At 36.1% G+C, this 72089-nt stretch overlaps 1 protein-coding gene and 1 non-coding gene across 3 annotated transcripts; both read right to left on the minus strand.

Moving 5' to 3' along the window:
* Positions 1–11068: 11068 nt before the first annotated feature.
* On the minus strand, positions 11069–22880 carry GSL8 (glucan synthase-like 8). Of its 2 annotated transcripts, none has more exons than XM_079040005.1 (46): positions 22497–22880; positions 21699–21796; positions 21400–21563; positions 21171–21294; positions 20702–20812; positions 20460–20585; positions 19710–19799; positions 19532–19629; positions 19328–19445; positions 19127–19255; positions 18962–19038; positions 18807–18882; positions 18592–18684; positions 18413–18515; positions 18210–18333; positions 17936–18122; positions 17790–17842; positions 17634–17694; positions 17437–17518; positions 17233–17282; positions 16897–16983; positions 16665–16750; positions 16376–16580; positions 16119–16279; positions 15924–16044; positions 15753–15850; positions 15571–15661; positions 15330–15490; positions 15103–15212; positions 14884–15015; positions 14734–14802; positions 14468–14630; positions 14286–14403; positions 14079–14198; positions 13836–13951; positions 13662–13745; positions 13416–13581; positions 13170–13346; positions 13024–13071; positions 12784–12942; positions 12494–12696; positions 12253–12411; positions 11935–12157; positions 11790–11840; positions 11522–11701; positions 11069–11431 (listed from the first exon to the last, which is right to left on the minus strand). In XM_079040005.1, the coding sequence occupies exons 1-46, from the start codon at positions 22702–22704 to the stop codon at positions 11195–11197; spliced, it is 5697 nt and encodes a 1898-aa protein (XP_078896131.1). In that variant the 5' UTR covers positions 22705–22880; the 3' UTR covers positions 11069–11194. The 2 variants fall into 2 exon arrangements, with proteins under 2 accessions (XP_078896131.1, XP_078896130.1); XM_079040004.1 differs by having other exon boundaries at positions 14468–14633.
* A 12709-nt stretch (positions 22881–35589) lies between these two features.
* On the minus strand, positions 35590–35696 carry LOC145103402 (small nucleolar RNA R71). The gene has a single exon (XR_013706495.1). It is a non-coding gene; the product is annotated as a small nucleolar RNA R71 (small nucleolar RNA).
* Positions 35697–72089: the final 36393 nt, after the last annotated feature.

Consider the following 72089-nt stretch of genomic DNA (forward strand, 5'->3'; position numbering starts at 1 on the left):
GACGAGGAGATGAAGAAGGCTCAGTACCATGAGATGTTGAGGAGTGATATTAGACAGTTTGTGAGCCGCTCCAACTGTAAAACGTTGGAGGACATGATTGCTAAGGCTCGTAAGAGAGAGATTGATCTAGAGATGGAGAAGAAGAGGAAGCCAGAGGTGGCGTCTGGCATGACGAGTTCGGGAAAAAAGCCCAAGGTGTTTGACCACAGGTCTAGGAGCCAGTAGAGTCGCAGCTGTTGTGGCAAATGCAGCAAGTTGCACGATGAGGTGTGCAAGGCAGGGAGTTCCGACTGCTTCAAGTACGGCCGAACTGGGCATATGAGTAGGGATTGTACAGCTACTACCACCCCCACGACATCATCAAATCTGATTTGCTTTTAGTGCATTCAGAGGGGACACAAGCGGTCCTAGTGTCCGAGTTTAGCAGCAGCAGGACAGGTGGTGGCACCTGCTCTTTCCACTTTAAGGATTACAGATGGCCGTCAGGGTCGGGCTGAGGCGCCATTGGCAAAGAGTAGAGCCTTCCAATTGACAGCAGAGGAGGCACGAGCAGCTCCTGATGTGGTTACGGGTATGTAGCTTCTCCATTATCTCTTTATTATTTTCTGATTATTTCTCATGTTTGTGTGTTTGTTATAGGATCATTCTTAGTGGACGACATATGGACCCTTTGGAGTGGACCTTCATAACTGGGCCAAGAATTTGGGTTGCCTATAAGTCGTACGCTGGGTGTAACCTAGCGTACGTGGGGCATAGTGGCCACATTGGATTCGAGGGACTCGGGGCATACGCGCAGCGTACCAATAGGTACGCCCAGTGTACACGGGCAGATGCCAAACCCTAATTTTTAGGATTTAAGACATATAAATACCCCATTATAGCCTCCCCTTTGGCCTCCTCACCAGTCCCTCGCCCTCAGAAAACCCTAGTTCGTCTCACACTCCATTGTTTTGTGTGCTTGACCTTTTTTAGTCCATTTTGGTGAAGAAAGGCTTGGAAGAAGTGAAGAGAAGTTGGAGGAAGAAGCACTTAAGTACCTTGAGCTCAAGCATCTGGAACTAGTTCATCTTTTGGCACCCAAAGGAGGTATAAAGCTCCTATCTTTCCTCTTAGAAGCTTAGATCTAGGATTTTGAAGATTTGGACCTTTTTAGGTCCAAAGAATGGATCTTGTTCATGCAACTTCGTTTTTGAGCTTAGGGTTGCCACCCTTGAAGCTCAAAGTGTTCCTTTAGCAGTAAAGTTGCAAGCTTTAAGGCCTTTATGCAGCCATGCAAGAGATCAAGCCATTTCCATGAAAGTTTATTTCTATTTTAAGTGTTGGGCTCATTTGGTGGGTTGCAAGCCACCAAGTGATCGACTTTATGGGTTAGGACGAAGTATTGGACTCAGATCTGTAGTTTGGACATTGTATCTTAAGGTATTAAGCAGCTTTGGAGAAAAGGGCTTAACATGAGAGTACGTTGGGCGTACACGCCAGCACGTGCAGCGTATAAGCCATTTCAGCAGTACACGCAGCATACAGAAAGGTACGCTCAGCGTACGCTCAGTCAGTGGACTTTATGTTATTGGGCCAAGATTTGGACATAACAGAAGTTGGGCTGTGATGGGCCTTTCGAAGTCAGTCAAGGGCCCAAGGACTAGTTGGGCTTGAGAGGAAAGCCCATTTGAGGAGTTGGGCCCAATTTGGAAAATTGGGCCATTTGAAGACTTATTGGGCTTTAATGAGTTTGAAAGGACTAGAAAGGATTGGGCCTAGGTCATGACACAAATTAGATAAAAAGGGGTAAAACAGTCATTTTACCCTTAAAAGGATTCTCAGTTTTTTGACTAAGTGTGTATTTGGTCATAATAGTCGAAGAGTCGTGGGATCAACTAGCTGAGATTTCCTCACACCTGAGTTCAACATTTCGTTTGAGAGGTGAGTCTTCTCCCATAGGAACGGGTCTAAGGCACCAAGGTCGGCCTGTTTATGTGTGATTGTATGTGTCGGGGTTAGCCCGATGTAGGTTTTATGTTCTGAACTTCGGTCTGATGTCGGGCGGGGCCCGATGCAGTTAGTATGATTGATGTCTTCGTGATTCTTGCATGTGTATGATTATGTGTTCCGGACTTTGGTCCGATGTCGGGGCAATCCCAAGGAATGTCAGCTTTCTTGTTATGCTTATGTCTATGCTTATGATTATATTATGCCCATGATATGTATACCAGACTTCGGTCTGATGTCGGGCGGGGCCCGATTCAGGGGCGAGACCCAAGTTATGCCGGACCTCGGCCCGATGCCGGGCAGAGCCCGATGCAGTCGGCTAGGCCTAGTATGTGATTATGTGTATAGTATGTGGTAGCTTGGGGAGACTCACTAATCTTTGTGCTTACAGTTTTCAGTTTTGGTTTCAGGTACTTCCACTAGCAAAGGGAAGGGCCCGGGATGAAAGCATGGCACACATCACAGTCTTTTTGGCCTGGGAGATTACTCTGATATTTTTATCATATGTTTTTGTTACAGTATTTGATATGGTGTTTTGAGATACATGATACATGGTTTTTTTTATGATTATGGATGGTTTATGGTTTTATAATAATTTTCAAAACGAAATTTTTGGACTGTATTTTTGGGATGTTTCACATTCATTTTTTGAAAATCACACATTCCTTGCACCGATAGAAGGCAACAGATAAAATTAAGAGAAATACGAACATGTTGGACAAGTTATCAATTACAATTTGGTGTCTATTATGTTTTGAATCTTTTTACAACAAACAAGGAGGGGGGAAGAGGAGAGAACATCTAGTCATTAAATCAATCGTTAAGTCATTCCACTAATATGTATGTGTCGAAAGCAAAATCTGCAGAATTTGATAGAGAAACTGGAATGTAGAGAGCTAATCATACGTCGAGTTGGAGATAATAAGCTGAAGAATTATTTGATGAATATTACATGAGGAAATCTATTTTACGTTTAGACCTAATAACATCAGAATTTGAGGTGATAACATCAAAATTTGTGGTTGTAGATGGAGGATGAGGAGTTTTCGAAGGTTTCATCAGGAAGTTAGAATGAAAAGAGCCATGGCTCTGGCGAGCGTCAATGATGCGGGTATAATATTAATGGTGCATCTTTTTAATCTAATAGCTAGAAATGTGATCTCAATATCTTAAAATATATAATGATCTCATTAGAACTATATATATTGAGGTGATATATATATATATATATATATATATATATATATATATATATATAGGGTTGAGTTCATATGAGACAATGATATTTTGTGAGACATAGGGACAATATCTGGACCATTCATCTACCATGATCTATGGATGAGATTAAATCAGATTAGATCAATATAGAGGCGGTGGCATTTTTTAAATTCTATTAAACTTTGGGATTAATGAAAGACACAGAGGGGTAGTATTGTAACTTTGGTTTTAATTGATCTACAATCGTGAGTCAAACAGATTCATTCATTCTTCACGCATCAGAAAACTCTCGCCCTCCAACAAATCCTAAAAAGCATCCTTTTTCCTGATCTGCAATCTTGATCGAAGAACTTACTTGTATTCGATCTCCTTTCATTTTGATTCTGCTTCACATTGCTCTTCCTAAAATCACTGAATCAATTTGATTTTGATTATGAAATGTTTCTTCAAAAACCCTAAGAATCGATTATGATTCATTCTCATTTTGATTTTTAGTGTTCTGATTCAGATTCTAAATCATGATTACATTTTTCTTTCATTAATTCAAAGTTCGTTCACAGTAAAATTTTGTTTCAAATCTCTCAAGAATAACCTGAAGAAACTAATTTTGATTCTCATTCTGAAAACCTCAATTTCATTCTACCACAAATCAAAGCTCGGATACATCTGATTTTGAATATCTTGATTCCGATTTTGATCATATAGTTCAACAATCAGGTTAGATGACACTAATATCTCGTTTAGTTTGTTTTTATGATTCTGATTTGGATTCTGATTTTGGATATTATATGATAATGATTTATAAAACACTATTGTGAAATTATGTACTATAGTAATTTACTTGTTTACTACACCTATGGTTAGTATTTTATCCAACTTACTGTAGCTAGGGTTAGCAATCAATTTCAGAATTTCAGAATCTTTGATACTAAATGTCTTATATAGCTTTATTGTAGTCAAAGTTATCAATAAAGTTGTTTATTATAGATAGGTTTATAGTTTTTTTTATAAAATTTATTTACTGCAACTAGGTTTATTTTGATTGTTATGATGTTGTTCTAAGTGATAATGTTTGTTGTTAACTTAAGATATTTTATAAAAGAATATTTACTTATTAATGTTTTAGCTTGCTGTAATTGTTTGAAATTTACTGTTAACTTAAGATACTTTACAATAAGTACAGTAGTTTAAAAAATATATATTACTCTATAGTAGAATAAATTAGTTGATAATGTTACGAGTGATTGACGTTTGTTGTTCTAAACTCATTTAAGATAATTTGTAACATAATCTTCTTAATCAAAACAGAGGCTTGTTAGTGAACTTTACAATCTTCTTAATCAAGTGAACTTTGTAGAAGTCCAAGATGATGTAAAGCTCTCTGATAACTTCACACATCTTGTCATAGAAATGAAAAGCAACTAGTATGATGCAAAGGAATTTGCTTTTATATTGAAAGGAATGGTATGTCTACTCACCATTTATCCATGTTTTTGGCTTATGTTATCATTGGCTTGTTTCTGGTCATTTTTTTAATGAAGTGTACTTGGTAATGTTATGTAATGTTTGTTATAAAAAAAATGATTTTAATGTGTTGTTTAGAATTTAAGTCGTAATTTTCAAGCTAAATTTTATAATATTTAATGATGTTTAAAAATATTGGAATTATTTTTAGATACTATGTTTTCAAGTACCAGTAATCAAGAAAATGAAAAAAAGTGGGTTGGATTTAAAGAAACTCAGAAACAAGGAACATCGTAAAGGGTTGAAAGCTGAAGATGGCGACCAAGTGAGTAATTTTGATTTTGTTGATGTAGGTTGATGAAATAAAGAATTGAAGCAAGGGATGCACTGGAAAGGAGTGAAAATTAGAATTGTTGCAAGTTTGAATGTTTGGAAATATGGTTATCTAACATGAAAACATTTTCTTCTTTTATGTTTGTTGAATAAATTAGATATTAATGATTGCTTAATGTTTTGTAAATCAATTGGTATTGTTGATTATATGATGACTACTTAATTATATGTTTGGTAATATGATTACTGCTTAATAGAATGGTTGGAAATATGATTAGTTCTAATCTACATGTATATTGTTCTAAAACAAATAATATACATGTTGGCTATACATATCGATTGTTCTTACATAATAATATTATAGGCTAATTGTTAACATGTATAAAATTAGAATATTCTAAAAGAATAAAATATGTACATATAGAATATTTTTACAAAATAATGTTATAGTTTGACTGGTAACATGTATAGAACTATAATATTACAATTAGAATATTCAAATTTGTAAAAGTTGATTTGTTTTAAGTTGATTATTATGAATATTCTGGTTTCATTTAATTACTTGATATTATACTTATTATGATTTATTTTTTACTTTAATTATTCTAATTATTATGATATCTTTTAATAAGTTATATTCATAAAGAATAATAGTATAGCTTGGATACTAACATGTATAGAAGTAGAATATTCTAAAAGAATGATATGCATGTTGAATAATAGTATAGCTTGGAAATATGATTAGTTCTAATCTACATGTATATTGTTCTAAAACAAATAATATAGATGTTGGTTATACATATCGATTGTTCTTACATAATAATATTATAGGCTAATTGTTAACATGTATAAAATTAGAATATTCTAAAAGAATAAAATATGTACATATAGAATATTTTTACAAAATAATGTTATAGTTTGACTGGTAACATGTATAGAACTATAATATTACAATTAGAATATTCAAATTTGTAAAAGTTGGTTTGTTTTAAGTTGATTATTATGAATATTCTGGTTTCATTTAATTACTTGATATTATACTTATTATGATTTATTTTTTAATTTAATTATTCTAATTATTATGATATCTTTTAATAAGTTATATTCATAAAGAATAATAGTATAGCTTGGATACTAACATGTATAGAAGTAGAATATTCTAAAAGAATGATATGCATGTTGAATGTACATATATAATATTCTTGTAGAATAATGTTATAGGTTGAGTACTAACATGAATAGAAGTATAATATTATAATTAGAATACTCTGATTTGCGAAAGATGAATCGTTTTAAGTTGATTATTCTGAATATTATGATTTCATGTAAATTTATATGTACTGTTAATAAGACATAATTAATGTGTATATGTAGAATATTCTAATTGAATAATTTTGTACTTTGTCTGTTCATTTAGAATAATATGCATAATGTTCTAAGATAATCTAAGTTATATGTAAAATATTCTAATAAAATAATGCCTTACTAAATTTAGGCTTTTTTTTTAACACTCATTGATGTGTTATAATTCTAGTTATTCTAGATGTTCAACATTTAATATTGTATTGTTAATATTTAATATTATGAAATTGTGTGTGATCTGATATTAAAGTGTAATATTCTAAAATTAGGTTCTACTGTGTAAAATAAACTTATATTATATAAGATATTAATAGTATATGTAATATTCTAAATTTAAAACTTATAATGTAACGCGAATATCTAGAATGATTTATAGGAAATCCAAATAATTAACATATATTCTTTTTTCTAATTTTAATGTATAATATTATAAAATTATGTATAATATTATGATATTAATGTGATATTCTAGTATATGGTGTAATATTTTAATTCGAAATTGATGATCAATTGCAGAAAATAAATGTTGAAATCTAGAAATTCCTTATGTAATATTCTAGCCATTCTGTTTAGTATCATGCTCATTCTCATTTTTATCATGAATTGATGAAAACCGATTGTCGATGAGTTGATAATCTTATGTAACATCAAAGTTTATGATAAATTATTAAATTGTTGAAAATTGAACATTGCTTATAATCCTTCAGTAATAGCAAAATTATTTGATGATGAATCGCTAAAAATCGATGTTCTGATATGAAATTATATAGAATCTATAGGTAATCAATCCTTTATGATGATACTTCAGTAGTAGAGAAATTGAAGATGAATTGTTGAAAATTAATGTTGAAATATCTAAATTTCTTATCGATGTCTGTAATAGAGAAACTGATGATGAATTTTAGAACATTGATGTTTAGTACAATATTTTAGTCATTCTGATTTTATATATCGTATTATTCTAGTCATTTTTATTTGTGTAGTAAAATATTCTAGGAATTATTTTTTATAGATTAGCTTTTAGTAGAATATTCTAGCCTTTCTGATTTAGTATATTAGAGTTAGTATCCTATTCATTCCCATTTTAATAATGCATTGCTGAAAATCAACCCTTCTTGATAATCCTTTAGTAATAGCAAAATTATGTGATGATGAATTGTTGGAAACTGATGTTGTGATATGAAATATAGAAAATAGATGTCTGTAATGGAGAAATTGATGATGATTTTTCTGAAAATTGATGTCTACATGGCTAATCGATGGAAGATGTAAATACCATACCTTGAAACCAGTTATCTGTATAATTAGGTTTATTATTCTCAATATTCTAAGGATATAAATTTGTTTTAAATTAGTTATTCCAAATATTCTACGAAACTATCAAATCCTTTGTTCTGTTGTCATTTAGCAGTCATAGGCTGAATGTGAGTATCTAATTAAACTTGTTAAACCTCATATGGAGAACTCATTTTTAACTGATAATATCAAGATGTAATCTAACACTTATTATCACATTACAAGGTTCAAGTTACATATTGCTTATATTGGTTAGGAAATGAAAGTATGTTGATATAATGAGTAAGAAGTAAATTACATTGTTTATAGTAGTAGAAAGATTAAAGTACATTGCCATTTTCTGTAATTCTAGATATTCAGATATGACATGCTTATGGTTCATAATTGATATTCTACTATTTTGATATGATATATCGTATGTTACTTCATAACTTATTATTCAACTGAATATTATGATTTCATTTAATAAATTATAGTTATAATTCTAGTGCCTTATTGTTTTTCAGGAACATGAAAAATGTTTGAAAAGGTCTTCAAGAAAGTTTTTGTAGAAAAAGAGAATATGGAAGAAATTGTTTCTAATTATATATCGATGTTTCCAAATGAAAATAGAACATGGAATTGGCAAAGAAGTTCAATAACATGTTTTCAGGTACTATTTTTTTGAAGTACCAATGAGCCAAAAAATGAAAAAGCGCAAGTTGGAGTTGAAGAAACTCAAAAACAATGGATAGCAGAAAGGGTTGAAATCGAAGATGCTGAAATGGAGGAGAATGATCAAAGTTCTTAAAATCAACATTTATGGATACATTTGTGGAGTTAAATGGGAAACTCACTTTGGAGCATAATTTTTTTTGTCAAATTCTAATTAGATGTCGAAAGGATAAAAACATAATGTAATTAGATGTACACAGCATTGCTCAATTATTCTAGTATGAAAAAATAAAAATAATATATATATATATATATATAGACAACATTGTGCAAACTATTCCTTGAAAATTTTGTTCATTGTTAAAGATTTCCTTGTATCATGACCTTACACGCCACATATTTTGCATGATCTTGATTTATGTTGACCTTGAACAGTAGTCTTCTCCAGGATAATCTTTAACCATCTTTTGGTTCCACAACCTTTATTCCTCATTGCATGCAGATTTTCTTCATTGTGATGAATAACTACTAGATAATAACACGATGTAATGAAATATGAGTGATGGTATATAATGACTATAATCAGGATAATATGCATGTATAGATAACATAACCTTTAATTCCTGAATGTTTATATTTATTATTGTATAAATATTTACAAAATTGTATTAATTTTCTGAATAAGTAAGGACGTATGAGTAATGTTTTTCAATTATTCTAATCAGAATAATATACTATGTACTATGTAATGTAATAAAAAATTATGATGAAATGGGACCAAGTACCATTTCTGCTTCATGCTAAACTGGTCCAAATTCATCATTTACTTCACATGCTACTGACAAGGAGGATAGTAAATAATTTAAACCATTCACTCAAATAATCAAAATAATAAAAACAATGAGGAAACATGTTTCAAGCTTCAAGCATCAACATGGTCTGTGATTTCCCTACAATGATTACACCAGTTTTTCATATATGCACCATTTAGTCTACATGTCTAAATATGATGGAAAAAGAATAACATTTATATCAACAAGAATATGATTTAATCATTTAGAGGCAAACTAAAGGAAAAAAAAACTTTTGATAAGTATCCATTTCCATTTCAAGGTTAGTGAAGGTGCATGATCACTTGACTTGATGTAACGATTTTGCTTTATTGTGCTTATCTTCAATCTATATATGTAAAGTTCACACTTCAACGCCATAATATTGCTACTAGATAGCAGTTAATTAGGAGCATGTCTAGAGTTTAAATGCATTAGAACTTAAGTTATGATTATTCTCTTAGGCATTTCATCAAACAGTTGGCGTATCAAATAATTACTCCAATTCTCCTGTCCTCAAATAGATGGTACATTAATTGCTATTAATGATGAGTTGTTGAAATTGCTCTATAATGGAGAAATTGTTCCTTCTTGATGATGAATTGAAGAAAATCGATCGTTACTTATCCTTCTGTGCTTTGCAATTTGCGATTGAACAAAACTGATTAAGAAAATCATGAAGATATTGACCCATTTTTGCAATTATAATTGAACGACTCCAACTCAAACAATCATCAAATGAAGAAGAAAGAAGATGAACTAGCAAATCACTAAAATTGTGAATTTAATAGTTGAGATTTTGATAGGAGAGGATAATTGGGAAATCAATGAATGTCAATCTCAAAATCACATTGATCTGGTAGAAATACATACCTATTCAAGGCGATGAAGATCTTGATTTCCTGAATATTATGATTTTGATATGAAGGATAATTGATCGATCAATGAACATCTATCCTACAACAACGATGATCTGGCATGAGACTTGAAGATCGAAGGAGATAAAGACCCTGATTACGTGAATATGAAGCTAATTTTTGTAACAAGTATGTTGATGATCTGTTTAACCTAACGATGACTAATCTACCCTTGATTAACAAATCAGGTACATTAATAAGTCTTAATCACGTTTTTTGATGAGTCATAGGATCAATTTTGATTAAAGGCTAAGATGTTGTCCCCATGTCTCACAAAAAACTATGGGTCTCAAATGAACCTCTACCTATATATATATATATATATATATATATATATATATATATATATATATATATATATACTGAGAGAGAGAAAAAAACTTAGGTTCAAACGAGAACAATTATATTATGTAATCCATGTCATTTAGCACCATCCTTGATAAAACTGCAAACAAGACCATGATAAAAAAATCATTCATAATCTTTTACACTATAATTAGTTTATAACCCGTATAAGTTACAAAATTAATTAAACTTTTATAATAAAATTCAAAATTAATAATTAATTACTTTAAATAAATTATTAATTAAAACATATTTTTATAGTTCTATAAAATTATAATCGTTGATTCAAATAAACACATTAAATTATATCACCTTATAATCTGTATTAATTTTATTTTATTTTTTATTCTAATGTTATTAGTTTAATGTATTTAGAATGGAAAATTTGAAATTTGAAATAAAAAATCAATAGAGAAGTGACATGACATTAATTAAGAAGACTAATAGGATGTCATTTAGCAAAAAGAACTACTCTTTTATTAGTATATGGAGATAGAGATAGGGAGATATATAAAAGACCATATAATAATTAATACAAACGGCAAAGAAAATAAGAGTATTATCCAAACTTCCAAAGCTCAAGGAACTAAAGTTGTGAGTTGAAGAGGCAAACAAAATCTTACATCTCACTTGGTAGATAGATAGATATTCACAAAATAAAAATAAAAAACCCAATTCAAACTTGTAGTATATCTTCTTCTCATGTCAGTCAGGGTGCAAAAATAATACAAGATGAGATGATAATTTAGAGTCTGAAATGTACAAAATCTGTTCTGTACAAAGTTAGAATCATGCCTGGACGTTAGCCTTGTTCCCAGCAAGAATGAGAGATATCTCAAGCCCACGACTAAACGCTTGATTGAACAGCAACCGAGATTGAAACGTGGACACAAACGGAAACCAAGACAACATTGCAATCGGTGCAAAAATGATCATTCCCATTCCAGCATCATACATTCTTGCAAACTCTCGTACCGAATCCCATAGTCCTATCCTCCTCAACACCCCCTTCCATGCTATCGCCAGCTGTTTTCATTTTATTTACACCAAAAATCAAAATAATAATCATCATGAAAATAATATAGACAGTAGGCAAAAGAAATAAAATTAACTTACACATATTACGGCCCACCCAGTGGCAATCAAAGCAAGCACACTGGCAAACAAGTCGGCCACTGTTAGCTTTGTAAAGATCACAACAAGGCAAAGGGCCGCAATCAAGCTTAGTGCTGCAACTCCTTGAACAAATCTCAAGAATAGCTGGAAGTTTGACTTCTTTGAGCTGAATGTGAATATCTATATATACATATAAAACAAAAAACACATCATCAATCAATTGTTATATTAAATCATCAAAACTGATTTATAAAATGACGATACCAACCTTGAATATCATCACAATTCCAACCAACACCACCCATGAGAACCCGTAAAGCTACTCAACCAACATATCATGTCATGTAAATGTATTTTTTGTCAGTCACGTAGAAAAAAAAAAGAATAGTGAAATAAATAAAAATAGTAAGTACCGATAATGATGTATTGTTTCCAGTGAGATGGAGCTTGTAGACTATCCCGTATTGAAATATGAAGAACCTCAAGCTCAAGATAGTTTCAAGTACACGCCCTCTGATTGTCTGGATATGTGCCTGTTCTTCATCCCACCAGGATTCCCAGCTATTGTCTCCTTTCACTCCAACTCCACCTTTATACATAAGCCAATTAGTCCAATCATCAAAATCTTCCACAGTCCTGTTCACATCACATCACAACCCAATCATCAAAATCTTATAATAAGATAGATTCATGAATTTGGAAAAAGAAAATAAAATAAACTGGAAGCATACTTCTGCCATTCGAAGCCAGATGGGTTGAAGATATACGGTGCAAACAGCCATGAAACCACAAGAAACCAACTGCTCAGTGTCAGCAGAACATACGAAAAACTACCTCCTTCAGTGTACCCATAACCAATATAAACTATAAGAAGCAATGTCACTTCCAGCCTGTTTCAGTTTCACAACACAAACAATTACTTATTATCATTATTATTACTTATATTATATGAATAAATAAAATAATACTTACGCCTTGACAAAATGACTTCTTGAGTAGAGCCTGTAGTTATCAGCAAATTTGATATGTTGTACAACAAAGCCTCTACCAGTTGCTCTGTACTTAGCACCACCATGTAAGATTGTTCTTCCAAAATAATGAGTTCTAGTTCCCAATGAAAACGTGAAGAATACAGAGCATAGCTGAAGTTGCATTGTAATGAAACTGAAAATGGCCTGCAAAATCATACATTACAAAATCATCTCTACAAGTATCACTGATATTTGATATATCTGTCAAGTGAATGTGAAATGTGAACAAACCTTGAGTAGCCCAAGTTCAAGTATGAAACCCATAACCATTGGAACTGCAGTAAATACTCCAATTTGGACCAAGAATTGAGTATTCAAAACTGCACTGAATGCAGTATTACCCAGTATTCTAGATCTACTACTAATCCCCTCATCAAGTCCTGAGAAAGCCTGAAATATAAATATATAATTATTTTTGCAGGTTAAGAAAATTTTGAAATTGGAAACTCTATGTAATTGTAAATAGTTTACCAGATATGCCCTCCCATACAAGAAAACATAGACTGTTAGAACTGTCATCTGCATGAAAAACAAGAGCTCCATTAGAAAAAGCAAAGCAAGATTGCAGAAAGTTATATTTAAAAAAAAAAAAAAGGATTTTAGACAAAGTAGGATACCATTGTGCAGACATAGTAACCAACTGTGGTGAAGTAGAAAGAGAGCATTCTGAAAAAGTCAAAGAGTTGACCAATTCTGTAGACGTCCCTGCTTAAAACTTGTTCTCCATTTCCACCTGCAACTTTGCCTTCAAAAAGGGCAATTTGATTTAACCCAACATCTCTTCCTTTACCAACCTACACGTGAAATAAAATATAATTATGAATTATAAATATTTAGGCAGGCAGCATTGTGACAAGACAAACCTGTATGTACTCATGATGCGTGATGTTACCCTGTCTCAAGGTGGAATTGAACCCTGCATATATATCTTCACTGATATTAATAACACGTGATGCCTTACTTATTCCACCTCGAGAAATATGGAATATTCGGTCAAACACATCAGGATGTCCATAATGCATCCGGACTCTGCAACATATATAAACCAATCAATACAAAAAATCAAATTTTCAAATTTTTTAAGTTTATAATAAATAATGGCAACTTACTTGAGAGGATATGCCAAAACACGTTGTCCCAATGTAACAAAACTTGTCTCTTGGTTGGACATAAACCATGCCAGAGAAGAAACACTGTATCATCATATAGCAAGAGGAGACATTAAAAAGAAATTGTTAAATTAAGAAATGAGGGATTAAAAGTAAAAAGAAAGGCAGGCAAACCTTCCAGTGAAAACATGCTCTCTAACACCAAGAATAGTTGGAGGTCGTAAACCATGATCTGCTCGAAATTCCTCAAGGAGGTTTCTCATTTTCATTGCCTCTTCAAGATAATTATCCTTCAAAAACAACACATAAATAAATCTTTCAGCATAAGCAGAAGCAAACAAAACAACAAGAAATGACAATAGTAGTATATATATATATATATATATATATATATATATATATATATTTATATTCCACCTGGTTCATGTCTATGGTTTGAATTGCTTCTCCACGTGTGAAAACTATGGCATGGTTTTGATTCTCAGGCTTTCCTTCTCCAAGTTTGGGGTCGCCAGGGAGTTTTATGGAATATATTTCCTAACAGGAATCACATTACATTGTTATGAAAATGAACTCATATATATAGTAAAAGATTTTCCATGTAAATAAGTAAGTAACTAATACCTGGTCTTTTCCATTGATATCAGCTTTCACAAGCTTCGAATAAAACGACTTTGTGATCTTTCCATCACCACCTGGGACCTCTTCAACATGTATGAAAGCAACTCGAAGTGCCTCATTCCTGGATATAAATACAAAATTAAACCCATAACCTAAAAAACCAAGTAACTACTAACTACAAATACCTTTGCAGCAAAAGACCAATATCAGTGGCCTCTTTCTCCTTACGTTGTTTTTGCTGTCCATAAATTTGACATGAAACAACGTATGTGAACTTCAAATCAGCTTGTGCCCGAGCTTCACGTGACTCTTGAAAACCTTGAGGTGAAAGGGCTGCTTGAGGGTGAGCTACTGTTGATAGAGAACAGAAAAGATAACAAACAGTTGCATATAATAAGCACAGAGGTCTAGAATCTTGTCTAAGAATCCAATTAGGCTAAAGAGTACCTACCTCCTAATGATCTGTTCTCTAAATAACTTTGAAGCATCAAAGCCCTCCTGTAATACATCATACCACGCACTATATACAAAAAAAAAAGTTAGTTTTTAATAATCATAATATAATCAAAACTTTAACTTAAGACATGTGACAGAATCTGACCTGTCCTGGCTAAGGTCTGTCCACGATAAGACACCCAAAATCGAAGCTCCAATGCATCTGTAGCACTATCTTGAAGTTCCACATCTCCAGTATTAACACGACCTATTCGTTCTAGAAAATTCTCCCATTCATCTGAAATAGAGGGAAATGTGTTAGGTATTATGGCATACATGACAAATTCTTTGATAAGAAATCCTAGTCAGCAAGGAGGAGAAATACCTGGAAAGATTTTCTGAAGATAGAAAATGGTAGAGATTCCATCTTCATTTTCTGCCCATAAGTCATGGGAACTATAAAGTACTGTCTCACTGTAGTAGGGTGTAAAGACACTGTATTTTTTCAAACATATTGCAAATCAATCAATCAGAGAGAGCTATTAATATTTAATATTATTACCTCAAAGAAAAAAAAAAGTAACAATTAACTTCTTCAAGATTTATACATACCAGAATGGCATCATTTCACTAACTGGCTTTGCTGGAGGCATATGCATGAAAAGAGAATTTGTAAAAAACTCTAATCTTCTTCTTGCTTCAAGATTCTTGGGGACGTTAGCAGCAGAATCCTTCATTTTTAAAAGTAAGTGCAACCGCTTCACCTGCTCCTTCTGTAAGAAGAGGTTAAATTATGTTGTCAGTGTAAATGGAACTTTTTTATAAAACTATAGAAAGGTCAAAATCAACTTACAATGTCGGGATCTCTAGGCCATCCGATATTGGCAAATAGGCGTCCTTCATTTCTTGCCTTTGCTAATATATTCCATGTATCAAGCTGCTCACTGCAAAATTAAAATCCTACTATAATTAATCTCATATAGAAGTAAAACATTTCATGATTTAGGTTTAGGGTTTAAGGTTTACACAGCATACCTTAGATCAGGTGACAAGAGACCATGAGTAACCACCTCATATAACTCATATACAGCTTTAGCAGCTCCTTTTGCAAGTTCAGGTTTTTCATCCATGATCTGTAACAGCAATATTATGTTACAAACTGACCAATAGATGTATATCCCAACTTGTATAATTAACAAAAATTACCAGAAGACCGGTCAATGCATTAAATCTTGACAGCACCAAAGGAAGCTTTTTAAAATCTAAAGTCACAAGGAGTGAACCATTTGACATACTATTGTTAATCTCGCGAAAGATTCTTTCAACCCTGAAAGTAAAATCAGTGAGAAATAATAGGCATAATATAATATAATCATAACTGAGGGGTACAAAAAAACAAACCATAGCTTTCCTTCTCCATCAACTAAAGCAAGTAGGATCTTCTCAATGCTGTAGTAGCATTCCTGGACAGCATATGCCATATATTCATCCCTGATAATTCTACTCCAAAGCTCTGATTGATTATCCTTGCAGTCTATAGCTAAGTCAATCGCCAAATATATCTGGTCAAATAGTCCACAGTCAATAGTCAAATACAGAATGCCTATTGGCTATTGAAAGTAATTATGACAGTTGATATTTACAGGTTTTAGTTTTACCTTGCTGCTTAATAGAAACAAAGGCCATTGAACTAATCTAAGACTTCCAGTGTTGATTGGCATTGAAAGCAAGTCCATTTCCCTATTACTGATGTAATCTTCTTCACGCAGACTTTTAATTATTTCATTCCAAAATGGGGAAAACTGGGCAGCATAGGCCTTGTCATTATTGTCTTCAGGATCAAAATGTCCATTAATTGGCGCCCTAGAGAAAAACACAATGTAAGACATGAAATTAGAAGATATAAAAAGATAAAATAAAGATACACCATATCAAATAGACACCAACCTTTTTGCTTGTGAAGACACAAGTTGCTTGACAAAGGCCTCTGGGAAGCTCTCAAACCGTTTATGAACCATCTCAATTGACCGGATCTATGTAATAAAGACATGGTATAAACTTATATATCATCAACAAAATGTGTATATATATATATATATATATATATAATTTTACCCTTTTGAAGGTGAATGGAGCATAATAGTTGCAAAAAATATAAGATTTGGATAAAACGTCATACCTCGCCTAATCGTCCACGTGCACCCATTACACCACCAACAATTGCAGACAAGAGAGTGTACCAAATATGAATATCCATAAGGTAGATCTGAAGATTCAAGAAGAATAACAGTTATAAACACTAAATGAACTAGAGACCATCTTGTATGACCATACAAGATAATAGAATTTGAATTCGGTTTAAAACCCAAGTCCTTGTATTTGCTATATCATACACATAAGGAAAAGGGAATTTTTTGCATTTCGAGCTATGTAAGTATTTTAAAAATATGTCTAAAAGACATTTTTTTCTACAAGTCACTTGCAATAATGATTGGAAAGAGATGAAAATACTCACAGCCACTACAGGGGCCCATATGCTCACTAAGGTAAGAGCATTATTATTATCTGCAAAGGCCAAAGGATAAATACAGATTAGCTATGAAAGAAGCACTCCTTTGACAAATCCACAAAATGGAAGTGGAAAAGTTGTATCAGATTCAAGAAGTGATCTGAAAATAAACAAAAACCAAGTGAAATGTATGGAAGATGCAACGCGTACCCTTTGAGACAAGATCACGCCAGGAATATTGCAGCCTGGGAAGATCCTTGATAATGTTGGTGGGCTCCACCAATGGTCGTATCTGGAAAGTTAAGAATAGACATCATAACAATGGGCCAGTAACTTAACAAAATATTGTAGAACAACTGCTAAAATAAACACACAAAAAAATTTGTATATCATGCATCATAACTTGCCTGAAGGAAGTAGGTGAAAGTAAACTTGCAAGCAAAGACCACCAGCCAGTAAAGCACGTATCTGCAAACATTAAGCACAAAGAGTAAGGTCTTGATTTAGGTTAAAAACAAGTACAAATAGAGAGAAAATGGCACTAATAAGACATGGAGCAAAACCTTATGTAATCCATTGGCTTCTCATAAAGACCACGACCAACAAAATATCGCTCCTGGATGACAAAAATTTTATAGAATAAATACAGAATTCAAGATGCTTGTCAGATAACAAGAAACTGAAACCATAGTCCAAGAAGGAAAAGTACCTCGTAAATCCACTTAAAAAATTGGAAGAATGGCTGATCAGACTTTTGAGATAACGAATGACAGGCTGGAATTTTTAGTAGCATTGCAAAGAGTACGCGTGCACCAGCATAAACACCCACAACAAGTAAATATAATCGAAAATACATTGAATTTGAGTTATTGTCATTTCTTTCCTGCAAAAGTTTTCTGGAAGATTCATTGTTCACAATGCAAGTAGTCAGTCATAGAAATGCATCAAATGCTATTATTAAAGGCAGATGACTATGGACTTACACATAGACATATGTGATAAATACTGAACTCAATGCACCCCAGAAGAACCTAATAACCAGCCTTGAAATTGCCATGCCTCTTGCTGTGCTGTATGCCCCAAACATTAACAGTACATCCAAGCTACCTGTATAAGTAGCAAACATTACACACACAAAAATAAATAAATAAATAAATGCAACACCAGTAAGGCATTAACTACTCACATTCCACAAACTCCATGATAGCATAGGTTGGACCAATGCTAAGCAATGTTTTAAATGTATTGAGGTTTAGGTTTCCATGATCAAAGGCTATTATTGTCAACCCCTGAAAGAAAATAAAAAAGATTAGAACCAATATTTGCTAAAAGGGCAAAAAAAAATTGTGAAACAATGAAATGTACCTGGAACATGACTACTAAAAATATCCACATACGATGAAAACTCCGGTACAAGTGAAGGAACGTTCGATGCTCCACAAAAGTGCTTTTTCCAGTCTGATGATTTGAAAAATAAAATAAATAAATAATATTTCAATCAAGAGGCATTCCCTAATCTAAATTGACAGATAATGTAAAGAAATGGATGGCTCTATAAGTGAATTTCGGTGATGACTTACCCTTTTTTTCTTAGTGGATCGAAGAAATGGTGAATCATCCTTCATAGGCCAGCTCAAACTGAAGCAAGTAGGTGACCTGAATAATTTCAAGTATAAGCTTCTGAAAAGTGTATAAAATAAGAGTAATTAATTTGTCACAAAGATGAAAGACCTACCAGAAATATTCATTGAAATCATCATAATTCCTCCATGCTGAATGGGCAGCTTTCCCATTATTGTTTCGTTCTGCTTCCTGTTGAAAGAGAAAGATTTGTTTAAATATGTGAGTGACAATTTAATAACAAACTCATGACTTCTATTAACAAGAGAGATTTATTGACCTTAGAGAGTGTGTTGTAAATTGGTTGAATGACTTGTGTCAAAAAGGACACTGAATTATCTTCACAGATACAACTCTGAGCAGGGCTAGCTTGTCCATGATCCAAAATAGCATCCAATTCCCTGGCCATCTAGGTAATACAAGTATTCATTAGTTTAAACAATAATTGATCAACAAATAGAGATAAGAGTAAGACACTTACATGGTGGAATATATAGCAAATGCATTCTGGAAGAAAACGGACATTTGCAGCTTCACCCCAGATTAAATAGTACAGTGAAACCAAGAAAAGCTTCCTGTCCTTGTTAATGGCTTGTATGCTGTTGAAAACAGCTTTCGCAATTAGCATAGCATGAGAGACGATGATTTTTATTTATACAAAGTGATAATAGGGGATGAAAGTCACCTGTTCCAAACCAGACGTATACGCAGATATTTGCACCATTTGATGTAATTATCAAGAACCTTTAGGAAAACTTCTGTAATAGCTTTCTCATCTAGTTTCTAAGAAAATTATGAATGACATGTCAGCAAGATTTCATTAATAATAGTGTATAAACTGTAGACACAAAAAATATACTTACTGGATCAGCTTCAGTTGGTATGCCAAGTCGTGATTGTGCATTTGCTAAAGAGAGAACAACATTTTCACGTTGATTCCTGATATTGTCTTTCTGCATATGTAATGTCACCATAAGTAAAGAAAACTGAATTGAACTGAAGGAAGAAGATGTTTTTTTTGTTGATTTTCAAATGGATGGTGGAATATATTACACATTAAACTAGTTGTGTAAACCATTACACAGCTGGAAATATAAATTTGTTGAGCTGACAACCATAATATTTTTTTTTCTTTTATGGGGTTGTCATATTGGTTAGATGCTAAGAGGTGCTTATGTTCATTACTTGCTCACCAACTATGTGTATCTATGATGAATTTTCTGCATGTGCCTTTCAAACTACATGCAAGTTTACTAAATGTTTTGTGAATAGTTTAGAATGCAGTGTGCACAACCGAAGTTTGGTTCCCATGATTGGATGGAAAGTTTGAAACTTAATGACGAAATAACTTGTTGTCCCCTTTTGTAATGAAGTACATCTCTTATATACATATTGCAAGCTTCCATAGATTTTAAAAATGAAATAAAAAATGGTTTACTTCTTTTGAGATTGGGATGTTAAAATGCATTCACTCATCCAAGTAAATGTGACAACATGAGTGATATGTTCACAACTCCCACGTCTAAGTACATAAACACCTCAAAAGTTTACAGAGAACTAAGATATGCAAACATAAATTCTAAAACAAAGTTTAAATATGAAAGAGTCCAAACCTGAAAGCCAAACACAAATTCGAGAAGATCAAACATGTCTAAGTTACGTTGTGCAGGAACCTCAAAATTAGGTGGAAGTCTAGGGAACTCTTCATGATATCTAAGTGCAGATATTGCAGCTCTAACCTGAGACTCAAAATAAGAAATGAAGCCTTATTCAGTAAGGTCAAGAATCAAAGTGCATCACAAACATAGCTTTTCACAAAGAAATAAATTGCAACTAAAACAGTCATTTAACTTACTTCTGGATAGAACCCAATAGCATTTGTCAAAGATGGTGCATCAAGTGGAACAATGTTGTAAGGTGTTAGATCCCCTGACAATCCTTTATCTGTTTTCTTTAACCTTTTTATCTGGAATAATATATAAACAAAAAAAAAAAAAAAAGAAGAAGAAGAAGAAGAAAGATAACATGGTTTAAATAGTTGACACTCGCATCAAGAAGTTCATGATATTCAAGAGCCCATCGCATTGAAACTCTTAACACAAAATTCAATCTAATAATCTTCTATGAACATTGGAGATGCTTTTAAAGTTTATAAAGAGATTCCTAATCTAATGAGCCAAGTAAAACAATGTGAAGACAAATCAACAAGAATAATGATTTCTCAGTGGCAACTTTGTAGAAAGAATTCTTTGAGATTCAGTTAACCAACTTTTAGATGATACAAGGATATTGTTAACTCATAGGCAGGATGGGAGAAGAAATACCTCTTCTGCAATATATCTGCCAACTCCATCAGGTGCAGCATCTTTGCTAAGGATTTCCATTACCTCAACAAGAGCTCTCAGTGTGGTAAATACCTTTTTAGTTTCTTGAGATCTCAGTCCCAAACTGAAATTCATATAAACAGTTCTAATGAGGCTTTTATTTTCACAAGTGACATTATTATATTTACCATAACTCAAAAAGTAGTATTTTTAAAAGATAAGAGTGTACCCTCCCATATCAGAACTGAAAGTTCCAGATTCAAGCATTCTTTGTTCCTCTCTTTGGATTTCATCAACTCTATGCACTCGTTTGTAACGCTGATAGAAATCCCACAGGTGTTGAGCATCACGATTACGATCTATCCTCCCTCCATCTTTTTTGGCTAGTTTTTGCTGCAATAAATATCAGACTCCTCAATAAGTATTTACTAATAGTGAATTAGACTAGACTTGGTCTGTAGAAACCTAAACCGTGACAAGCTAAAGTAACAATTTGAATAATGTAGATTGTTGAAATATTTGTCTTACCTTGATCACAGACATTAAACCGGTTTTAAACTGAAGAACTCCTCTTCCATCACTATTTGGGTCCAAATTTTGAGCCATGGTATATGCCTGCTCACACACTAAAATTGTTTTTACAGTCAGATATTAATATGAAGCCCCAGTTTATAAAATTATGAGATTTCACAACCTTACAGTTCAACCAAATATAGTGAAACTCCCAATGAAAAGGATACAACTGATACAAACATGGATAACTTTTAGAACTCAAAGTTTGCATAACCAACTAAATATCTATATTTGAGTGGCATTCAGAGTTTCTTTCTTTAACCCTGTAGGCAATCTTTTTGTTGAATTATTCAGGTCAGAATGTACTTGAGAAATGGAACAACATCCGATTAGAATCTTAACTCCAACTTAAACTAAGTATCTTCAGACAAAAAGACATATAAAGCTATGAACAAGTTCAAACTGCCATCTTTCTATGTAAGTTGGGTATAAATTGTACTGCAACTGTTTACCTAATTCATCCATCGTCAAATAACATATAAGGTATGATTTCACCTTGGATACCAAAGGGGTTAGTATTCAGCTCTAACATTGACAGAAAATTTAACTTTTTCAGACAAGTTGGCCAATCACGTTGAATTCTATAAGTACTACAAGGATAACAGCAATGGAGTCCCATTGGCAGAAAAAATCACATCAACTCTGTATGTAGAAGGTACTTAGTTCGCATCCAGAATCAAACTGTAGCTCTTTTCGAAAGGGGCGGAGGAAGTATGATTCGATAATGGATATAAACAAGCAAAAGTAACTTACATATCCTAGCAACATGCGCATCCTCCGCTTGAATCTCATCAGCAGCTTGCAAGATCGCATTGATATTTGTGGTCCGTTGAAGCGAATCAGGAACTGCACTAGCAAGACCACTGGCTTTTCTCTCATGACTTTGTCCGGCAACTCGTAGCTGCTCTCTCCGGAGAGTTGCTCGGACTAACCTTCCCCAATTATCAGAAACTTTCGCCATTTTTCAAGTTGAAATTCAACTCGAAAAGTCTAATTTAACTAGGCATAAAGCAATGAATACCTCAAACTGCAATAGATCTGGACTTCAACCCTAAGTAAACTCTAAACATAGGAAGACAATTCAAACAAGGAAAAGGTATGAGCTCGCTCGACGCGTCTGTAGGGTTGCCTGTTCAGATCAGTGGATATGTCGCCGAGCCGTTATGGTGATCATGTGAGGTGCAGACCACCGTTACTAAGGTTTGGCTATTTTCTGGTTCGTTGGATGGGTACTTTTGAATTTGATCGTGCGGTGAATATTGCGGTTTGCTGGCTAGCTCAGACTTTTCGTTCCAGATGATTGCCACTCGGCACGTTTTCCGCCCCGCTCTTTGGGTTTAAAAGCATCGCGGCTCGTGCTAAAGCGAGCTAAAAATGAAAATTTTGTCAAATAACTTAGAAAATTAAATCAAATCCATATATTTTGATAATAAAGTTACTAAATAATTATAATGACTTGAGAGGGTAACATATTATTTCTTTTGGTCATATTTGGTCATTAAATTTTTTTTCATGCTCTAATAGTCATTTAACTTGTTGATTCATGTAGATTTTTCCCTTATGACCGATATTAGCCGGTTGCAAATGATTTATCGGTCTGAGGTGTCTTTTTTATCCTACGTGGCCAATGAGGTGGCATGTAGGCCCCGATTTTGTCTCCCCTCCTCATTAAAGTTAAGAGTGAAGTATCATTTGGTCCTTAAATTCGATTAGGGCACGAAATCTCATTAACCTCCTTCAATCTTCAATTGGTCTCTATAATGGCTTCATCACAATGTCCCACTCATTGAAACTTTATTGTAGTGGATCTCTACTACAATTGAACGTTTGCACCCAACCCATTAGTATACTTTGATCCCGACAGACAATCAATGAGAAGATGTTGACTTCAGTGCATTTGAGTACGAGGAGTTCATGGCATTCCTTCACAAGCTCACCATAAGTAGAAACAAAGTCATCTACTTTTGCCTTCCACAAGAGTCTTTAAGTCAGGGAATTCATACACTGGTGAATGAGGGTGATTAAAGATTTTTTGGATTTGGCTTATACAAATGAGAGGGGAATGAATATGTATGTGGACCCCCATAATGAACCAATCTTCGAATGGATTGAGGAAGAGGAAAATGAAGATGAAGACTACAACTGTGAAGATGATAAAGACGCAGTCTTGTCGGACACTTATTTTGTTGACCACGAAGAAGATGATGTTGAATATCCATTCCCAACCAACAAAACAATGGGTGGCAGGTTCTTAAACAAACTTTATCTACATATAGAAAATGTAGATGATGTATATGAAGATGTTGAATATGTTGAACCTCAATACCCTGTGCATGATGATAGACAACCATGGAATCAGATGAAACCACTGTTAGGTATGCGATTTTCTTTCCTTGATGAGCTTAAAAACATGTTGAGCAACTATGCAGTTGCTAATGGATAGGATCTTTGGTTTGAAAAAAAAAATGACTCCCAAAGGTTGTTAGTTAAGTGTTGCAAAAAAAACAACAAAAAAAACAAACAAACAAACAAGTCACCTACCTGTTTATTTAGACTTTAGGCCTTTTGGATTACTAAAGAGAAGACTTTTCAGATAAAATATTCTCTAGTTAGTAAGCATAAATGTAGTAGGGTTTTTAAGTTTGGGTCCATCGTAACTTATAAGTGGTTAGGAAAACCGTTTATGAGTGAAATTATAGAAAAGCCAAAAATGAGTGTCAAGAAGATGAAAGCTAAAGTTTCAACAACATTCAACATAAACGTGAGTGTGGGGTAATGCAAAAATGCAAAGAAATTTGCATTACAATAAATTGAAGGAAGTCTAATTGAGCATTATGGGAGATTATGGTCATATGGTCATGAAATTATGAGGACAAACCTTGGGTCTACTGTGAAGTTGGATGCAAACATCATGCCATATTCCATAACTTTGTTTTCTAAGTACTATGCATGCTTTAAAGTTGTAAGTGATGGTTGGAAGGAAGGGTGCAGGCCTGTGATTTGCCTTTATGGTTGCTTTTAAAGGGTAGTGCTAGAGGAGAAGTTTTGGAAACTGTATGGAGGGATGCAAACAACCACATCTAACCTATAGCATGGGTTGTGGTTGGAGTTGAGAACAAGGCCACATGGCTCGTGGATGACATTGATGGTGGTATTGGTGCAAGCATTATCCTTATTTCTGATGGAAACAAGATGAGCATTGGTTCATATTTATATATCAGTTTTTATGCTTGTTTCACTAATTTGTTGTTGTTATTTATAGGGTGACTAGAAGCAGTAAAAGAAAGGTGTCCAAAAGCTGAACACAGACAATGTGCTAGGCACATTGTGGCTAATTTTGCTAAAAGGTTTATTGGTCAACATTTTAGGAAGCTATTTTGGAGGGTTGTCAAGGCTAGTACTGAGCAGAAGTTCAGACATGTAATGGAAAAGATCAAAGTTGTAGATATTGAAGCATATGACTACCTTATAGACAGAGATCCTACTACCTGGTCTAAGGCATTTTTTCAAGAGGGAAGATATTGTGATGCATTTGAGAATGGGGTGAATGAGATTTTCAATTATGTTATTAGGCATGCTAGAAGGAAACCAATCACCACTATGCTAGAGGAGATTAGGGTATCTGTAATGGAAAGGGTATACAGTCAAATAGTAGAAGGAATTGAATGGGATTTGACTATATGTCCAAGTATTAGGAAGCTTATACAAGATTTGAAGGTTAAACATAAGTGATATGTAGTTTTACCATTCAACATATGGTTTTTATTAGTTTGTGTTATCACTAATTAATTTGTAGTCTTTATTGCCTTATACAGATTGTGGGGGGTACTCCTTGTGGTTATCAAAAGTATGAAGTTAGGTTAAACGATACAGCATATGGAGTGGATCTAATTGCAAAGACTTGTGCATGTAGAATATGGCAACTTACAGGGATATCTTGCTTACATGGAGTTGTTGTAATCTATTCCCTGAATCAAGATGCAGAAACATATGCATCCCAATCATACAGTAAAGAGGCTTACCTAAAATGCTACAATTATAGAATTAACCCTCTCAATGGTGGTGATATGTGGCCAAAAGTTCCTTATCACAAGCCTTTGCCTCCCAAAAGAAGAAGAGTACATGGTAGGCCATCAGTGAAAAAGAAGAAGGATGCAGTGGAAAGAGAGTTGAGTGGCCTAGTTAGACATTTTGTGACAAGAAAGGAAACTCTGATAAGGTGTAGTATTTGCAAGGAACCAGGCCATAACAAGAAAAAGTGTCCATCTAAGCAATAAACAAATACATCAGGTAAATTTTTTCATATGGACATAATGCATCATTTTGAAAAGTAATTGAGACTTCAATTTTTTGGCAGCACCAATTTCCCCCATGGGTAGTGGAGTAGGACCAAGTCCACCAACAACAACCCAACAACCACCAACACCACCACCCCCACCACCAGGCCAACTACCTCCACCACCACCAGCAGACCAACCACCACCACCGCCAGTAGCCCAACCACCAGGTGCAAGGCCTGTCCTAAGAAAAAGGGCCCCGATTAGTAGAAATGGACTGATGAAATATTTTGAAAGGATTGTCAAAATGGCATTGAGGAGGAAGATACTTGGGGTTGGAAGCAGTGCAGAGAACCCTGCAGTCCTTGATTAAGTTGGTGCGTAGGTAGTGGGTGGGCACATTGTGACATCTCCAAAATTACGGCCAGAAAATACCGGTTTGTTTATGCTTTGTTTAAAAATCAGAGTAACATTTTTAAATGAAAGTGTTGCGGAATTTGTCCCAATACAAAATATGATAAAGATTTATCAAAAGCATTTCCATAGAAATGTATTTCATTAAAAGACTCGGGATGTCATGTTCGTACAGATCAAAAGCATAAACAGTACAATATAAGTCTTACTACATTATTTCATATCTACAAGCCTATATCCGTAATCCCTCGTCCAAACATCATATCTATGCTCAAGCGCCACTACCTGTAATACATAAAACTGAGTGGGTCAGACTTGGGAGCCTGGTGAGCACATAGGGTTTTCAACCCACAATAAATAAGTTTATTAATTTCATCAACCAACAATAACCCGATTACCCGTTCCCGTTATCCTCACTTTACGTCCCTAAACACCTATCATAAGGGACCTAGCTTAAGGATCATCATCGGGACGGACACTACTGCTAAGGGGATTCCTCGGCAATAAATGTCCTAAAGGCAACCATGTGGGGGATGGAGTACACCGGTGAACACATCGTTCACAAACACCTACAGGTTGCGAGCCTGCTAGTGTTCCACTGGACTGTCTAGAAGAGTCTGTGGTCGTCATCCATACTCTGCTAGATGACAGAATCAACAACATCAACATCGAGGCCTCTCATCATTTTATCACACATCACCTATTACATCTACCCATGTTTTACCCCAACATTTTCGTAGATATAAAATACATATACAGTTTAAATCATTGAAAACATGTATAACAATGTTCATCCGGCATAGATAGCAAGTATTCAGATAATATGCATACATAGCACGTAATTTATATAAAATACTTCATATCTATGTGTAAGTTGAAAGTAACTATGCACTCACCTAATTCGGTGGTGACTCAGCACTCGGACAGCGCTTCGATACTCTCAAAACGATATTCCTTTGATAAAACCTAGTATCGATACCACTAGGGTTTAGTTTAAAGATAACCGCGACAATTTAATTAGTCCGAGTATTATTAAGCGTTAATAATACTCGATATAACTCATAATAATAGCCCAAATAATTATTTTAAGGACCTAATAACATTCCTATAATTATTTGAAAGCTATATTAAAAATTGCGTAAGCGTAGCATACTTACAGCGAATTTTATCGAAAACCGGGACTTAATTGGAGCAGCGTTTCGAAACCGAAAAACTCCTTTTTCTCGGGACTCCGGGAGCCTCGGGGCTTCCCTAGGGTGCTAAGGGGCTTAACTAGGGCTTAGGGGGGTTTATAGCACTTAGAGAGAGAAAGAATTTAGAGAGAGAGGTGAAAAAGGTGTGAAAAATGAAGAACCATCGGCCCCCTTTTATAGCCCTACGAGGCCTCGGTACGCTGGGCGTACCTCGGACCTACGCGGGGCGTAGCCATCGGATAAGAGCGCCTGATCGACTCCAGCTGTTAGCCACTTCGGACCGGATAAGACCGAGGTTACGCGGGGCGTTCCGGATCTCGTACGCGGGGCGTAGGGTGAGGCTTCGTGGCATGATCCGAAGCGAGATCTGAGACCTTCATCGGACGGCCCACAACGCGCCACGTCATCAGTCTCGCACCAGGTTTCGCATTTTCATACTTCAACTTTAAAAATTTGTAACTTTCGCGTACGACCTCCGATTTCGACGTTCTCTATATCCACGCGAAGGTGGGAACGTACTCTACAACTTTCGTTTAGACTTTGTCGGCTAATTTTCTCTCGATTTTAAATTTTATATTATTAACGGGCCGGGACACGATTGGTCCGTTAAATCCTCATAACTTCTTCATCCGACATCTGTTTTCGCCCATCCTTTTCTTGTTATGCTACTCTCAACGAGATCTTCGATTCTCGTTTAGGTCATGTCGGCTAAAAACCGCTCGATCTAATATTCGAATTTTCGGGCTGTACACTGCTATTCTGAAACATCGAAAAATCATAACTTCTTCATACGAAGTCAGATTTGGGTGTTCTTTTTATCGATGTTCTTAGTTTAACATATTCTATGACTTTCGTTTAGATCACTAAGGCTAAATCTCACTCTATCGTAAATTCACTATTTACGCTCTCCGGTATCGTGTCGGTTCTGTCGCGAAACTTCGACGGGTCATAACTTCTTCGTTATAACTCGGATTTCGGCGTTCCTTATATGCACGGAAACCTTGAGACATATTCTACAACTTTACGTAGAGATATCGAGCTTATTTCACACTTTAATTTTGAAGCTCATTTTTATTCTTTATTAATTATACATTTATAACTAAATTATAAGCACATAAATACACATAATTCACATAATACTCAAATATTTCATCTTTATTACTTCAAAAAGAGTTACAAGAGTTGACCTAGACTATTACATTGAAAAAAATGCTTAGCCCCGAAACCCGGGCGTTACAATTTTCTCCCCCTTAGGATGATTCCGTCCCGGAATCATGCATCAGCAAACAGATGTGGATAGCGATTCATCATGTCATCCTCTGTTTCCCAAGTGAGATTCGGCCCATTCGAATGTTTCCATCGGACTAGCACTAAGTCAACCATCTTGCGTCGTAACTTCTTAGTCTTACGGTCAACAATTGCCTCATGCTCTTCGATCAACCTTTTATTTTCATCCATCCTTAACTCCGAGATTGGAATTATGTCGGGAACATCTCCCGTGAATTTCCTCAGATAACATACATGGAAGGTGTTATGAATACCATCGAGTTCTTCGGGCAATTCCAGCTTCTAAGCTTGGTTCCCAATCCTCTGAAGAACTTTGAACGGTCCAATAAACCTTGGACTCAACTTTCCTCGTTTCCCAAATCATATAAGTCCCTTCCACGGTGAGACTTTAAGCAAAACGGAATCCCCAACTTCGAAGGTTATCGGTCGTCTTTTCTTGTCAGCATAGCTCTTCTGACGATCCTGAGCTGCTAACATTCTTTCCCTAATCACCTTCAACTTCTCAGCAGTCACATGGACTATCTCGGGGCCCATAAACTGCTTCTCTCCGGCTTCAAGCCAACAAGACGGCGTACGACACTTCTGTCCATATAAGGCTTGATAAGGTGTCATCTTGATGCTCGAGTGAAAACTATTGTTGTAGGAAAATTCTACTAGAGGTAAGTGCTCGTCCCAATTCCCTTGGAATTCGAGGGTACATGCTCTCAGCATATCTTCCAACGTCTGAATCGTTCTTTCGCTCTGACCATCGGTTTGCGGATGGTAAGCAGTACTCAAACACAACTTTGTACCCAACTCCTCTTGTAGACTCCTCCAAAACCTCGATGTGAAACGACTATCACGATCTGATACAATCGTAAGAGGGACACCGTGAAGTCTTACAATTTCCTTCACGTAAGCATTTGCGAGCTTATCCATAGACCACTTCTCGTTGGCTGCTATGAAGTGTGCACTCTTGGTGAAACGATCCACGACTACCCAAATCATGTCGTGACCATTCTTTGTCCTGGGCAGTTTAGTCACAAAATCCATGGTGATGTCTTCCTATTTACCCATGGGTACAGGTAAAGGTTCTAAACACCCATACGGTTTCTGATGTTGTGCCTTAACCCTCGCACATGTTACGCACTCGGCCACATACTTCGCAACATCGAGCTTCATCGTTGGCCACCAGTAGTAGGGTTTTAAGTCCCTATACATTTTAGTGCTACCGGGATGAATTGAGTACATGGTCTTATGTGCTTCTTCCATCAGAAGATCTCTTATTCCTCCCGTCTTAGGTACCCAAATTCGATCTTGGAATACCTTCAGTCCTCGACTGTTTGTTTCGAATACTAACGTTTTGCCCAAACGTTCTTCCTTTCGGTCATTATTCTCTAAAGCTTCTTCTTGAGCTTTCCTGATACTTTCCACAATCGTCGAGACGACTTCAATTCTCAACGCTCTTGGCCTTTTCCTTTCAAGGTTGACTTTCCGACTGAGAGCATCAACAACAATATTTGCTTTACCTGGGTGGTAAAGTATCTCACAGTCGTAGTCCTTGAGTAGTTCTAGCCAACGTCGTTGCCTCATGTTCAACTCCTTCTGATTAAAGAGATATTGGAGACTCTTATGATCAGTGAAGAGCTTGCACTTCGTGCCGTAGAGGTAATGCCTCCGTATCTTTAAGGCAAATACTACCGCTGCCAACTCCAGATCATGAGTGGGGTAGTTCTTTTCGTGCTCTTTCAATTGTCGAGATGCGTATGCTATCACCTTTTCTCTTTGGGTCAGAACACAACCTAACCCGACTCCAGAAGCGTCACTATAAACCGCGAAGTCTTCAACTCCATCGGGTAGAGAAAGTATCGGTGCTTCACATAACTTCTTCTTTAGCTTCTCGAATGCCTCATCGTGCTTCTCACTCCATGTATACGTAGCTCCTTTATTAGTCAAAGCTGTTAATGGAGCAGCTATCGAAGAAAAGCCTTGGATAAATCGTCGATAATATTCGGCTAATCCTAGAAAGCTTCGAATCTCTGTGGGACTTTTCGAACATTCCCACTTCATCACAGCCTCGATCTTTGCGGGGTCAACCATTATTCCCTCCTGGTTAACAACATGACCCAAGAATTGGACTTCCTGTATCCAAAAGTCGCATTTGGAGAACTTTGTGTAAAGCTTCTCCTTCTTTGATACTTCCAACATTTCTCGTAGATGCTTGCCATGCTCCTCCTGGCTTTTCGAGTAAATGAGAATGTCGTCGATGAACACTATCACGGATTTATCGAGGAATGGTTTACAAACCCTATTCATCAAATCCATGAATGCTGCTAGAGCATTGGTTTGTCCAAACGACATAACCAAGAACTCATAGTGTCCATATCTCGTTCTGAATGCAGTCTTCTCGATATCCTGATCTCTTACTTTCAGCTGATGATATCCTGACCTAAGATCGATCTTTGAGAAGTAGCTCGAACCTTGCAACTGATCGAATAGGTCATCAATCCTCGGCAATGGATACTTGTTCTTTACCATTGCCTTATTCAGTTCTCGGTAGTCTATACACATTCTCATACTTCCGTCCTTCTTCTTCACGAATAACACCGGAGCTCCCCAGGGTGATGAACTAGGTCGAATAAAACCGTTATCAAGTTATGATGTAAAGACAAAGTATTATGTTTTCTTTATGCTTTTATTTTTGCTGTGTGGGCGCATGGTGGCCCTTCTTTTGTGGTACCTAGCAGGAATCTTTTGTCCCATATTTTGTGTATGTAGACAACTACTTGCCCTTTATTTAATTTCAAATATTAATGGAGTATGTCAATGAATCCAACCACCATCTTCAATTACTTTCTTGTTATATGCATGCATTGTATTCATTCCATTCAATTGATGGGTTTTAGCCAAAAGAACATTCTATGTGCTCATGCAAAGCCTAAAGCTTGGATCCAGGTTTCTCTATTGTACACGAAATTCATCCAAGACTTTTGAACCCTGGATCTAGCATACATATTTCGAAATTATCATAAGAAAACAGATCTAGATGATTACCTCTTCAACAATGGCTTGGATCTTTTGTCTTGGAGCTTATGGTCACAAATGTCACTCCTCTAATGGCTTACAAACACCACATAAGCAAGAGGATGATATTGGAGAGAGGGGAGATGCACAATTTCGGCTATGAACTCTTTTAAGGTTTCAAGTGGCCAAAAATTGATGCTCCAGGGGTTCTATTTATACTCGTGCTGCTAGGGTTTCAGTTAAAACCCAAATTGACAACTTAGACCTTAAGCAATCCAAGGAAGCTTTTGGAATAGAGCCCTTATGGCCGAAATTAGGATGGACGCATCCCTAATTTCGCCCATGCCTAGTCCATAAGGCTTCTCAGCCCAATATTCAACTATCACACATTTGACAGTTTAAGTCCCCTTTATTTAACTAATGTCTTTTAGCCACATAATTAATTATTGTCTAATATTAATTAAACTATATGGTTTCTCCTTTAATATATTATTCATATAATATATTAATAAACCATAATAACCTCTCTCTCTCTCTCTCCATAAATCACCATGTCAAATTACTCTGGTGAAAGCAACCCAAAAGGACCATGCACTACCGGGTCAAGTACATACCAAATATAGTTACGGTCTTAGACACTAATCCAACAGTCTCCCACTTGGATAAGTCTAGTAACTACAAATGTAAGTACAGTCCGATTAGCAAGTGTAGCTCTCAAAGACGCTGTCCAACTCTAATCTTATCAGTAACTTGTCTTTTAGAAAAGGGATCGTATAGTCCTCCATTCTAGATATCGTGCGGACAATTATGTGGAACATAGTCATACTTATTGTCCAACATTTTGTTTCTCGATATCTGATTCGTCTGACATAGAACTTAATTGAACACATCAATTCAGTCCTGACCGGACCTGGCACATAAGTCAAACCAAATCATCGAGGGACCCAAATATTGCTTTTACCCTCTTAGGATAAAAGGAACAGATAAACTTCGACTTATATGCATTTGCCATTCACTCTTCAAATCTTGCACGACAATGCGTTTTGTGACATCAAGTTACTGATGTGTTTACGAATTATCAATGCACAACCAACTCGTAAATGATAAACCACATATCTAGGTTTTAAGATCATACGATATTATCGTCTTGCGATCACTCATGATAAATTCCATTAAGTGATACTAGCAAGCGCGGGTTTAATCCAATGCTCAAATCAAATTTATAAGCACTCATGCAAAGTGAAACAATAGGTAAATAATTAATATAAGACAATAACTTTACTTATAAACAATACTCTTTTATTTAATCATCAAATGATTACATTTATCTATTACACGTTTCGAAGCTTGATATGTGCATAATTAGTTAATTATTTAACGTATATTCTTAGTTATTTTTGATTAATTATGAGAATAATGTGGACAAAAGGTACTTAAAATGTTGTGAATTGTGTTTTCAGTCCAAAAGATATGTTTAGAGGCAAAAAGGAGAAAAGGAAAGCAAGTGAAGATAAAAGAGTGAAAGAAGGAGTCCTACTCGGCGAGTGGATCGACCCTACTCGGCGAGTACATGACGATGTGCCAGAAGATAAATACGACTGCTAATTCAAGACGGATAAGTATTGACCTACTCGGCGAGTTGATTCTGTTACTCGCCGAGTACCCTCTGTTTGAGGATATCTATAAAAGACGAATCCTTATTCCATGAGAAGGCATTCCTGGCGGTTTTTGAAGGATCAGCTGCAACTAAAAGGTTCAGAAGGCGCTAAGGAACCCTAGGCTTCAAGAGTTGGAAGAATTCAAGCAATTAGGTTAATTCTACCACTTAGACTTAGGAATTAAACATGTTTGCTTTCATAAACTTTGTTTTTATGCTTGTTTCTACTGCAACTATGAGCTAAACTCGTTTTTGTTTCTGTTTGGGGAATACCAAAGAACTCCTATGGTTTAATTATTGATTTTTGCTTAATTGTCTATTGGTGATTTATTAAATTAAGTTTGTTAAAGAACCTTATGTATTAATCACTACTGTTTTCTGTTAATTGGAAGGCAATTAGGTTGCATGAACATCACTTAATTGTTAACCTCATATGTCTATGTGAATGCTAAAATATATGCTTAGAAGTAATGATTATGAAACTAAGATTAATAAGAAAATAGGAAGATTAATGTGTGAGCTTGTTTGAGAAACCATCAACAAGAGGTTAATTGAATTAATAACTTAATTGACCATTACAAATCTTATTTAATCCAAATAATTAATCTAGGGAATTAATTAGTTTAAACACTTGATCAATGCTTAAATTAGTTAATTGTCTAAGGGTTAGGAGTAATGACCATGAACCTAACTATTATCATTGGTAACCAATAGCAATTAATCCACCTTAACTTAAATAACCATAGGAGTGAATTGGTTGAACCTAAATATAAACATCTTTATCAAATTTGGTGAATAGTTGTTGCTTTAGTTAATTAGTTAATTTAGTTTGTTTAAGTTTCTAGTCTTGCAAAACTAGAGAAAAACCCTTTACTTTTATTATTTGTTTTAGTTAAAATTAGCTATTAGTTTAATTGTCCGTTCCCTGAGTTCGATACCTTACTTATCAATCTATATCACTTAAAGACAGGTTCACTGCCTTTGTGTGCTCAAATTACTAATAAAAAGTAGGGATAAAACTAGTTGAATTTACACACATCAAGTTTTTGGCGCCGTTGCCGGGGAACGGTTCTAAATAATTAAGCTAATTCCTAATTTTTTCGATTCTTTGTGTGAGTTTACTTGCATAAAGTTCATTTATTGCAATTTAGTAACTAGTAATTAGGTTTTAGTATCTGTTTTAGTTAGGTTAAAACTTAAAAAAAATTTCCTTGAAATATCACTGATACTCGCCGAGTGCACTCGCACCTACTCGGCGAGTAGCAGTTTAATCAGCAATTTTTTTTTTTACAATCTTTTTGTTCTTTTTACGTTTTTTTTATTTGATTAATTTCAGGACTCTCATGACCAGAGGAGCAAACACACCACTGGTACCCCCGTTTGAAGATCCCGAATCCGAATTGAAAAGAAACAAAGGGAAGGACGTGGAGAGTTCAAGCACACCAAAGAAATCACCATTGTCCAACTTGAAGACTGTTTTTGGGAAAAAGAAGAGCAGTAAATCAGGAGCTTCTAGCGCTTCCTTGACAATAAAGGAGCCAATTCAAGAAGATATTGGATACGAGACTGAGGAAGAAGAGGAGGCAACGTACGAACAAGAAACCGAATCGGAGGAAGAGTTAGCATTCACTATGGCTAACATTGATGAAATTCCCATGGGGGAATGGAAGAAGAGGATGCGCGACGACCATGGCCCGGGACTTGTGCAACCCGCAATTCCCGCAACTGCTACCTTCGAGCTAAAAGGTCATATCCTAGCTGCGCTTAAGGAAATACCTTTCTATGGGAAAGATCATGAAGATGCCTACAAACATTTGGATGAAGTAAATGAAGTTGCTGATTATTTCAACATTCCAAATGTAACCCGCGAAACTCAACTACTTCGGATGCTTCCGGTAACCTTCAAGGGTGCTGCTAAAGACTGGCTCAAATCACTTCCCCCCGGGTCAGTCACTACTTGGGCCAAAATGAAGGAAGAATTTATAGATCACTTTTGCCCACCATCCAAAATAGCCAAACTCAAGAAGGCCATTGCAAACTTTGAACAACAAGCTGGAGAATCTTTATATGAAGCATGGGAGAGGTACAAAAGTCTGCTACAAAATTGCCCACACCATGATCTAAACAGCCAGCAAGAAGTTTCCATCTTTTATGATGGAGTCAATGTCACAACCCGGCAGTTGCTAGACTCACAAGGCCCACTTACAAAGAAGCCACCCCCGGTGATTAAAGAATTGATTGAAGAATTCTCTAAACACTCTAGAGAATACCACAACCCTAGGAATGATGTCACAAGGGGAGCCGCGTACGCTGCTACTGAAGATTTATCCGCGGTCATGGCCATGTTAAAAACCATGGATAGGAGAATGGACAAAATGGATCAAACTATTCATGCCATACGGGTGGGTTGTGAAAACTGCAATGGACCTCACCTCACTAGAGATTGCGATTTGGATGAGAACGGCAACAAAAAGGCACAAGTATGTTATTCGAGTGGTGACCGGTATGATGAAGACTGGCGCAAACAAAAGAAGGAGTGGCTGCCTTACGAAGAGTATAAGAAGGCCAAGGAAGAGAAGTACAGACAAAAAGGAAGAGGCTTTTACCAAAAGGAGGAGCCGGTGCAAGAAAGGAAGCCAAGCTTGGAAGATATGCTAACTAAATTTGTGGCCGCTTCCGAGAAAAGACATAGTGACCATGATGCTGCTATCCAAGAAACAAGAACAATGCTCAGGAACCAGCAAGCATCCATCCACAACATAGAAACGCAGCTTGGACAACTTGCTCAACAACTAAACCAAAGGTCACCGGGTGAGCTTCCTAGCAAAACCGAGAACAACCCACGAGGCAAACAAGTAAATATTGTTACCACACGAAGTGGAAAGATCATTACTCCCCTGGCCCCCATTCGAACTGAAGCAACCAAGGACTCACAGAAGGATGGAACAGAAAAACAAGTCGAAAACCAACACGCACAATCTGAGAGCCCTACTCGCCGAGTAGGACCGATGGACTCGGCGAGTACCCCTGCTAAAACAAATGAACAGCCGCCCTTGAAACCATACCAGCCTCCAATGCCATACCCAGCCCGAGCCAAGAAAGAGAAGCAGGAAGAGGAATATCAGAAGTTTCTAGATCATATTAAAACTCTTCAAATCAACATTCCTTTCATTGAAGCCGTCATGCAAATGCCCAAGTATGCAAAGTTCCTTAAGGAACTCCTCACTAACAGAAGAAAGATGGAGGAAGTACAGAAGGTAGTGCTTAATGAGAATTGCTCCGCCGCAATGCTAAACAAATTACCAAAGAAGAAGGGTGATCCGGGGAGCTTAACTTTGCCTTGCCAATTTGGCAACTTAGCTGCAATTCATGCCTTAGCTGATTCTGGAGCAAGTGTGAACCTTATGCCATACTCGTTCTTTAAAAAGCTGGACCTCCCGGAGCCAAGGCCAATTCGAATGGCAATTCATTTGGCAAACAAGACGGTTACTTTTCCAAGAGGCATTTGTGAAGATTTGCTAGTAAAAGTAGACAAATTTGTCTTCCCAGCTGATTTCATCATTCTCGACATGGAGGCGGACCCGCAAGTGCCAATCATCCTTGGAAGGCCCTTCATCAACACCGCTAGCGCTATCGTAGACATGAGAGATTCTAAGCTCACATTGCGAGTTGGGGACGATTCAGTGACATTCGGGGTAGACCAAGCCATGAAGTACTCAAGGAGTAGTGACGACACAACTTTCTCAATCGACATGCTTGACGAAATATTGGAAGAAGACATACCTAAAGATTCCGACAAATTTGCAGCCATGGATGAAGAATTTGATCCAGAAAAGGACTTACTAGAGATTGAAAGACTGTTGGAAGAAGCGGAGTATGAAGAAATAAAGAAGCAAGCTGAAAGAACTACTCGCCGAGTAGACCCGATCTACTCGCCGAGTATATCCGAAGAAAAGCCAGAAGTCGTGAATGCATCCACCAACTCGCCGAGTACCAAACCTGCACTCGGCGAGTCCGTCACTATGAAAAACAAATTGGAGCTCAAAACACTACCTGATCATCTGGAGTATGCCTTTCTGGAAGAAGGAAATCAGAAGCCTGTGATCATAGCCTCGGACCTATCCAAAACAGAAAAAGAGGAGCTTGTACGCGTGTTGAAGAAAAGGAAAAGAGTCATCGCATGGACCATCTCCGACATCAAAGGAATAAGTCCATCCTACTGCTCTCACAAAATCAATTTAGAAGAAGGAGCAAGGCCGGTGGTGCAACATCAAAGACGATTAAACCCGAACATGCAAGAAGTCGTCAAGAAGGAGGTGGTCAAGCTTTTGGATGCAGGAATCATCTACTCCATCTCCGATAGTCCATGGGTGAGTCCGGTCCAAGTGGTGCCCAAGAAAGGAGGAATGACGGTCATTACCAACGAAAAGAACGAGTTAATTCCAACGCAAACGGTAACCGGTTGGCGAGTGTGCATCGATTATCGAAAGCTAAACGATGCCACTCGCAAAGACCATTTCCCCCTTCCTTTTATAGATCAAATGTTAGAGAGACTATCGGGCCATAGCTACTATTGTTTTTTAGATGGGTTTTCAGGGTATTTTCAAATACCCATAGACCCAATTGACCAAGAAAAGACCACCTTTACATGCCCCAGTGGAACTTTCGCCTATAGACGCATGCCATTTGGACTATGCAATGCACCTGCGACATTTCAAAGGTGCATGACCGCCATATTCCATGATATGGTGGAAAAATTCATGGAGGTCTTTATGGATGACTTTTCTGTATTCGGATCTTCTTTCAATAATTGCCTAACAAATCTTGACTCAATGCTTGCCAGATGTGAGAAAACCGACTTGGTCCTAAATTGGGAAAAGTGTCACTTCATGGTCAAGGAGGGTATAGTTTTGGGACATAAAGTCTCTAAAAAGGGAATAGAGGTGGATCGGGCAAAGATAGACACCATTGCAAAATTACCCCCACCAACTAATGTGAAGGGCATTAGAAGTTTTTTGGGACACGCAGGTTTTTACCGGCGTTTTATAAAAGATTTTTCCAAAATCACGAAACCTCTAACACAATTATTACTAAAAGATGCACCCTTTAATTTTACTAAAGAGTGTTTAGAGGCATTTGACTTTCTAAAGGAAAAAATAACTAATGCCCCGATCATTATAGCACCAAATTGGAACTTACCCTTCGAGATCATGTGTGATGCTAGTGACTATGCACTAGGAGCGGTCCTTGGAAAAAGGGTTGATAAGCACTTTCAACCCATCTATTATGCAAGCAAGACCCTAAATCCCGCCCAAGAGAATTATACTACTACTGAAAAAGAACTGTTAGCCGTGGTTTACGCTTTTGACAAGTTTCGCCCTTACTTAGTTTTATCTAAAACCACTGTTTTTACTGACCACTCGGCTATCAAGTATTTGTTTTCCAAACAGAATGCCAAGCCAAGACTAATACGATGGGTGCTGCTTCTTCAAGAATTCGATATAGAGATACGAGACAAGAAAGGAATGGAGAACGTAGCGGCCGATCATTTATCTAGGCTCGAGAACCCGACATTGCAAGAAGAAAATGATGGAGACGACTTTCCGGATGAATACATTATGGTGTCCGTGGGAGAGGAGCCATGGTTCGCAGACATAGCTAACTATTTAGCTACCAATTACATCCCGAAGGATTATAGTAGTCAGCAAAAGAAGAAATTCTTTGCGGAGATCAAATATTACTTTTGGGACGATCCATACCTCTTTCGAAGCTGTGCGGATGGAATTATACGAAGATGTGTGTTCGGAAAGGAGAGTCGACGAATACTAGAACATTGCCATAGCGGGCCCACGGGAGGACATCATGGAGCACACTATACCGCAAGGAAGATCTTTGACATTGGATTCTATTGGCCTACAATCTTCAAAGATGCAGCCCAATATGTCAAAGAATGTGATGCTTGTCAAAGGGTGGGAAACATTTCATCTCGAAATGAGATGCCACAACATAGCATTCAAGTATGTGAGGTGTTTGACGTGTGGGGCATTGACTTCATGGGACCTTTTCCCACCTCTAAAGGAAATAAGTACATCCTAGTGGGGGTAGATTATGTTTCGAAATGGGCGGAGGCGCAGGCTTTACCTACAAATGACGGACGGGTAGTGGTACGATTCTTAAAAAAACTATTCTCCTGGTTTGGTGTTCCCAAGGCCCTAATTAGTGACCGTGGCACACACTTTGCCAATGATCAATTGGACAAGGTGCTCAAGAAATATGGGGTGACCCATAAGTTCTCCACATCATACCACCCACAAACGAGTGGACAAACGGAAGTGACCAATCGAGCCTTGAAGCGTATCTTAGAGAAGTCGGTGGGAAGCAACCGCAAGGAATGGTCGGATAAATTGGATGACGCGCTATGGGCATTTCGTACCGCTTTCAAAACACCTATTGGTACTACACCATATAGGTTAGTTTATGGAAAGCAATGCCATTTACCGGTTGAAATCGAGCACAAGGCATATTGGGCACTAAAGAGGTGCAACTTTGACATGGAAGAATTGAAGACCAACCGTCTAATGCAAATGAATGCCCTTGAAGAACTCCGAAATGAGGCTTACTCTAGTTCGTGGCTCTATAAAGAAAAAACCAAGAGATGGCATGACCAACGAATCAAAAGCAAAGACATCCATGAAGGCCAAAAAGTACTACTCTTCAATTCCCGATTAAAACTTTTCTCGGGCAAACTCAAATCAAGGTGGGATGGTCCCTTTTTGGTCAAGACGGTGTTTCCTCACGGGGCTATAAAATTGATCTCAAAAGATGGCACACCATTTAAAGTCAATGGCCATAGAGTGAAGAAATATGAAGAAGGAGTCCCCCGAAATGAAGGATTGGAGGAGCTGCTGCTGTGCGGAATCGCAAACACGTAGAAGGGGCGGAGTCTAGCTAATGACTCCATCAAAAGAAGCGCTTCTCGGGAGGCAACCCGAGTTTCACGTTTGCATTTTCTTTCCTTTTCTTTATTTTTCATATTGTTTTGTTCATTCTTCTTCATTTATTCTACTTCTCTAAGTGCTTGAGGACAAGCTCTACTGGAAGTGTGGGGTGGAAAGGCTAAACAAAGGAATTAATATAGTAAAATTGGCAAATTTACAAAAAAAATTTCAACCTGAGACATATACTCGGCGAGTATATCGATTATACTCGGCGAGTAAATGTTCGCTTACAGCTAAATGTCCATAACACGTGTATCTACTCGGCGAGTAGATCCATTCTACTCGGCGAGTAGCCGGTTTAAACTCAGTAAATTAAAACCTGTAAAAATTACTATTATTCAACATTTCATCTCCACACTCGCCGAGCATCTTCCCTCAGCCACCTCTCAAGGGTTCTTCAAGATCTATTCAATTTTATTCCTCTTTCTCTTCATTCAAGCAACAAGGTGACATCTTTACCCTTTAACTTTATGAAAGGTCCAATCTTTATCACATATCTCCCCATATTTGGTATGATTCCGGATTTGGGGAGTTTTTCCCAATTTTTAGGGCTTTGATTTACTCATGAATTAGAGGTTGTTTGGAGTAATTTCTTCAAGAACTATGGTTAGATAAGTAATTACAACAAAACCCTATGAACAAATTGGACTATTACACAGATTACACAGATCCGATCTCGATCTATCAAAAAGTTCATACTACTCGGCGAGTATGTTCGTGTACTCGGCGAGTAGGCCCCAATCAGATCAAAAAAAAAATTCTGTTTTAACTAAGGGGTGTTGTTTGTTGCTGTTTTTTGGTATGTTTATGCAGATATCATGGCAAGAAAAGGACAGTCATCACGTGGAGGAGGCCATGGTGATATGCCATGGTTAGCCTTTCAACAAATCACCTCTAAATCCTCCAAAACTCGAGCCCTAAACAGGTTGGAAGCGCTGCGACAGAAAGAAATTCACTTGCCCACTGCAGTGGATTGGGGATGGATGGGTAATGTCGGCTTGGAAGAGGAACTTACTCCATATTTGGTGAAAGATTGTAACTTGGGTTATGCCAACATCACTTGTGATGGTTGGTTGCAATTGTTTAAAATACAAGAGCCAGTATACGCGGAGTTATGCTGGGAATTCTTTGCTACCATTTCATTCCGAGGTGGTAGTGAATATTACAATCCAAACACGATCTCGTTTTCTTTGGGAGGAGAGCTGCGACAATGCAGCATGGTTGAGTTCTCTTGGCGGTTGGGCATCTACGATCAAGATATGTCGATGACGGACTACTTTGAAGCCTTCTTGGAAAATACCTACAAAGAACTTCCCGAGGGGGTGGTGGCGTCGACATGGTGGAGTACAATTGCTAACCGGGTCTATATACCTTCCACTGCTCAAGAAGGGCATATTCGTTCTCCAATCCATCGACTCATTCACCGATTCGTTGCAAGCACGATCAACATGCGAAAGGATGGGGATAAAGTTCCCACCCTTGATATCTTTTATATGTGGAGTATCATCACCCCCGATGTCTTCTGCAACCTCCCATATTGCATTGCTAAATTTCTTGCGAAGGGAGCGGTTAAGGAAAAAATCAACTCGAAGATCAATGGGGGTATGTTCATTACTCGGCTTGCGCGATCATTTGGGATCTTGGAATTACCACAAGCTCAAATGCTGACGATTATCCACCCTCCTCCGTTCAACACTGCACTTTATAGGAGGGCTCGGATAGTGGACAAATTTGGTGATTCTTTTACTATTCCGAATGAGGACGAGCCGGCGGTCCCCGAGGAGCCGGGAAGGCGGGTTAGGCCGAGAAACGAGTGGGTACGAGAAGACCCACCGGTGATTCCGGTGGAGGATAACGAGGGATGGAATCAAGTGGAGTATCGACGATACTTGGATGATATAGGGCGAGGGGTTAATTACACCAATCAATCCTTTGACCATCTTTTCCAACAAATGCATATTGCCCCGCGACCGGGACCCGGCTATCCTTACATCATGAATTGGGACGAAAGGATGCAAAGAAGGGGTGGAGAAGGAGGTAGTGGAGCTGGAGGAGCAGGGATGGACGAGGAAGAATGAAGATTTTTTTTTGCTTTTGTTTTGTTTGATTATGATGTTTGTTTTAAGACAATTGTGGATATGTTGAACTTGGCTATGTGGTTTGAATATTAGTGTTACTTTTAGTTTTCTTTTCAGGTATTGAAGCTAGGAAGCATGCTATTTAGGAATGGTCAAGAGAGGAATGAGAGTCTTTATGAGTGCTTGTGGAGTCTTGTTCCTAAGATCGAGTCCGTACGAATCGAGAGTTTATTAAAGTGTTGTTGTTTAGGAAGTTTACTGGAGAGTGCATTTATATCAACACTAGAGTAAAGAGAGACAGCGGTTAAAAATTCTGGAAATACACGCTATACTCGCCGAGTGCACTAATACTACTCGGCGAGTACATCTGCTTTTGCCCGAAATACGTTGCCAGTCAACTTCTACTCGCCGAGTTTAATCGCCTACTCGCCGAGTAGTCTGCTGCGAGAGGAATTTCTGATTTGTTCTGGCTAGTTTTTCTGCACCATTCATACATTCTTTATGAGTTACTACTGAAGATTGTGCAACAACCCTTTTTTTTTCTTGGAGTTTTCGAGCTATCAACCACACGAGACGTATTATACCCGTGCCATGGATGAGTTGTTCCCATGGTTAAAGTCACTAGAAGAAGGAGTTGAAGAGGAGAGTGTCATAGCGACTGCTACCCCAGGGGAGTTTGTTCCAACTTTCTCTCTATTTGCATTTTTAGTTGTTATAATATGCAATGAGGGCATTGCATAAAATAAGTGTGGGGTAGGGGGTTAGTCACATCTTAGAACACTTAGAATCTTAATTTAGGCTAATTTTTAATGCTTAGGTCTTAAATTAGAAAATTTTGGTAAAAATTAGGATTCCATGTTAGAATTGTGTTAATAATTGCATGAGAACCCAAATGTTTAGTTGAGCCTATACACGTTCTAGTGCATCTGTGGCTTCCTTATTTCAGTGAAATCGTGAGACAAAAACACGACCTTGCTCAGCCTGAGGGATGCAATATGTTTAGCAGCCTAAACCTGAAATGTATCCAGGAAAGTTTTTATCATTAGCCAATAAAGGTTGAGATTGAGCGCCCCTGCTTAAGCATGTAGGGATTTTAGAAGAAAAATATATTGAGAAATACATGAAAAAAAAAGAAAAAAAAATTACAAGAAAAGTTGTAAGAATTTTGGAGTAAATGAAGATCAAAAATTCCAAGAAATCCAGAAAAGTTGAAGATACCGAAAGTCAATACAAGTTGGTGAATTCAAAGATATCAAAGATGAAATGTACAAAGAAGTGAAGAATTTAAAAAAAAAAAAAAAATTCCATAGTGGTATCGAAAAGTTGTAATTTTAGAATATGTATGCTTGGGTTGCTCAATTAAAAATACCTTGAGGGTAAAGAGATTTTCTGAGGATGGATTCGGAAGGTTGCATAAAATGAGCATAGTTCGGGGTGAGTGGGCGAATGTTTATGAGGATTGTGAGTATTTAAAGTATGGGGGTTTTTAGGAATTTTAGACACAAATGCATGCGTTGCGGTCTTGGCATAATGGCTGGGTTGGATTGGAGTTATTAATGTGATTTTAATATGTTTAAAATTCAGTTTTGCTTGGGGGCAAGCAAAAGTCAAGTGTGGGGTATTTTGATATGTGCATAATTAGTTAATTATTTAACGTATATTCTTAGTTATTTTTGATTAATTATGAGAATAATGTGGACAAAAGGTACTTAAAATGTTGTGAATTGTGTTTTCAGTCCAAAAGATATGTTTAGAGGCAAAAAGGAGAAAAGGAAAGCAAGTGAAGATAAAAGAGTGAAAGAAGGAGTCCTACTCGGCGAGTGGATCGACCCTACTCGGCGAGTACATGACGATGTGCCAGAAGATAAATACGACTGCTAATTCAAGACGGATAAGTATTGACCTACTCGGCGAGTTGATTCTGTTACTCGCCGAGTACCCTCTGTTTGAGGATATCTATAAAAGACGAATCCTTATTCCATGAGAAGGCATTCCTGGCGGTTTTTGAAGGATCAGCTGCAACTAAAAGGTTCAGAAGGCGCTAAGGAACCCTAGGCTTCAAGAGTTGGAAGAATTCAAGCAATTAGGTTAATTCTACCACTTAGACTTAGGAATTAAACATGTTTGCTTTCATAAACTTTGTTTTTATGCTTGTTTCTACTGCAACTATGAGCTAAACTCGTTTTTGTTTCTGTTTGGGGAATACCAAAGAACTCCTATGGTTTAATTATTGATTTTTGCTTAATTGTCTATTGGTGATTTATTAAATTAAGTTTGTTAAAGAACCTTATGTATTAATCACTACTGTTTTCTGTTAATTGGAAGGCAATTAGGTTGCATGAACATCACTTAATTGTTAACCTCATATGTCTATGTGAATGCTAAAATATATGCTTAGAAGTAATGATTATGAAACTAAGATTAATAAGAAAATAGGAAGATTAATGTGTGAGCTTGTTTGAGAAACCATCAACAAGAGGTTAATTGAATTAATAACTTAATTGACCATTACAAATCTTATTTAATCCAAATAATTAATCTAGGGAATTAATTAGTTTAAACACTTGATCAATGCTTAAATTAGTTAATTGTCTAAGGGTTAGGAGTAATGACCATGAACCTAACTATTATCATTGGTAACCAATAGCAATTAATCCACCTTAACTTAAATAACCATAGGAGTGAATTGGTTGAACCTAAATATAAACATCTTTATCAAATTTGGTGAATAGTTGTTGCTTTAGTTAATTAGTTAATTTAGTTTGTTTAAGTTTCTAGTCTTGCAAAACTAGAGAAAAACCCTTTACTTTTATTATTTGTTTTAGTTAAAATTAGCTATTAGTTTAATTGTCCGTTCCCTGAGTTCGATACCTTACTTATCAATCTATATCACTTAAAGACAGGTTCACTGCCTTTGTGTGCTCAAATTACTAATAAAAAGTAGGGATAAAACTAGTTGAATTTACACACATCAAAGCTATCTAATCTAAACTAATATCGTCCTTGAGCCCAATGCTCCTAGCGTGCTGCAAGTGCTTAACCCTACTCAGTTCCTTCGTAAGGGGATGTGTTGGATTATCCTCCGACGATACCCTATTCACTACGAGGAGCCTTTCTTCCACCCGATGTCGAATAAAGTGATATTTTCTATCGATATGTCGAGATTTACCATGATCCCTCGGTTCCTTGGTCAAGGAAACCACACCTTCGTTATTGTTGGATTAGTGTCTAAGTCCATAACTATTTTGGTATGTACTTGACCCGATGGTGCATGGTCCTTTTGGGTTGCCTTCACCAAAGCAACTTGATAGGATGAATTATGGAGAGAAAGGATTAATTATGATTTATTAATATATTACGAGAAAAATATATTAAAGGAGAAATCATATTGTTTAATTAATATTAGTCAAGAATTAATACAAATTAAGTTTGTGGCTAAAAGAGATTAATTAAACTTAAGGGACTGGAATTGTAATTATAAGATAATTGCAATTGGGCCATGGATTGCTTTATAATATAAGGTTGGACGAATTATATGGGGAAACCCATTAGAAATCGTCCAAGGCTTGTTAAGGAAGGAGTCCATAGGTTGCTTAGGGATTAAGCATCCAAATTAGGGTTTCCTTGTTAGATAACCCTAATAGCCTCACTATTTAAGGACCCCTTGGGCACCAAAAATGTGGGCAACTGAATCCTTAGGGTTTCTACACGTTTTTGGGTGTTTCTTCTCTTCTCCTATTCATCCTCTTGCTCTTGGTGTTTGTGAACCATTAGAGGAGTGACATTTGTGACTCTAAGCTTTCTAAAGTCATTACAATGAGGATTTGAGATTGTTATTGCTACATAACAATCAAGGTATGATCTAAACCATAATTTATATGTTATATTGATTATCATATGCTAGATATAGGGTTTATAGTCTTAGATGAATTGCATGTACAATAGAGAAACCTAGATCCAAGCATTAGGGTTTGTATGAGCACATAGGATGTTCTTATAGCTAAAACCCATCTGTGGTATCAGAGCCTTGATTGGTTTCTATTGTATTGATGCCTTGTATGTTTGTTCAAGTTGCAAAATCGATTTTTTGCCAACCTTCCTGATGAACTCAACGAGTACCACAGTGTACTCGGCGAGTCCAGTGTGGTACTCAGCGAGTTCGAGCGTCAGATGGAGCTATTTTCGGGATTTCTTGCTGTTTTTCTCATGGATACTTGTCTTATCTGTTTTAGGTCATTAAAATCCGACTTTAAACATATTTATGAGTATATCCTTGATTAAACAAAAGATAATTACCAATTGATTAGATAATAACTTCCTTATATGATAAAGTTTGATTATTTGTATTAATTGGGTAACTTATTTTGCAAGAAATTGAAATTAGGTCAAATATAGATAATGATGAAATTAATTGTTTAATTTATATTATTTGTTATTTGATCCTTGTGTTATGAAAAGTTTCAATTTTCCCCTTTAGGTTTTATAGTTTAAATTTGAACTCAAAAGTTTTGTTTTGAAATTTAAATAGTTGAAACCCTAATGTTTTGAAAAAGGTTTCAAAACTTGCCCTCAAGTTTTGGAATTTAAATTTTGATTAAAAGTTTAATTTTGATGTACATTTAAATTCTAAATCCTAATGTTTTGAAATGTTTCAAAAACCTGCCCTCAAGTTTTGGAATTTAAAAGTTGATTAAAGGTTTAATTTAGGAATGTTAAATTCTAAAACCCTAATATTGTTTTGAAAAGTTCAAATCACACCCTTATGGTTTTATTAATTAATTAAGGTGTATAATTAAAAGAGGTTTAATAAATCCATAAAAGTTTTGGTTACAATATAATTGAATTAAAAGTATAATTGTTAAATTTGACCACCTAGTATTTTAAAAGTGTAAAATACACCCTATACTATATATAACATTAAAAGTCTAACATTATATATATGTATGAGTAAAAGTCAGTCTTACCGTTAGTAGGCCTCATTCACGAAGCTGGTCTATAAGGGGTGTTTAAGGAAATTGCCTATAAAATGGCGATTGAATGGGTATCCACTCTTACCCACCACACTCTTGACTAGTGGAGGGTCGTTAGCCGAACGAGTAGGATAAGACAGAACCTTCCATTATAAGTATAATGAAGTACAAAAGTAACTAAATGTTTTACAAATTCCCAATCTTAGTTACTTTAGGTAAAAGTGAATTGATGCAATTCCATGAAATTACACTTTGTGCCCTTGCGAAGACGTTATTGGAGCGTGTGTGGTTTATCGACACACTAAATGGTTCTAAGAAAATGTAGCAAAGGGTGACTCAATGTTTGTCATAGTTTGGTGGAGCGTGTGTGGTTTACCGGCACATCGAATATGTGACTGTAACATGTGGGGGCAGCATGTAAGTTTGCATGGTTATTCACACCCGCTTTGTGATCCTCGGCATCCCAATCACAAACTAGAGGGGCATATCGATATTTAAACATGCCATTGAAAAGTTCAATGAATCTCAAAGGATCTAGGACTTTTCAAAGCATTTAAAACTTAATCGAATTTTCGTTTTCATGGTGGAAAATTAGTGAATCGTTATTCACTTACCTTCAAATGTTCTGCAATTTGGGTTACGGCATCCCTCTCCCGAGTTGTAGAATATTGTGTTGGGTCCTAGCCTTAGTATCTCATTTGGGTGATTTACTAAGGACTCAATCAATCAACTAACTTGAATTTGTTTTCTCCCATTTTGTAGATGTCGAAGTACGACAACTGTGGTCTTCCCAAATCCCGTGGAACAAGCTTTCCACATGAAGATGATATTCCACGATTCGATCGAGGAACAAGAAATCATGCTTCACTTCCTCCACCTCCTCCAATTATTCTCCCTAACCCACAAGATCGAAGAATTGAAAGGTTCAATGTCACTAAAGCCCTATTGGAAATGAAACATGAAGATGGTAAACTCGTGTGTGCCCACGTTCTAGGAATGAAATCACACATCGATAGGTTGATAATGTTAGGTGCGTCATTCCCTGATAAGTTGGCTGTGAACTGGGTTCTGCAGTCATTTCCTGAATCATATAATGAGTTCAAAAGAAAGTATTATATGATGGATCATGACGAAAACCTCATTGACCTAACTTACATGCTCATTGTTGTTGAATCATAAATGATTTGGCAAAGCAATGGAGCGTATTTGTTAGGAAAGACAACCAACCATGCTTCCGAGGATGTTCTAGGAGAACCGACCTGCGTTTGCTGCCAAGAGAAAGGGCTTTGGATACAAGTCTGCCCTAAGAGCCTGAAGAGTCCAGAAGATGGGAGAGTCAAAGAGTATGGTTGTGCTTCAGGTAAAATCCACTATCTAACTCAATTAAGTTCCTATTCGTTGATTCTTAATACATGATGTGATAAGATTGCATTTGAATGTTTTGCAGGATCAGTGAAAAGATAGGAAGCTTGATGAAAGAGCAAGATGAGTCTAATCACGAGGAAATGGATCTCGATCGCATGGATTTGAAAATTAGATTTTGAGCTTAGAAAGTTATGATAGAGTTGTTAGATTTTTTTTTCTTTTTGACTACATAGTTTTCAATTGATTTTGCATTGTAAGGACAAATGTTTTCCGCTGCTTTTATGAATAAAAATGAATTTTGATTTATTTATTTATTTCCTTGAAATGAAATCGTTATGAAAAAATGATGTTTGCATATTTCTACAACAAATAAATATGATTCTTAATTATGGAAATGTCGAGAATTTGCCAAATAGGGAGAGTTTTCCCATTGCCCAAGTTTCAATTGGACATAAACTTGGAATCATGCAACTTGGTTGCACGATGAATGAAAATTTTCATATTTGGAAATTAGACTAATTCATTAACAAAGTGTCAAATGAAGGACTAGGAGATCGAGTACACAAAGTTGCATGTTGATCAAGTCCACCACAAGAGTAACAAAGATATTCGTCATGATTTACTAAAGGCTTAGTAAATATGATTATACTTATAAGATTAAGTGTAATTCTGAATTGATTAAAAAGGTTTAAATCAATAGCATAACGAATAAGAAGAATCAAGTTGGCAGAAAGATAAAAGTTTCTCTATTCTAAGAAGAAGGGGAGTACCTTTTATCATGTTTTATGATAAGACTTAATGATTAAGAACCATATCTCAATTGATCCTCTAAGTGACTCTTAATACAATTGTATGTCTAAGAAGAGGAATCGAGAATTGAAGAAATGGTTAAATCAAGAATTCAATCATACTTCGTTCCAGAAACAAGTCTTAGAGTTAAGATTGTGACATTGAGTGGCAAGTCTTAAGAAGGTTTATAACATTCATCAAATGAAGAATTTGGAAAAAGGTTTTCTTATTCTTGCACATTTGAAATTGGGAAGTTGTGATGTCTTGGATAAGACAAAGACCAACTAGGACTAATTTTATGTGGTGTTTTTGTCTTGATAAAAGCTACACTAACTCTTGAATATTTGGTTGTCAAGAAATGTTTATTGACAAGAGAATCTTATATGTCAAGGAGTCAGTGGGAGTCTTAATGATCTCGAAAAGTTTAAAGAACTAATCAAGAATAAACCTTATCGATCATCACTAGCACACAAGTTGAGGTTTACAACCTATCGTGTTGACACTATCTTGTTTCTATGCCCTTCCAATTGAGTTAATTATGCATGTAAGTCCTATGAGTTCTCATTTGAATGCATAAAAGGCAAAGGACCTTGATCAATGAAAAGTACATTGATAGGAAAGGGCGAGTTGATTAACTGCTTGGAAGACATGGTGGGCAGCCGTGTTACCATAAGGCAAGAAGTCAAGATTAAGAGGTCGATCCATATGAGGTTGGATTTGTCATAAACCTTAGTTTTGACAAATTCACATGGATAGGAACGCATACACCATTAAAATCTAAGTGTCATAAGATTCCATCCTTCATGGAAATGACTGTGGGGAAATGCTTTCACTAAGAGAGATTTTAAGAATATAGTGATTGTGAAAATTGGATTCTCGAATTCGATTATGGTTACGGTATCCCTTTCCATGATTCGAATTGTGAGATTTGGCAATTAGTCTAAATTGTTTAGACACACATATGAGGTATCTAAGGGAAAGGATCATTGTAATTTCATTGGCAATAGTCATTGTGACTTTAGTGCAGTGACATTATGAAAGGATCATTGCATAAAATGTTAGAATCTAACATATTCCATAAGTGGCAAGAATTTGATATTTTTTCACTTGTGGAAAGGATTAGGAGTTGTGAAATGAGTATGATTGGAAATGTGTTCATTTGATCTATTTCACAAAGTAAGGACTATAGGTAAACATTGTGTGCATGCTAAGAGCATGGGACAAGTGTAGTAATAATTCAAGTAAGAAGTTGATTACCTGAAACAACAAATAATGAGTAATCGATATGGTGATAAATAAAAGGTGTTTTATTTATACTCAAGGTTTGAGGCCATATGGGATTAGTATTATACTTGTGTTTCACTTTGCATGTTTTGACTTCCTAAATAATTTAATTGGTTTAGAACAGTCAAATTATTCGAACGGGCCACAGTCGTTCATATGTTGGAAGTAGATATGAATGAAGACTATCGTGAATTGGTGTGTGGATTGTCTAAAGAGCATTAGACATAAGCAAATGTTTGCTACAACGTTCATGAGTGCTTATGAATATGATTTGAGCATTGGATTAAACCCACGCTCACTTGGATCACTTCATGGATTTTATCACGAGTGATTGGTGAAATGATAATATCTTATATTCTTGAAACCAAGATGTGTGAGTTGTATCTTGCGAGTCGGTTGCACATTGATAATATGTAAACGCACCGGTAACTTGGTGTTATAAAACATATTGTTGTGTGTGATTCGGTGAGTAAGTGCAAGCAAGCATTGAATCAAAGTTTATCTGTTCCTTTTATCCAAAGTAGGGTGAAAGCGATATTTGTGGGCCCCTCGATGATTTAGTGATGACACCTAGGTGCTTGGCCAAGCCGGGACTAAATTGATGTGTTCAATTGTAGTCTGTTGCCAGTCGTCATAAATCTGAATTCGGGAAACAATACATAGACAGAGAGAATGATTTAGATCCATGTCTCAGTCTATACGACATCTAGAATGGAGGAATATATGATCCCTTATCTAAAGGACACGCGTATCTGATAAGATCAGAGTTGACAGCGGCTTTAGAAAGCTACAATTGCAAATCAGGATCTGAAGTTATACGCATAATAGTTATTAGACTTATCCAAGTGGGAGACTGTTGGATTAGTGTCTAAGTCCATAACTATTTTGGTATGTACTTGATCCGATGGTGCATGGTCCTTTTGGGTTGCCTTCACCAAAGCAACTTGATAGGATGAATTATGGAGAGAAAGGATTAATTATGATTTATTAATATATTACGAGAAAAATATATTAAAGGAGAAATCATATTGTTTAATTAATATTAGTCAAGAATTAATACAAATTAAGTTTGTGGCTAAAAGAGATTAATTAAACTTAAGGGACTGGAATTGTAATTATAAGATAATTGCAATTGGGCCATGGAATGCTTTATAATATAAGGTTGGAAGAATTCTATGGGGAAACCCATTAGAAATTGTCCAAGGCTTGTTAAGGAAGGAGTCCATGGGTTGCTTAGGGCTTAAGCATCCAAATTAGGGTTTCCTTGTTAGATAACCCTAATAGCCTCACTATTTAAGGACCCCTTAGGCACCAAAAACGTGGGCAACTGAATCCTTAGGGTTTCTACACGTTTTTGGGTGTTTCTTCTCTTCTCCTATTCATCCTCTTGCTCTTGGTGTTTGTGAACCATTAGAGGAGTGACATTTGTGACTCTAAGCTTTCTAAAGTCATTACAATGAGGATTTGAGATTGTTATTGCTACATAACAATCAAGATATGATCTAAACCCTAATTTATATGTTATATTGATTATCATATGCTAGATCTAGGGTTTATAGTCTTGGATGAATTGCATGTACAATAGAGAAACCTAGATCCAAGCATTAGGGTTTGTATGAGCACATAGGATGTTCTTATAGCTAAAACCCATCAGTTATCACAGAAAAAATCCATGGGCTCCTTTATAGTTGGCACAACTCCAAGGTCTCCAATGAAGTTCTTCAACCATATCGCCTCCTTCGACGCTTCGCTTGCCGCTATATACTCTGATTCGCACGTTGAATCAACTACGGTCTCCTGCTTGGAACTTTTCCAAGTCACTACCCCTCCATTAAAGGTAAAGACCCAGACCGACTGCGAATGGTAGTTGTCCCTATCGGTTTGAAAACTGGCGTCACTATACCCTCGCACCCTTAAGCCACCACTCCCACTGAGGACTAGAAACCATTCCTTGGTCCTCCAAAGATACTTAAGAATATTCTTGACTGCGGTCCAATGTGCTTTGCTAGGGTTCCCTTGATATTTGCTGACCATGCTCAAAGCGAAGGCCACATCAGGGCGAGTACAAGCCATAGCATACATAATCGGTACTCGGGCTTTGAGTCTTACTCAACTTGCATTACTTTGGACTGGTAACTCCACCTTCTTAGAGTTCTCCATACTAAAATGCTTTAGTACTTTGTCCAAGTAAGTATTCTGACTATGTCCTATTAGTTTTTTACTTTTGTTTCTCACTATCCTTATTCCCAAAATATAGGCAGCCTCTCTGAGGTCCTTCATAGCGAAACACTTCCCAAGCTAGGACTTGACTTCCTGCAGCGTCGGGATGTTGTTTCCTATGAGTAGTATGTCATCGACATACAATACGAGGAAGCTAATTATACTCCCACTGGCTTTGACATATACACATGATTCATCCTCGCTTCGCAGAAAACCAAACTCTTTGACTTTCTCATCGAAACAAAGATTTCATCTGCAAGACGCTTGCTTCAATCCATAAATGGATTTTTCAAGCTTGCACACTCTATTGGGGTGTTTTGATTTAACAAAACCCTCTGGTTGATTCATGTAAACATTCTCAGCCAACTTTCTGTTAAGGAAAGTGGTTTTGACATCCATCTGCCATATCTCATAGTCATGAAATGCACCAATGGCCAGCATCACCCTAATAGACTTTATCTTCGCAACCGGTGAGAAGGTCTCATCATAATCAACTCCGGGAGTTTGAGTAAAGCCCTTCGCAACCAATCACGCCTTATAAGTGTGCACATTACCATCCATGTTAGTCTTCTTCTTGAAGATCCACTTGCACCCGACCATCTTACGACCTGGCACATTATCAACCAAGCTCCAAACTTGGTTATCGTACATGGACTGAATTTTGCTGTCTATTGCCCCTTTCCACTTTGCAGACTCCGGGACTAACATGGCTTCCTTATAGCTGTTAGGTTCGTCCAAATTCACTAGTGTGCTATCACTAATCAACGTATCCCCTTATGTAGTAATATGAAAACTATAAAATTAGGGTTGAACCCTAACTATTTCGGAACGTTTGAGAGGTAAGGACTCGTCAATCGGTTCAACCGGAGTTTCCTCCTCAGGTTGAGTGCTAGCGTTAGAGGTTCTTTCATTGCTCGACTCTTGAATCTCTTCAAGATCGAATTGCCTCCCATTGTCCCCTTGGCTTATGAGTTCTCGTTCTCGGAAAACCCCTCTCCTCGCAACAAAGACAACATTGTCACTCGGTATATAGAAGAGATATCCAACGGACTTATGCGGGTAGCCGATGAAAATACACCGTTCACTACAAGGCTCGAGCTTGTCGTGAGTCTCTCATCTTACGAAAGCCTCGCAACCCCAAACCTTGATATGTGTCAACAAGGGAGCTTTCCCTGTCCACATTTCATGAGGTGTTTTGGCAACCTTATTCGTAGGGAATAAGTTAAGGATATGGGCGGCATTCTCTAAGGCATACCCCATAATGAGATAGGTAGCGAAGCACGACTCATCATGGAACGAACCATGTCTAGCAAGGTTCGATTACGCATCTCAGCCACACCATTCAACTGCGGTGTCCTAGGTGGCGTCAATTATGAAACGATTCCGCATTCCATGAGGTAGTCGTGGAATTCAAGAGATTATATGAAATATATAATTTTCTATGGATCAAAATCCAAATCCATAACCAAAAATGCAGAAGCAAAGTCATGTAGTGATGGTGTCATCATAAGTTTCAAGTAGGATTATTGACATAGAAGCACAATAATGTTTTCCATTTGGTTTTAAAAGGTTCTTCAACTAATTTTAGTACCTTTGACCCCACTAAAGTGACAAATTACTTGTCATTTACACCATGGTCCGGTCACCCAGTAATTAAATGTGGCGTTGCCTTTAGACTTTCGATTTCTTCAATTAATTAACACCTCATCAATGACACATCAACTTTGCCTTCGTATAACTGTTCAAAAAAGAGCTTTACTCGAGTCGTTTATCAAAATCGTGTTGAAGTATTCAAAATTCTAGGGCTTTTCTCTCCCAGTCCAGTAAGTTTTCTCTCATCTATGGTTCTTTTGTAGTTAAAGTTCATAGCGAACCCATACCCTATTTTCTTGAAAGTGCATTTGCACTATAATGGTGTTTTTACAAGACATCCACATAGATATACTGGTGGTGATACGTTCATGTTTACTGATCATGATTTCTTTAGAAAGGATTTACATAGGAGTTGTGAATTTCTAGAAAGGTTTGTCGGAGAACCTTTTGAGAAACTTTATTACTCAACATGTGATCAAACTATGGCAGATGGTCTTACGGTAATAGCCAACGAAATGGATTATCAAGTGTTTATCGATGTTGCCTATCAAGCACCTGAAAGGCTAATAGACCTGTATTTAGATCATATTGGGGAAGGATTTGAGGATTGGTTTGGTGAAGAAAGTGATGAAATTGGTTCAGTGATCCACGGGGATGACAAAGAACCTTCACAAGGAATCCCTGATCCTGAACCAGCCTATATGTTTGATGTTGGTTTGGAAGATGAAATCAATAGGGAATATTGTACCCCTCTAAACAAGACCAAGGACGATGAGTTTCTTAACAAGTTATGCCCAGAAGGTGGAGAAGAGATAAAGGTTGAAAAATGGATAATAGTGAGGAATTGGACAATGATGTTATTGAGGAACATCGTATCTTTAATCCTCAGGTACACTGGAAGAAGCAAGTCCTTGTCACAACTAGCAAATTAGGGTTGAGATTGTGACTCTTGTTCAAACAATCCCTCTATGTAACCTTATTTCATTAAGCTATTGAAGTCCAAAACAACAATGTTATATGAATACATATGTGCATACACTAACAATCAAGTAGTAATAACCTCATGCAAGGCCAAAACTTGATCCAATAGCTAAGCCCAATCAACTTTTGGGCCTTGACCCAAGAATTCTTGGCCCAAACACTATAGGTTGAAAACCCATTTCCTTTGGGCCTTATTGGACTGAAAACTCTCTTATTGGGCCCAATTAAGTCCAAAAGCTCATACACACTTCAAACCGAAAACCTAACTAAGAACATAGGGTGTTTTCGGCCACCCTGAGACCAAAAACCCCCTTGATAAGCCTCTAAGGCCAAAAAACTCCTAGGATTTTCGGTTGGGAGTCAAGATAAACAAAAAAAAGAGAAAAGGAAATACCAAAAAGGTTGACACCTCACTATTACCCCACAAACATCAACACAATTAACCATCATATATCCATGCATATGTACTAATGACCACCATACTTCTATGCTAATTATCCAACATGTTTCTAAGATAATTATCCATCAAATAAAAAGAAAGCATCCCTACCTCCCCCATAAATTCCGTTCACCTCTCCCCCCTCTCTCTATTCATCTTCATCTCTCACTTTGTCTTCTCCATTCCTCCATAATCCTCTCAAGAACAAGTTCAAGTCTTCCAAAGATCTATCCCTCCAAGTTAGTTCTTAGGATTTTTGGTAAGTATTTCTTGTTAGTCTAGTGTTTTTCTACACATTCATACTAGTTTTGTTACATTTACACACATTTATATGTGTTATTATCCATAGGGTAATACCATCACCAAGTGTTCTTCAACCATCTTTAAGTGTTCTAAGCTTGAGGATCTTCATCTTCGCCTTTTTATCCACTAAGATTCCACTAAAGGTGAGTTCATACCCCTTCATTTTCGAGTTTTTCCAAGCTTTTAGAGGGGGGAATACAAGTAAACAAATCTTATTTGGATGATCTAAAGGCTTTGCAAACTAAAAATACAAGTTATGTCACTAAAACATATCTAAGCTTAAAAACCAGCTTTCTACAGAAAAGTTGTGGTTTGTTCACCGACTGTTTTGCCCTGCTTAAACTTCGTATATTTCAAAACTGTTCAATATGTAAATAGTTCAGGTCTATACATTTTTAAGGACTACTTACACATGTTCATACGTTTTTTCTACAATTTATGGTGATTTTTACAAAAATGTCAATCATTTCATAACATTTTCAGACCAGGCTGTAAAAATGAAAGTTTTCACTCTGTTTAAGAACCATTTAAGGCTAGGGAAAAATATTATGGACAAGTTAGACTCATTTTCTAAGCTCTAAGAATTTACGGATCCAAATTTCGACTTACGATGATTTTTCTATAATTTTTCTAAAAACATGGACAGAAAAGTCAAAAACTAGAAATTATCTTTATCATAATGTTTTATACTTGTGTTTAGATGTAAGTTTATATGTTATAATCTTTTAAAACATCTAGACATGATAACTTACATGTGTTTTTATATATGATTATATAAATAGAGTTTTTTCTAGCAAAAATGGTTACATTATAGTCACTTACGAATTTAGTGGGTTTTAACCCAAAAATATTATGTTTTGATTTCACGTTTACATACTAGACAAAATAAACTTTCATATTTATATAAAAGATTATATATGAATAGTTTCAAAGACATACTTATTATATTTTACAAGAAAAAAAGGAGCCGTAGTTCGCGTAAATCCGTTAATGCTCTAGTGAGACGTTCCTTCACCGTACATACCTAGCGTACACCTTAAATCCTGCATTATAACCAGAGTCTCCTTGAGGGAAAGAGAGACCGTTGTGTATAGATCTATACGAGATTGACAATCCCACACCTCAGTTCTTCGTTATAGTTAGACCGACAAATTTAGGGTGGCAAAAGTCTACCAATTCCGACGCCTAAAGAACGTCGTTCAGGCATAACAGTCATATCAAGTATGGTTATAAGAGCTCACATAAGGATTAACAAAACTATATTGGTTTACGGGAAGCTTACACTTCACCGGTTTTATTAAAATATAAAACTACATATCATTTTCAGTACACAATCACTTACACTTCTGGTATTAGGGTTTAAGACTAAAACTTACTTATAAGAAAATATTGGATTTTCTGGTTACATACATTATTACTTCACAAGGAAAAGATACAAGGGAATTACATACAATTACATTTCATATTAAAGAAAATATCAGATTTTTTGGGAGTACACAAAACCATTTTTCGCAAAACAGTTACAAACCCTTTTCATACAAAATGCTTATGAACTCACCAACTTTATAGTTGACACTTTTCAAAATCACTTGTGTTCTCCGGAAACCAGTAGACAAGTATTCCACCCTTCTCGAGGATCGGCGTCGTCGTTTCATGTTTTCCACTTTTTAGTTACTTGTATCTAACTTTTGAACAAATAAAGTGTTGTAAGAAATGTAAACTTGTATTATCAATGTATGAATGTTTGGATTGCTATGTTTCATTACTATTCAATTGATATGATACTGCACATGCAGTCACTCCATCCGCCCCCAGAAGTTCCCGCCGTTCCGGTTTGAGGGTGTGACGGTACCAATTTTAGGCATGAGATTTCAGAATCCAAAACAGATTAAGAGCATGTTATGTAATTATGCTGTTAAGAATGGCTATCAACTATGGTTCGAAAAGAATTACAGTAAGAGGCTTCTAGTATTGTGTTGTAAAGGTGATTGTACTTTCAGGCTATATGCAAGTTGGATGAGTATAGAAGACAATTTTCAAATCAAATCTCTAAAAAGTGAGCATCAATGTGCTAGGAACTACAAACCAGGTTTTGTCAATTACCGATGGATTGATAGCCACTACACCAAGGAGATTTTGCATAAACAGAAACTGACAATTAGGCAACTAAAATTGGAGGTCATCAAGAAATTTGGTATTGAAGTCAGTATTAGCCAATGTAGAAGGGCCAAACAATATGCTATGAATATTATTGAAGGTACCCTTATTGAACATTATGCTAAGCTCTGGTCTTATGGAGAGGAAATTAGAAGATCCAACCCTGGTTCAACAGTCAACATGGATGTACTTACAATCCCAGATGGAAGTAATCACTTTAGTAAGTATTAAATTTGTTTTGATGGTGTAAAGAAGGGTGGTTAGAAGGGCGTAAGAAGATGATTGGAATTGATGGTTGCTTCCTGAAAGGGTATGCTACTGGTGAGTTGCTTTGTGCTGTGGGGAAAGATGCTAGGGACCAAATATACCCAATTGCCTGGGCAGTAGTATGTGTTGAAAACAAGGAAAACTAGAAATGGTTTCCCGTCATTGTTATTTGTTAAGTGATGATCTCAATCTTGGTATGGGACAAGGTTTCACTCTTATGTCATACCAACACAAGGTAAGAAAAACATTTTATTACTTCTCTTTTACAAAGTATACTACCCAATTCATTTTTAACTACTTGTATGTTGGTATAGGGTCTTATGGAAGCTATCAAGGAATTGTTACCCCACATTGAGCATAGGTACTGTGCAAGGCACATTGTGGCCAACTTTAGTAAAAAGTTTCCATGGGCATAGTTTGTTAATTTGTTTTGCTCTACATGTAATGCACCAACAAAACAATCTTTCAAGGAAACAATGAAGGATATTGAGCTTATGAGTCCAGAGGCAAGTAACTACTTGATGGAGAAGGACCCTAGAACATGGTCAATAGCTTACTATCAAGTTGGTAGATGTTGTTCTTGTTGGATATAGTGTCTAAGTCCATAACTTTATTTGGTATGTACTTGACCCGACCCGGCATGGTCCATTTGGGTTTCATGGCATTGCAATACTTGGATAGACAAAATGAGAGAAAGTACACTTGTGATTATTAATATATTATAAGTTCTAATATATTAATAATAGTATTATTTAATTAGTGTTGATCAAGTATTAATCTAGTATTAATTTGGTGATCAAAGTGAGACTAATTAAATATATAGGGTTGATTATGACAATCATCAATTCTTTTATGGTGGATTAATGATCCATGGTTTATGGGTTTGGTTATAACCATATGGAGCTCCATGGATAGTTCATGGGAGTTACAAACCCATAGGTCATGAGAAATAAAGAGTCATGACAATTAGGGTTTACATTTGTAACTCCTAATTATGACACACTATAAAAGAAACCCTATAGCATGCAAAATCGGCACTAAGAGTATTCTTGTGAGGGCATAGCCGATTTTGAAGTGTAGAAGTATTCTCTCTAGTTATTCCAAGGTTGTAGTGTTGTGTGAAGCATTTGAGGCACAATATTTGGGGTGCTAGGCTCACAAAGTCTTGAAGGAATCCAAGCAACAACAAGGTATGTATTTCTACTAGTTTTTATGTTTTATGTAATCCCCATGCCATGCTAGTTAGGAAATAACCTTGAAAAAGAAACTTGCATGTATATAGAGAAAACATAGATTCAAGGTTATTAGGGTTGCATGTACACTTAGGAAGTGTTAGAATGCTGAAAACCCATCAGTGGTATCAGAGCCTAGGATTGTTTTCTGTATACTTGATGCAAAACTGCTTGAAAAATAAAAAATCTGCTCACTAACGACTGGACTCGCCGAGTTCATGGGGAGGACTCGCCGAGTCCATGAACAAATTCATCCTACTCATCGAGTAGGATCTTGCACTCGACGAGTAGGAGCGTGTTGGGCAGTTTTTCGTGTTTTGTTGCTAGAAATGGATTAAAATCATTATCCCAATCTGTTTTGGACTTGTAAAATCTGTTTTTTCAAAATGATAATGATTATGTTAACCCATTTTTGCATGACTTTTATCAACTTTCTAGTATTGTATATGTTAATATGATTCTTGAAATTGTTTGACATGAATTTGTGTTCTTATGAGTTTTTAGAAGATCATAGGAATTATGTGTAACCTCCATGTATGTTTAATTCATGATCTTAATAGCAATGATGGTGTCCATAACTTGTCCTCAAGTTATGGATAACCAAAAGTCACTTCTTTAAAAGTTGAAATTAAAGAGTAGTAGGTTTCATAAAATGAAGAGTCTTCAACTTTATGAACCATTAAAACTCATAAGTTACAAATTGAAGAGACTTGGAATAGTTTCAATTCTTGCCCTCAAGTTTTGGAATTTTTAAAGTCTTACACTTTAATTCCAATTTTTTTTTAAGTTAAAAAAATCAAACTTTATGGACTTCATTAAATTAATTAAAGTGTTTAATTAAAAGAGTTAATAATTCTATAAGGACATGGTTTAAGTTTAATTAAATTAAGAGTATAGTTTAATTAATAGATTAAACCACCAAGTATTTTAATTGTTTAAAATACACCCTTATACTATTATTATAATTTTAATTATATAGATATGTATAAGAATATGTCATTCTTACCGTTAGTAGACTTCATTCATGAAGCCGGTCTATAAGGGGGGTATAAGGTTGTTGCCTATAAAATGGTGACTTAATGGGTGTCCACTCTCACCCACCGCTTCCTTGATCGGTGGAGGGTCGTTAGCCGAACGGGTAGGATACGACTTTAAATACTCATTAAAAGTATAATGAATTATAAAGTAACTATACATTATAGATTCCCAATCTTAGTTACTTTAGGAAAATGTGAAATTGGTGCTAGTCCATAAAATTACACTTTGTACCTTACCAAGTCGTTAGTGGAGTGTGTGTGGTTAACCGACACCCTAACATGGACTAGTAAGAGTGGCAAAGGGTAACTTGACTTTATCATAGATCGGTGGAGCGTGTGTGGTTAACCGGCACATCGATTAGGTAATATTGTTAAGGGTACCAAGTCAATTTGTATGGTTATTCACACCTTGTTTGTGATCCTCGGCATCCCAGACACAAACTTGAGAGGGCACAATCGAGATTCAAACATGCAATTGAAAAGTTCAATGTATCTCATAAGATCTAGGAGTTTCAAAACCAATAAAACCTAATAATAAAATATTTCGTTCTAATGGTGGAAATTGATAAATCGTCATTTACCTACCTTTAACTATTTTATAATTTGGATTACGGCATCCCTCTTCCAGTTATAAATAGGTTATTGGGTCCTAGCCTTAATATTTCATATTGGGTGTTATATTAAGGACTTTAAATCAACTAACTTGAATTTCTCCCATTATAGATGTCTAGTTTAGACAGCTATGGTCTTCCCAAATCTTTAGGAAGAAGCTTCCTAATGAAGATGATATCCCGAATGGCAATCAAGGTGAAAGATCAATCCCTTTGTTATGTATTAGTGGGACTGAAAATCATACTTCACTTCCTACACCTACTCCAATAAATCTCCCTATCCCACAAGTTTCAAGACATGATAAGTTCTAAGTCACTCAATCCCTATTGGCAAACAAAGTCTATATGTGCTTAGGTCTTGGAGATTAAGTCACATATTGACAAGCCGGGAGAGTCGGGTGTCGAAGTCTCAAGGTAGCGGGCTGTTGACTTGGCCACTCCCTGATGACAGATCACGACATGACCCTTAATGATCTTACATATTTACTTGATGATGTCGAATCAGAAATGATTTGGAGCATTGGTAAAGCAAAATTTGATTGGAAGATCAACTTCCCAAACTTCCATGGACATTGACAATGGTAACATTGGAAGTCCAGAAAACCTTTCTTTTCCAAAATGAAAGGGATTGGCCATAGTCAACTCGGTTGACAAAATGGTAAAGAGAAAGGCTAAGTCTGTGATAGTCCCGTGTATCGTTTCAAGAGAGTCCATATGTTTCTGTTGCCAAAGGAAGGGCATTGGTTGCGAAGCTGCCTAATTTACCTAAAAGTTCATAAGGATAGTAAAGTCAAATGTTTGACTCTACTTCAGGTAAAGTCCATCGTCTAACTCTATTAAGTTTCTATTCTGAGATTCTTATTGATGTGACTGGGTCACATGTTGATGTTTTAAGAATCAAAGAAGAGTGAAGAAACTTAAAGGAAGTATATGTTAATTATGATCGTGAAGATGGATTTCGATCGCATGGTTCAGTGATCAGAATTTTGAGTTGTTACTTAAGAGTTGAAACATATTGCTTAGGAATAGATAACAACAAGGTTTTCATATGGGTTGTAAGGATAAGTTTTCCGCAAAATTTTCAAATAAAAGAAAAAATGGTTTTGATTTTATTTATTTTAAGTATCCTTAAAATGGCATTTATGAAAAAGGTTGTTGCTTGTATGTTTCCATTGATAAGCAATATGGGTAAATGGATTTGATTCTTTCATCAGTGGTAGTGTCATGCTTTACCAAATAAGGAAAGATTCTCATCACCCAAGTTTCAGTTGGATAGAAACTTGGAATCATGCAAGTTGTATTGTGTGATGAATGAGAATTTTCATCTTTGATAAATTAAGACTAATTCCTTGTTCACATTCGCATGTGAGTCAAGCGAAGGACTAAGAGATTGGGTACACTTGGTTGTGTGTTGCTCAGGTCCACCACAAAGGTTGATAAGATTATTCATTATGATTTACTAAAGTTTAGTAAATATGGTTATGCTTACGAGTTTAAGTGTAATTCTGAAATATTGGAAAAGTTTCAATGTATGGCAGAATGAAATAAGAAGAATCAAATAAGGCAGAAAGATAAAAGTTTCTCCAATCTGAAGCGATGGGAGAGTACTTGTGTATTTTGTTTTATGATTATCTTAGTGATTATGGAACCTTATCACAATTGTTCCTCTAAGGACACCTTAGTGCGTTTGTTGCCTGAGGAGAGGAATCGTGAATTGTTGAAATGGTTAAATCAAAAGATAATTCATACTTCGTGCCAAAAACAAATCTTGGAGTTATACTCTAAGATTGTAACTTGAGTGACATAGTCTTTAGAAAGTTCATAACACTTGTCAAATGTAGAGTAAGATGTTTCCTATTCTTGTACATTTGAGATTGGTAAGTTGTGATGTTTTGGATAAAACAAAGACCAGCTAAGACCAATAGTGAGAAGTGTTTAACTTGATAAGAATCCGCACTAGCTCTTGAATATTTGTTTTGTCAAGGAATGGTTCTTGACAAAGAGAATCATATATGTCAAGAGGTCAGTGGGAGTCTTAAAAAGATCTTAAGATAGGTTCAAGAACCAATCAAGAGATTTGTTAATCACTAGCCCACGACTTGAGGTTTGTAACCTATTGTGTTGACATATTATGTGCTCATCCCAGTTAAGGTTGGCTTTGCATTGGATTTCTGAGAGTTCTTGATTGTTTGCATAACAACCTGGAAGCAATGGTAGGCCCTTGTGTTGCCGGGTGGCAAGAAATTAAGATTGCACAAGTTCGGTCCATATGAATTTGGAAGTGTCACTAACCTAGTCCCATGATTATGGTTTTGACAAAATTCACATGGAAAAGAAAAAATACACCATAAAATCTAAGTTTCATAAGGTTTCTCTTCGATTCATGAAAATGATGGTAAGGAAACGCTTCCACTAAGAAGATTTTAAGTAGATAGCGGTTGTGATATTTGCATTCTCATATAGTTAGTGGAGTGTGTGTGGTTAACCGGCACACTAACTAGTGAGAATTGCAAAAGGTCTAGACAAACATGTGAGCTATCTAAGGAAAGGTGTATGTTTTTGATAAAGTCTTACCAAAGCAATATAGTATCAGAAATATGAACTTTGGTAAGAAAGTCAATAAAGTATTGATTTCTAAAAGTCCAATTGATTTCTGAGTACATGTCAAAGCTAGTGGGAGCATAAAGTGTTATGCTGGTAATCATTATGCTAGTGGGAGCATGATGATTATGTTAAGTATTGCAAGTTAGCAATGTTAATTATAGAAAACAAAAGTTTCAATTTGCTTTGAAAAGTTGTTTGCTATAATTAAGGGAGAGGATTTTATACTTCATTCCAATTCTACCAGCTTAGATTGAGTTTTATCAGCTTTAGTCAAGGATATATATGAATGTTATGTTGGAATTGTTCAACATAAGGAATTTCTATATATGTTGCGTTCTCAAAATTCGATTATGATTACGGCATACCTCTTCATAGTTCGAATTGTGAGAACATGGCAAATAAAATTTTTATAGCATGAATCGTGTCTCATATGCTTCAGATATAGGATCGATTGCATGTACTATAATATTCATCCATTCTAAATTTTCCTAATGCTTAGGGCATTAAGAAGGGAAAAGGGATTAGAACTGGATATGACTAAAATGATTAAGCAATTGTCGAGGACAGTTTGAGGTTTACCAAAGATTGGTTACTCATGGACAATTAGAAGTATAGAGTTAGGACCATATAGACATATTTTGAAAAGAGGCAACTCTTGTTCAAAAGTGATGGTCAAAATGGGAATATGGAATTGTTTCCATAGCTGGAAGTTACTCTTTGAATCTGTGTAAGATTAGAGAACTTAATGCAAGAATGAATATGGAATTGTTTCCATAGGTGGAAGTTACTCTTTGAATTTGTGTAAGATTAGAGAACTTAATGCAAGAAGGATGTTCAATGGAATGTACTTTGAATTTGAGACTTCATTTCCATGGAATTGTTTTCCATTGGAATGCTTTGTAATGTCTGTTGCCAAGTCTTTGTGACTTCTGTGCATAGTCATTACAAGGGGATCATTGCATATAAGTTTAGAATCTAACAGATTACAGTAAATGGCAAGAGTTTGGTATTTTTGCATTTACAACAAGGATTGGAATTGTGAAATGAGCATCATTGGAATATTGTCAATTGATCTATTTCACAAAGAGAGGACCATATGTAAACATAGTATGCATACTTAGAGTATGGCATAATTGTTTGGAAAACCATAGTGTACATGCTTGGAGCATGGGACAACTAATGTTTTAATTCAAGCATAAAGTTGATTAATCGAAACATAAATAATGAGTAATCAATATGGTGCTTAAATAAAAGGTGTTTTATTTACACTCAAAGTGTTGGGGCCATATAAGATTAGTATTATTCTTGTGTTTCACTTTGCATGTTTTGACTTCCAGAATAATTATGTTATGGTATATATCATATTATTCAAACCATCCACAGTCAGTCATATGTTGGAAGTAGATATGAATCAAGACTGTCATGAATTTGGCTTGTATGATTTGTCTAAAGTGCTTTAGACAATGCAATGGTTGCTACAACATTCATGAGTACTCATAAGGGCTGAGTATTGGATTCAACCCACGCTCACTTGCATCACTTCATGGAATTTATCTCGAGTGATCGTGAGACGGTAATATCATATAAATCTTCAAACCTAGAGATATGAGTTGTTGACTATGAGTTGGTTATTCATTGATTGTACGAAAACGCATTGGTAACTCGATGTTATAAAACGTGCCTTTGTGAATAATTCAACAAGTAGTTAGTACAAGCATATCAGTCGAAGTTTATATGTTCCTTCTAGAAATAGAAGCGATATCTGGGCCCCTCGATGATTTGGTTTTGACCTATGTGTAACGCCTGCAGATCCGGGCTAGTCAATTTAGAGGCAATAGGGGTCGAAAACGACTTTTCGACAAAAAGATTATTTAGAATAAATAATCTTAACCAAGTTGTAGGATATGTCACAGGGTTTCCGTACATATAAAGAACGCCGAAATCCGAGTTATAACGAAGAAGTTATGACCCGTCGAAGTTTCGCGTCGGAACCGGCACGGCGCCGGGAAGCGTAAATAGTAAATTTATGATAGAGCGAGATTTAGATTTAGCGCTCTAAACGAAAGTCGTAGAATATGTTAAACTAAGAACTTCGATAAAAAGAACGCCCAAATCTGACTTCGTATGAAGAAGTTACAATTTTTCGAAGTTTCGGATTAGCAGTGTACAGTCCGAAATTCGAATATTAGATCGAACGATTTTTAGCCGACACAACCTAAACAAGAATTGAAGATCTCATTATTAGTAGCGTAACAATAAAAAGACAGACGAAAATGGACATCGGATGAAGAAGTTATGAGATTTTAACGGACCAATCCTGTCCCGACCTGTTAAAAATATAACTTTAAAAATAAAGTCAAAATTAGCCGACGGAGTCTAAACGAAAGTTGTAGAGTATGTCTCCACCTACGCGTGGATATAAATAACGTCAAAAACGGAGTTCGTATGAACGAGTTACAAATTATAATAGCATATTTACGTATTAAAATAAAGTATAAATCATATATACGTACACATATATATACATATGTATATATCATTAGAAAGGTATCGACGATGCGGTCATTATAAGACTAATGTTGAGTTCTTTCGACATTAGTTTAGTGCAAATATCATTAAATCTATTTAAAATAGTATTATAAAGGGGTGTTTAGTTGTTTATATAACTATAAGGTCATTAAGTAATTATGGAGGGTAGTTTTTGTAAATTCAATTACTATAAATAAGAGGCTTGGGCTCTCATATTTCTTGCACCATTCTCTTGATTCAAGAGTCTTTCTCTCCTTATCCCCCGAGCATTTCGGTCCCTCGTGATTCGACTTCTCTTTCTGTAGTTTTAGTATAGTAAGGTGAGCGCTGAAGCGCTGCACGAATCTTTCTTAGAAAGATTCAGCGACGAAGTTCTGCCCCTACAGAGCCCGACTCCTAGCTAAAATCCTCTTGTAAGTAAGTTATGCTTACTCTATTTTAAATATAGTTTATATTTAAAATTAGTATTGTTATTATAAATTTATAATAAATATTTGAGCTATTATTATGACTTATATAAGTGTCGTTATAATATCTTTTTAACTACTCGCGGTACGGGGAATCTGGTTTAAAGGGCCGCATAGGGTTGTTGGATTTCAGAAGTGCTATATGCCAAAATGGTCCTGCCCTCCGGTGTTTTATGTCTGGCCCCTGTCTGTACATAGTGGTTGAAAAGTATTGTTTAAACGCTTATATAATAATAATAATAAGACTAATAATTAGTCACGGTAAATATTAGACTAAAATCTAGTGGTAATAATACTAGGTTTCGTCGAAGGAAATTATTTTAAAGTAAACGAAGCACTGTCCGAGTACCGAGTCACCACCTTCTCAAGTGAGTGCATAGTTACTTTCATCTTACACATAGATATGAAGTATTTTATATAAACTACGTGCTATGTGTGCACATTATCTGAATACTTGTTGTCTATGCTGGTTGAACGTTTTATACATGTTTTAAAGGACTTAAACTGTATACGTATTTTATATATACGAAAATGTTGGGTATGAGATGGGTAGATGAATGACGAGAGATAGAAGATGACGTGAGTATACATTGGCAGCTACAGACTTAGTGCCTATGGGACAAACACCGGTAGCTATGGACTTAGTACCTTTTAGACGTTGGTAGCTATGGATTTAGTACCTGTAGGAATTGGTAGCTATGGACTTAGTACCTGTTGAACATTGGTAGCTATGGACTTAGTACCTATTAGATAAAGACTGGTAGCTATGGATTTAGTACCCGATGAATAGACTATAGCAGCTATGGAATTAGTGCTTTATGAACGAACATTGGCAGCTATGGATTTAGTGCCAGTCCCATAACCATGGAAGTAAGGGACTTCGGAATAAACGAATGAAGGATAGATGACTCTTAGGTTAAATCCTTAAAGAGTAAAGAAGATAATGGGGATGGGTAATTGGGTTGATTGTTTGATTGAACATAATAATTATATTATTGTGGGTTGAAAACCCTATGTACTCACCAGGTTTCCCAACCTGACCCACTCAGTTTATGTATATCACAGGTGACGAAGTGAAGTGACATTACACTGAGAGATTTAAAAGAGATGTAGATCACTAGTGTAAATCATTGTAAGTCTGTTTATGCTTATGTTTCGGTATTAACGATGACATCCCAAACATTTTAAAATGAAATAAATACGTTTCTTCGAAAACGTTTTAATAACGTATTTACCATGTTTTTCTGGGAACAAATTCCGCAACCTTTTTATAAAATGAAGTACTCTGATTTTTATAAAGCATAAACAAAATCGGTCTTTTCTGGCCGTGATTTTGGGGATGTCACACTATGTACCGGGCCCGGTCAGAACCTAATTAATGCGTTCAATTTAGTTCTATGTCAAAACAAATCAGAGATCGAGAAACAAATGCTGGACAATAAGTAAGACCATGTTCCATGTGTTTGTCCGGCTGATATCATGAGAATAGAGGATTATATGATCACTTATCTTAAATGGCGTATCATCATCATCTCAGTTCCGAGAGACTTTGAAAGAGCTACGATTGCTAGTCAAATTTTGAAGTCATATTTGCAAATATAGTTATTAGACTTATCCAAGTGGGAGACTGTTGGATATAGTGTCTAAGTCCATAACTTTATTTGGTATGTACTTGACCCGACCCGACATGGTCCATTTGGGTTGCATGGCATTGCAATACTTGGATAGACAAAATGAGAGAAAGTACACTTGTGATTATTAATATATTATAAGTTCTAATATATTAATAATAGTATTATTTAATTAGTGTTGATCAAGTATTAATCTAGTATTAATTTGGTGATCAAAGTGAGACTAATTAAATATATAGGGTTGATTATGACAATCATCAATTCTTTTATGGTGGATTAATGATCCATGGTTTATGGGTTTGGTTATAACCATATGGAGCTCCATGGATAGTCCATGGGAGTTACAAACCCATGGGTCATGAGAAATAAAGAGTCATGACAATTAGGGTTTACATTTGTAACTCCTAATTATGACACACTATAAAAGAAACCCTATAGCATGCAAAATCGGCACTAAGAGTATTCTTGTGAGGGCATAGCCGATTTTGAAGTGTAGAAGTATTCTCTCTAGTTATTCCAAGGTTGTAGTGTTGTGTGAAGCATTTGAGGCACAACATTTGGGGTGCTAGGCTCACAAAGTCTTGAAGGAATCCAAGCAACAACAAGGTATGTATTTCTATTAGTTTTTATGTTTTATGTAATCCCCATGCCATTCTAGTTAGGAAATAACCTTGAAAAAGAAACTTGCATGTATATAGAGAAAACATAGATTCAAGGTTATTAGGGTTGCATGTACACTTAGGAAGTGTTAGAATGCTGAAAACCCATCAGTTATAGTATGGAGAATGGAGGATGTGAAAGTTTCAATGCAGTCATGGTTAAATCCAGTAAGAAACCTATCATCACAATGCTTGAATAATTGAAAATGTATATGATGAACAAACTGTTCACATCAAAACTTAATGGATGGTCAAGTGATGTTTCACCCGAAATAAGGCTGAGGTTGAATGAGTTAAAGATTAATCAAAGGTTTTGGGAGGTATTGCCAAGTGTACTCAGCCAGTTTGAGACTAGGTCAGGAAGTGAGGCATATGGAGTTGATTTAGATAGGAGGACATGTTCATGCAGGATGTGGCAACTTAATGGTTATGGGTGTGTTCATTTCGTGGTTGCCATTAGCTACCTTAATAGAGATGTGGAGAAATATGTGGACCTTTATTTTTGTAGAGCAATGTAAAAGAAGACTTACTGGTACAAAATTTGTCCAATGATGGAAGCAAGATGTGGCCTGAAACTAATTACATTCCACCTTTACCTCCCAAGAATAGAAGGATATATGGTAGGCCAAAAACAAAAAGAATTAGAGATGTGACTGAAAAGGGTAGAAACCATAGAGTTTCTAAGAAGGGTAAGAAGATATCATGTAGTTTGTGCAAAGTGGAAGGACATAATAAGAAGACATGTCCAACTCTTGATAGGCCAAGACCAACCAAGTTACCAACTAGGGTTACAAGATTAAGACGATAAAGGTAATTACCACTTCTCATTTCTTATTTTTTATTCATTATTAAGTATGTGTCATTTAACTGTATATTATGTGACTATAACAGACAAAGAAAAAAATGGAGAAAAGGACTGCAAAAGTGGCAAGTAGAAGTGGGACAAGAATGGAAGGTGGGGATACACATGGTAGTAGGGTTAAGAGGACTAAGACAACAAAGGTAAATACAACTTCTTATTTATTATTATTTTTATTTGTTAATCAATATGTTTCATTTAAGTGTTTATTATGTGTGTATAATAGGGTGAAAATATGAAGAAAAAAACTGTAGAAGTGGCAAGTGGAAGTAGGACAATAATGGAAGGTGGGGATACACAAGGTACTAGGGAAAGTGGAACTACACAAGTGACAAGGGAGAGGGGTGATGTTGTACTTCCCCATGCTAAGAGGAGGAAAAAGAGTGAAAGGATCATCAAAAAAATTTGGTAACCCAAGTTGTAGGAAAGAATGGAGAGGGGAACACTTCAGAAAAATCTGTCAACTTAATGTAGTTTTTGCATGGGAACTGCATGGGATGTGTCCTTTATTATGTAGGCTTTTGTATGTAATGCTTTGTACTAGCATTTGTAGTAAAAACATGTTACGATGTTTTCTTTTAAAGATTCCATGTTGGAATTGTTATGTAATGTTTTGCACTCACTTTGGTTATTAATATATTCTCTTGTGGGATCCAATGTCCTTTGTGTCCTTTTTATGCATTAGATGGCCTCTTGTTTCTTGTCCCTCCTGGAATTGTTATTTTGGCCATGCTACTTAAAAAATTGTTTGTGGACCATATAACAAATCATGAATGATATTATATAATTAGTGGACCATATAACTTGCATTCTTTGGGGACCATATAATAATTCATGCAGTACACTATCAAGGAGCCCCATAAAGCAATGTTAAAATAAAACATAAATCTAGGCTTTTTATTATATAATTAGTCCATACAAAAGGTGTTACATCACCGTATGTAATGGGGCTAAAGTACAATGTCTATACTAAATTGTCAAAAGGATCATCATTCCATATACCACCGTTTCACCATCAAACAACCCTATACACCTTGCATCATCTAACACAATTTTAACTTGATTTCCAAATACCTAATCACACAAAATACCATCCCAAAAGACCATCCCCATATGTACCATGAGCCAAAAACCACCTATACACCATGACCTAACATCCTACATCACATATACCAACTTAAAGTACATGATCACAAACAACAAGCATACCAGAGCAATCAAAATAACCTTTTTCAACATCTTCTTCAAACTTTCAATCTCAATGAGTAGTTCCTGGATCTTAGCTTCAACAAGTTCCTTCTCAACTTTCCTAAGAAGCTTGTATTTCTCCACCTTCTTCTGCAGCTCAACAACTTGACCATTCCTAACCAAAAGGTTGTCGATCCTAAGTTTCATGCTCCATAACATATACTTGTAGTGTTTTGGTAATGCTGGGTCAAGCC

The sequence above is a fragment of the Lactuca serriola genome, chromosome 4 (assembly GCF_051521515.1).
Source record: "Lactuca serriola cultivar US96UC23 chromosome 4, Lser_US96UC23_V15, whole genome shotgun sequence".
Lineage (NCBI taxonomy): Eukaryota > Viridiplantae > Streptophyta > Magnoliopsida > Asterales > Asteraceae > Lactuca > Lactuca serriola.

Excerpts from the sequence above, each read along its gene's own strand:
- GSL8 (XM_079040004.1), bottom strand. The coding sequence starts at position 22,704 with ATGGCGAAAGTTTCTGATAATTGGGGAAGGTTAGTCCGAGCAACTCTC. Across the intron at positions 13,746-13,835 it reads GAGCATGTTTTCACTGGAAG|TGTTTCTTCTCTGGCATGGT; the intron begins GTTTGCCTGCCT and ends ATGATGATACAG. Across the intron at positions 12,697-12,783 it reads TTGAACTTGGGCTACTCAAG|GCCATTTTCAGTTTCATTAC; the intron begins GTTTGTTCACAT and ends ATGATTTTGCAG.